The sequence below is a fragment of the Mya arenaria genome, chromosome 4 (genome assembly GCF_026914265.1).
Source record: "Mya arenaria isolate MELC-2E11 chromosome 4, ASM2691426v1".
Lineage (NCBI taxonomy): Eukaryota > Metazoa > Mollusca > Bivalvia > Myida > Myidae > Mya > Mya arenaria.
In genome coordinates, this window is record NC_069125.1 from 31,412,086 (window position 1) to 31,474,897 (window position 62,812).

The 62,812-nt window shown below is 35.6% G+C and overlaps 3 protein-coding genes and 1 long non-coding RNA gene across 6 annotated transcripts in view; 3 read left to right on the forward strand and 1 right to left on the reverse strand.

The window, feature by feature from the left end:
- Window positions 1-7,805, forward strand: part of LOC128231590 (uncharacterized) — a 14,463-nt gene extending 6,658 nt beyond the window's left edge. The window contains exons 10-17 of one of the 2 annotated variants that reach the window (XM_052944608.1): window positions 241-375; window positions 1,421-1,517; window positions 1,686-1,768; window positions 2,081-2,257; window positions 2,477-2,578; window positions 2,688-2,790; window positions 6,935-7,044; window positions 7,191-7,805. In XM_052944608.1, the coding sequence (XP_052800568.1) occupies window positions 241-375; window positions 1,421-1,517; window positions 1,686-1,768; window positions 2,081-2,257; window positions 2,477-2,578; window positions 2,688-2,790; window positions 6,935-7,044; window positions 7,191-7,196 (813 nt within the window). In that variant the 3' untranslated portion in view covers window positions 7,197-7,805. Of the gene's footprint in view, window positions 1-240; window positions 376-1,420; window positions 1,518-1,685; window positions 1,769-2,080; window positions 2,258-2,476; window positions 2,579-2,687; window positions 2,791-2,949; window positions 7,045-7,190 lie in introns of those variants that run through there. The other variant, XR_008260389.1, reaches the window with a different exon arrangement.
- A 5,034-nt stretch (window positions 7,806-12,839) lies between these two features.
- On the reverse strand, window positions 12,840-21,189 carry LOC128232378 (uncharacterized). Of its 2 annotated transcripts, XR_008260520.1 has the most exons (5): window positions 21,094-21,189; window positions 19,190-19,283; window positions 18,881-18,977; window positions 16,680-16,730; window positions 12,840-16,441 (listed from the first exon to the last, which is right to left on the reverse strand). It is a non-coding gene; the product is annotated as an uncharacterized LOC128232378 (long non-coding RNA). The 2 variants fall into 2 exon arrangements; XR_008260521.1 differs by lacking the exons at window positions 18,881-18,977; window positions 19,190-19,283; window positions 21,094-21,189 and adding an exon at window positions 17,699-17,759.
- Window positions 21,190-41,386: 20,197 nt separating this feature from the next.
- On the forward strand, window positions 41,387-50,490 carry LOC128232066 (uncharacterized). Its single transcript, XM_052945406.1, has 2 exons — window positions 41,387-44,314; window positions 46,882-50,490. Exons 1-2 carry the CDS (start codon window positions 41,404-41,406, stop codon window positions 46,884-46,886), a joined length of 2,916 nt encoding a protein of 971 aa, XP_052801366.1. The 5' UTR covers window positions 41,387-41,403; the 3' UTR covers window positions 46,887-50,490.
- A 6,650-nt stretch (window positions 50,491-57,140) lies between these two features.
- Window positions 57,141-60,731, forward strand: LOC128233054 (uncharacterized). The gene is made up of 5 exons (XM_052946930.1): window positions 57,141-57,358; window positions 58,614-58,655; window positions 58,932-59,171; window positions 59,761-59,799; window positions 60,403-60,731. Exons 1-5 carry the CDS (start codon window positions 57,185-57,187, stop codon window positions 60,556-60,558), a joined length of 651 nt encoding a protein of 216 aa, XP_052802890.1. The 5' UTR covers window positions 57,141-57,184; the 3' UTR covers window positions 60,559-60,731.
- Window positions 60,732-62,812: the final 2,081 nt, after the last annotated feature.

A 62,812-nucleotide genomic window follows, 5' to 3' on the forward strand; every position in this document is an offset into this window, starting at 1 on the left:
GGATTTCATTCCCAGCTTCATTTAGTAAAACCAGAGTTATAGCCCTTGAGTTTGCATTATTATTATTATCATATTTTTTTTTCTATTTATTTCTAAGAATGTTTTGGTGTATTGCTTTGATGCTTTCTGTTGAAATGTTTTAACGTGCAATATTACGAAAAGTGTCGAAGTGAATTGTAAAAACCTCATTTTATAACTTGAAGCAAGAAATATTGAATGCATTGTGTCCGTTAACTGTAGCAGACATGGTTTGACTGCCCCCTTTGCCCAGTGAAGTGTTCAAGAGAAGATTTCCTACTGGACCATTTCTGTCGACGCCATGTTCCTGGAGGGACCAAATACAAGAAGAACACTGACAATTCTTTCTGTCATCGGGTATGTTAGATATTTACTGAGTAGTACGGTAAACAAGTTTTTTTTATATCAGTGAATGAGTTTTACCTCTTAGTTTATAATTATACATTTTATAATAAATTTTTCATAGTCCTTGGCATCTTCATTTCTTACATGACTACTTTGTAAGTTTTAATAAGTCGGCTATGATTAAATTGGTATATTTTGATCCCCCACCCCCTTTTCGGAAATTTCCCCCTGGCCCCTTAAATTTATTGACTGATATAAAAATGCTCAACACGGGTTTAACCATCTTGCATATTTGTCAGGCATTGGAAACAGCTTAAATTGATACCAGCTGGTGTTGATGTAAACATTTACATGTAAAAAGGGAGGATTGTTACATTGTGTTATGCAATAAGACAGAGCATGAACACATATCCAAATGTGATACAGTCATTTATAAAAAACACACAACCCAAACCACTATTTAAAACAAGAATTTGATGAAAATGTGGCAATAAATTTATATTGGCGTAAGATACATTGGATTGTCTACTTTCTCTATGTGACATTCCCCCCATCCCCAGTGAAAGATATGTTTATAATTGTATATATGCATTAGTTTTGTTTATTTACTGAATCTTAATGCTCATTAGATAATCAATGATTCTTGCTTGTCAATAATTGTCAATTCATTGTAATGTTAATCAAATTTAATTGAATTAATGCCAAAAATGACAGATTAATATGTAATATTCATTATGTGCTTTCTGTCTAATAAAAGAAATTTATCAGTAAAACAAAATGGTTATTTACACTGTTCTGAATTTTAGTCAGTTTTAATGTCAAAACCATACTTTAGTGCAAACAGGGTCCAGGAACTCAAATTATAAATTTATGATATCCTTTCTGAAATGACATTTATCTTGCTCTTTCAGTGAAATAAATTACAATATTACATTGAAAAACAAAACAAGCATCATCTATATATAATGAACTTTCCATTAGGGTAATTTTAATGTTAAAATAATAAAAATGGATATTAATGTTTAATGAAATTATTTTATTACAATTTACGAACAAGAAATCAACGAAGAGCAGCAGAAGTCAGCCAAACTCGAAGAGCACCATTTCAACATCCAGCCTGAACCCTGTAGAAAAAACTTCACCTCCCCATCAAGGTTTAATTTCTTTCTTGGGTACTAAATCAAACATTGTTTATATAATTTTTTCATGTTATTCATGCTTCTTTTTGTCAACACTTACTTATCAACTTAATATCTGTGTAAAAATAAAAGTTATTAAGGCTCAAGTGTACATGAATTCAGAAATTTGTGATTTTCTTACAGATGAATTGGATATCGCAGATCACGCCGATTTCTCCAAATTAAAATTACTTTTATCAAATGATGTTGAGCAAAATCCTGGACCTGTGAGTTATAAAATATGTTAACATGAAAATAACGAAGAGATCAAAATTTATGAAATATAAAGTTACTATTATTAAGTTAAGTGCCAACCTTCATCTTCTGCATGTTATCCTAAAGTTTGTTTATGACATTTAAAAAAATAAAACAGTTTAAACTGGTCTTGCTTTAATGACTAATATTAAGAAACATGCAATATAACAGATTTGTAATAAAAATTTTGCATTTTCTATGGTCTGAATGAAGGTAATAATTCAGAAAAATATTAAATGATTTATTTACCATATAAACAAATTTCTTCTGTTTTTGTTCCCAAGACCTATCACTGTGAATGGAATAATTGTGGATTCATCGGGCTAACAACAACCAGAATGGGACAACACCTGCGACAACATGGACGAGAAGAGGAATGCAAATGGGCGCAATGCAATGGATTTCAGCGAACGAGCTACGAAGACCTGGAGTTACACATTATACACGACCACTTCTTTGATGTATGGTGCAAAAATTTTTTTGTAATGTTTAACTTTTTTGCATGTTTATAACACTAAATAGAAAATTAAAAATGTAATGACAGGGTTTATCAATAGCCATGATGATCTCCTTAACCTACTGAGCAATAAATAATTAGCTGTTTCATTCCCTTGTGTTCATGTATGACACTGTTAGACATCTTTCTGTCAATTTTATTTCCCAAATGATTTTTTATTTAGGACAGAATCACCTTTCCTTCCCTAGATGATTGGCTGGAATATCTCCCAGAAAAAAGAATCGACCCAGAAACCACTGATTTACGCTTCTGTCCAAAACACCTGGTAAGACCTTTTCAATAGTTTCCATATTTGAACTCAATGTGGAAATAAAGGAGTCTTTTTCAGCAATATTTCACTCACAAATATGAGAAATATTCAATGTCTTTTACAGAGAAGCAAGCTGAAGTTGTTACTGTTTGATGAGGACTACCTGGACATGCCGACAAACAAATCATACACAATGAGCGACCACCTGTGTACACTGGATTTTGAAAGTAATCATTATACTAAAAATTTCTTAAATATTGAGAAAAAATTTATTGAAAAAAGACTTTTGTTAGGTGAAGACTGGTCAGATTATAATGGTAAATTTGAGGAAAATGACACTGATTCACTTTTAAGTCCAGATCCAAAAGTCCGCAAGAACAGGCAGTTCCATGGTGGAAAATATCAATTCCACTTTGTCCAAACTTCACGTCCTGAATTAAGTTCAAATTCTCATTCTGGAACTAAGTTAAAGCCTGTAAAAAGAAAAGCTTCCTGTACATTTCCAAATGAATGGTCAAGTATCTTGCTGACAAATTTACGATTCTGTTCTCATGCCATAACTATGCAGAACTTATTTCTGAATTTGATTTTAGACGAAGGAATTGTTGATTGCAAAAAACTAAGTTTTCTTAAGTTAGAATATGACACTGCTCTATTAGCATCAGCCAAAACCTGCACCAAAGGTGTTTTTGTTTGTCATGTATTTAAAATCATTGTAGACAATGCTGAATATCTGTACATCCGCTATGTTGAGTCTGGAGTGTATGCTGGCCTAATGGAACAGAAATATTTGCAAGAAATCAAAGATACATTTCATTACACTGACAATAATATGTTTTTGCATAATACATTAACAGTGGAAGATATACAGAACATGGAATCTGATCATATAAAAGATAAAAAGGAAAAGCCGAATACATATAAGCCCAGCAGCAGACTTAATGATTTCTTTAAGCAAAAATTCATTCCAGGTATTGCTGATACAAGACAAATGAATGACACTGATAATATTAATTGTTTATCCTTTGCAGTATCAATTTTGCCCTTTTCTTCAACCTCAACTGCCAAGTTTATGGATGCTTGTACTGCAGGAAAGGAAGACCGTCTTCAAGCTTTGCTTTTAGATTTTAGGCACTCAAAATTGGAACAGGTTCCTCGAAACTCGAGGGAAATATTTCAGCAGCAATATGAAGGAGAAGAAACCCTTTTAAGTCAGTCAAAGGCATTAAATTGTTTACCAGGTGATGTCAAAAGAAAAACCGAACTATTCAAAGGTGATCCAAAATTTGCATCCAACTTCATAAACAAGAAAAAACCTCAACTCAGAACATCACTTAGATATCTTACTTTCAGTCTCTTTTTGCAGAATGAAATTAATACAATTTTCACTAAGTATAGAACATATTACCCAGATTTAAATGCGGTTCAATGTGAGGTTTTAGAAATTCCTGCACTAGAGAGGCCATCTAAGAAGAGGAAAAGCACAGCCTCTGTGAAGGTGACAAAAGATGTGGAGCCATTGAGTGTTATGCAGGAATCAAAAAAATCTATGTATGAACAATTTTCTATTGATTTAATAGAGGATGGAAAGATATATATTCAGGTAGCTGAGGAAGACACCATGATATGTTGTATGAATGATTATAATGATTCTGGTTCTTTAAGAAAAGAAGTGTATGTTTATACCACTTGGCTAAAGCAAGAATCTGGAGACTACTTCCATTGTACCTGCAGTATATATAGAACTTTATTTGATATAGCTCATAGCCAAACTCTAAATTATTCAAACAGGAATAGCTGCATGCACTGTACATTCCTTAAGTGTATTGTTCTTCCAAATCTACAGATAGATGAAAGGGCTACAGAAACCAAAACCCGTAAATTTGTTCAGGAGGGAAAGCAGTGTGCTGGCAAGGATTTGATTGAATTAAGTGACTTTAATGGTACACGGAAATTTTCAGTTTTGGCAGAAGGAGAGACTAAACCTGTTTTTTTATCACTGAGTCACAACAAGGCCAAAGCAAATTATACTGTGACCTGTCACAATGGCGAGTGTCAATCAAAGAAGGGACACAAACGATATTTAAATAACTTGAATTCTTCCAATCTTTGCAGACATTTATTTGTGCTGAAACATAATCCAGAATCCTGGATTGATTTGCATGAAAGAAATGCCACTAATGAAACTTTTTTAGATGACCAACTACTAGATGATGAAACAAATGATGATGCTGGTGATGGTGATCCTGTTGATACTAATGACAATTTTGATCCTGAAACAGGTCTATGGAAGTATAAGTGTGAGAGCAGCCATCCAGCAGCAGCTAGAGAGAGTGATATGTTGAGGCGTAACATCATCAAACGTGACGGATGGAATGATTTGACCTTGAGTAGGCAGGCTGATGGTTCATTGAAGGGTCCCAATTTCTATCCAGATATGCCAGACAATACATGCTGCTGTGGATCTGGATGGTTGAAGCGAGATGATGATCCAGATTACTCTGAAAACGGGAAATTGATTCCTTTAGGTCGAGTTCTTACAGTTTACACACAGTTTGCGCCTGTGCAGTGTGATGTTTACAAAAGAGTCTGTTACAACCCGATAGACGACAGTCGCTGTGAACTTGCATGGAATGAAGGCCAGAGTGAATCAATTCATGTTTTTAGTAGTAAAACAGCTGCAGGTGACGAAATAGGATGGGAGTTTACATCATCAGTAATGAAAACTGGTTGCACTTTTTCAGCATACTGTCAGATGAAGGATGAACTTTACAGAACTCGTGACCCAAAGGCCAAGTTTATGGATGCAACAGTTTTTTTAAAATGGTGGTTTAGTTGGGCAGCTAATATGAACATTGATTTCAGACAACCATGTGACATTTGTAGGTATGAGCCTAATAGACTGTGCTGTGATGGAACCAGAGTAGGCGTAGGTTTCCGTCATTCAAATTTCACAGAAATAAGTAAACCTGATAGTTCTTTACAGACACAGCAAACATTGCATCGACGGATGGACAGATGTTACCTGAAGAATAAGCCTGGAGTTGAAAAGAGACAGATGATCGCTTATCGTGAAGCATTGGATAATATAGCCCGAACTACAGTTGCAGAATTTGAACCGTTAGATATTCCAGAAAATAATGATAGAATTAATTTACTTATGCAGGCTCTACCTGAGGAGGCTCATCAATCATTCCAGCGATTTACTCGAGGGATGTCAGAATTTGAAAGAGTAGCTTATGCATCTGTCCTTAAGATGTTGGCTACAACAGCATCTGTGACAAGCATTTTGTCACCAGAATATGCACTTTTCTTGCAGGAATTTCTAACTAATGAAAATCTTTCAGATTTTGAGTTTAACAGACAGATGTATGAGATGAGATCATTTGCTCCAGAAATACGGGACTTGATCGCAGAATCGATGTTGAACAATAACAACATTCTACCTGATGACATTAAACTTTTTCTAGTTCATCTTACTAATGAGTCTCTAAACTTACCAGTTTATGCCCCAGAGGATGCTACTTTTCAATTCGGAACATACAACCCTGAGAAGCTGGGCCGGGCTTATTACTTCAATGAACATGGTGTTAAACTGAGGAATGTACGCAAATTTCAGATAGATGAGGACCGAGCAGGCAGAAACAATGACCATGATGATGAAGCTATGGACTTTGAGCGATGCAGAAAGATTTACTCAAAAATACAACAATCAGCACCCGGCACATCTAACTTGTTTCTTTGGTTTTGTCCAGATCACGGTCATTGCTATGGATTCCACATGACAGTGGCTGAAGGCAGAAAAGATCCATCAGCTTCATTATACTCTCATCTAGCCAAACCTCCACAAGCAGTGTTTTATGACTTTGCCTGTAACTTACAGGAATATTGCCTCAACAGAGAGAGTGGGTACTACAAGAATGTTAGATTTTTTCACGATATTTTTCATGGTTATTCACACAAATGCTCTACTTCTTTTAGAAGCTCTCGACTTCAAGGATTTGAAAGTGTGAACTCAGAAATCTGCGAACAGTTCAACAGCTTCATCCAGATTCTGAAGAAATCAGCAAGACAAATGACACAATCTCATTTCTGTTTCTATCTTCAGTTCTTTATTCATGAGTGGAACAGGAGAAAAAGAGTTGCTTACAAGAGGAAAATCAGCACTGCACTAGCTGGGCTTTTATGAAATGTATAACAACTTTGATTTTCAGAGAGCTGTGCATCATAAAATGATCAAATGAACTATGTTTAATTTATATTTCATTCACTTCTTATATATATTTGTTTGACTTTCTCATTTGCGTATACTTTTGACTAGTAATTATCACTGCATCTGCAATTGTTTTCGGTTTCTGCTGTGTTTGTTAGTATGTTTCAGTTTGAGCGAACAGACTCCAACTTTGGCTTCCAGCTTTGCTGTTGAGAAAGGTCAACAAGTTCCACCAGAAGTTCCACCAGAAATACATCACGTCTTTAATGTATGTTAATAATTATTTACATGGTTGTAAACTAAAAGTTCAAAGCATAAATATCTTATATATATAATTACATAAAGAAAAATGTTGATTGTTTATAAAGCTATGAATTAATATGTTTGTTATAGAAATTCATATCCCTCTTTCAGGTTTGAGGCAGATTTTCCACAGCGTCTTCATCCAATCTACTTGTGTCGGCATGTGCAACTACTTAATCTGAAGGCTTGGAGGGAATTGTAGCTCAGTGCTTCATCCTTTATGTGGATAAACAAAAGGGAACCAGAAGGATCGATCTAAAGACATTCTTTTCATAAATCTGTTGGTGTCAAACAATATAATTTTGATTGATCAGTCTTCTTAGTGCCTGTAGTGAACAGTATGTATTGTATTATATGTAGTATAATAATCAATTAAGTGTTGATAAATGTCTTACAATTATCGTATAACCCTTTATATCAAGTTTTGTTATTTAATTGTAGAACAGCAAAAGAAACATTTGTGGATTTTAAAAGATAAGGCAGAGGCTATGTTTACACTGTAAATGTTCAACTGGTGAATTCCATTATTTGTTGCAATATCTAGATTTTGATAATGTAAGGAATGATTTCTGATTAAAGTATTACAATAGGAATCCAATCTCTGTTATGCTTAAAGATGCACTTTTACTCCCAAATTAGATATTCCACAGTTTATATGATTGTTTTTTATATAAAAAAATAAGATTCTTATGAAGGATACAGAGTTGAATTTGAAAGAAGGTTGCAGGAAACATACCGTATTATATCATGCATAGGACGCACTTTTTTACCCCCAATCCTCGTCTTAAAAATTGCCTGCGTCCTTTCTATGCTATTAGAATTTCATCTGTTTTTTTCCAAGTCCATTTCAGGTCGAAAATATCGGACCGGGAGAGAACGCGGTAATAGTAAGTATCTGTACTGCGTTACCGAAGAGAACAACTGACATAGGTAAAATCACGCAAGTTAACACACGCAGAAATATATTGAATGTTTACTTTAAAATGATTTATTGAGAAATAAATTGAAAACAAACATGAGTGTTTGCTTTTTTATAAAAGGGACGCTACTCACAAAAACTCGATGTGAGTCAGCACTTTAACTGGATTGAGTTATAACGGCAACGGAAAATCGGGAAACGAGGTAAATATCAATTAATTGTGTTCATGATTTTAATGTTTCGATATTTTACAAAACATTTGGGTTGTATGTTACTGTTTTAAAAAATTAATAAAGGAATGTGCATAATGCAAAGTAGCATTATTGTCACTATCAAATCTTTTCAAATGTGCGAATGTGTGAAAAACACCCGCTGTCTGTCATTAGAAAAACATCAATAGAACAAACTATTGCGATGGTAATTCCGTATGGTTGTTTGTTCGCACTTAACCCGATGTGCCTTCCGCTGGCAAGGCTAATTACCGACATGCATTAATTATGCCAACATGCTTTAATCCGTGCAGCGACAAGCCTTATCAAAACAATCAATAGTTTTGACAATACACAGTTTTGTTGCGATTGCAACGGTTGCAACGGTTGACTGTCATTAAGAAGGCATGTCGGGACTATTGCAACGGTTGCAACGGTTGCAACGGTTGACTGTCAGTCGGGACTATTACGGCATTTGTATAAGTCTTATAATATGCGTGAATGTTCTCAAAATATCAAGACATATATCATTGTTGTGTATGCTAAATTACGACGATAATTATCGAAATACACAAGACAGTTATCGAAATATGCTTTATATACAATTTTTTGGTTGTCTTTTACTTCAATATATGTTATAAATTCTTTACCAACCTCAATTTTTCGGCTCCGATTTTGACATTTTTCCGCTGCGTCCTATCTTTAATATTAAGGGTTTTTACCCGTTTTCTCAACTATTTTTTTGCCTGCGTCCTATCTATGCTAGCGTCCTATACATGATATAATACGGTAAAGATCATAATCTTTTAGCACTCATAATCTTTTAGCACTCACCAATCATTTAATATTTTTAATTTTAGGAATTAAATACACAGTTACAATATTGTTATCAGGAATCAATATTTTCCATAAATGCATTATTTAGTAAGTAGTTAAAGGTTTATCAGTCGAAATGTATGTTTCATACATGTGTATATTTTGATTTTGAATAAGAGTCACTTGAAAGATTTAGCTAAAAATGTTAGAAGAAGAAACTGAAATTGCCCAATTCTGTACAAATAATTAAGGTCATACATTCGCTTATACACATTTTATCAATGTGGAATGTTAACTTAAATTGTTTCTTAAGTATGATATAACAATCTATATTGCATAAGTAATTGAAGATATTGTTAAATACCACTTGTATGTGTACATGCTGGGTACCCCTTGCACATAATGAAAGCTAGGTATGAATAATATACGATTTTAAAATAATTGCAGTAAAAGACGGCAGTAAACTGAATGGAAGCTGTACACACACTTATAAGTACACATTCACGTGCTGTTTCACAACATCTCATGTAACTACTGAGAACACATGTTTACAGTACATATATTACACTGCTTTATTTGGACTCATTTTATAAAAAAAACCCATTTAATTCCTGTTTTGTTATTATTTGTTATAAATCAAATGCTTGAAGTCATGTTTTATGATCTTATAATAAAATTTTATTACGGGTCTAGTTGTTCGTTGTAGCATTGTTGAGTGAACGTCTCTGATTTTGCCTCATAATTAATGAATTTCACACGAACATGTGTATGGAACCTTCTGTAATGTTTGTGATGTATGAGATTTGCTGTTTGGAGACTTTCAGACGGAATTCTTTCCTTAGAATTAGAATGTACCATTGTTTATTATCGCAATGTCTGTTAACATTGCCAGCAAAGCACAATAGTAGAATATGGAGTCTGCAAAGAAACTGGAGCAAGTAAATGAAATGCTAATTATTACAAACTTTCAGTCGTTTATGGAACAAAATGTAATAAATGCCTCATTGGCCAAAGTCAAAAGCTAATACACAAAAAGGTAAAAGGTAAGCCTGATAGATACTTTTTATTCCTCCATGAAATGAAGAGCAAAACATTGATATATATACTAATAATGACACATATTATGAATTACATTTAACACAATAATATTCAAACAATACGAGTAAACCAAACATGCATATTATGTACACAAGTAGACAAACAGAATAAAATATCAAGTACTCTCGAAAGATAACAAAATTAAGCATTGGTAAGAAATATTTAGATTTAGAGCAGCCCTCTAATCCTAGGTATAATTACACACATGAATGCAAAGCTAGTACGAAAAACGAAATAACTAGGAAAGCAAAGTGTGATTTTACAATATACCTAATTCTGGATCAACTTAATTCAACAAGTTATTGACACAAGCTACATATGATTTTAGCAAGGTACAAATTCTGAAAATTGATATCCCAATGTCCGTTTTGATCAGTCTGGTCCCTCGAGAGATTGTTTTGAAACTTACCATAGGGAGGTAGATCTAGGGTTTCTCGACCCTTAAAGTCACGCAAATCACTTCGATCCGAGTAAACTTCCCGCTTTGTGGTAGATTTGTCATATTTGACTAACTCCTTTTTTATTAAACTAGACCCTCGATCAGATAAAGTAATGGCTGTGGTCATGCTTGAAGGTCAATATAACTTGACCATGACAACATTCGTGACCTTGACCAACTTCCATATTTATGTTAAATATCCCACGTTAAAAAAAAAATCAGACTTCGATCCAAGTGTATATTTTGTACTAACTAAATTCTGCTGGTTGGAAATGTGTTCACCTATAAGGTTTGCACTGTTCAAATATGGCCATTTTGATCTCAAGACTTGTGGACGGACGCACACTCTTGATCCGTGTCATCTCAGGTGCCGCCGCTTTAAAATATTGAGAAAAAGGTGTTTTTTACGTCTTGTGTCGGTATAATTGACATACACGGCAAAGTCCCGATAACGGTTTTTAACTTTTTATGGCCAATTTGAGGGATAAGCACACGAATTAAATGGGCTAAAGTATGGTCTTACAAGATGCTTCGAATGGTAGATTGCTAAAAGTCGTGAACACCCGGATCGTGCAGAAAAGGTTCAAGAGCGGGTTCTAAAACCTGGCCAATAAACGGGGGAATGGGCATTTTGGAAATGTATCGTTTAACTCATAAACAAGTTTAAGGCTAATCAGTCATATGCTATCGGAATGGTTACAGCAATAACAACTGAGTTGGAGGGCTATCCGCTTTTCCTAGGCACCAGCTAAAGAGTAGAAACGGTTTAAACCGATGTACCATCTCGGTGCGTATTCAAGAGCGGTTAAGAACACATTGGACAAAAGATGAAAGCCCAAATAGCCTTAAATGCTATAATATTTGGCATTTTCTCTGAGAAAAAACAACATCATGTTACAAAAACGTTCATGTCTGCTTAATTGAAGTGCGGTCGTCCGTCTGTACGAGTAAAATAGGCTTTCAACGCTGACTGCGGCTGGTGAAAACCCTTTTTTGTAATATTGTTCACTATTTTACACCTGGATTTGGACAAACTGCCAGGTCTTAATAGATATGATAATCCAATGCCGACAGAAAGGTCATTTGGACGCTAGAAAATCCGCCGTTATGGATTTTGCAGAAAAAAAGTGCAATGAGTTTTACCATGAATGCCACTTTCTCTTGGAGTAACAACTGCTACCGGGAACCGGGTTATACACATTTACCGGAAATTCTCTGTATTTTTCGGTGTCAAAAAAGATCATGAAAATCTGTTTTATTCTGTTCTGCTGGAAATTTCAATGAAAAAGTCTGTGGTCGGTCAAGCAAAGATTATACAAAGTATAATTCCACGTTAGATCGACCCTCAGCGTACTCGCATGATGAATTGGCCGACAGAATTATAAAATGAGGTTCTGTATACACAACTTTTCACAAAGTTACATTACATTACCTTATTTTTTAAATAAAATATTCTATTAGTCTATGATTTGCAAATTGTTATTTGTCAGTCAAATTTGTACCTATAAGTAAAAACGTTCGACTGCCAAATTCATGTAGCCATAGGTACAATATTGTTTTCTTACATTGAAACGGGGGTTTAAGTTGAATGCCATTTAATCACTTTTATATATAAAGGCAGCAATTCGTATGCAGAAACTGTAGTGTCATTTCAGAAATTATGTCATCGACATTGTGTTTAAGCTCTGTGCTTACCTCTCTTCTTCTTTCAATAAAGTGTGTCACCAATTAATAGGTATCACTGCACTGTTTAATTGTCACTGAGGGGATTGAATTTCATAAAAATGGAAATATTTTTTTGATATTGTCACTTTCTCAAACAATGAAATATCATATTCAAATGATATTCTCAAAATTCACTTCTTTCACAAGGTGAAACATCATGCAACATGATATTGAAATAAACATTTTTCTTTTACTATATCCACAAAAAGATGGCTATAAAATGACTTAATGTACATTCTATATGAAAGTGATTTTATTAAGGATATTGCACCGATGATATTGTGTCCCAGCCCTGTACATACTAAAGTTCAATATAATGCGAGAACAGGAAAATTTTCGAAAAATTATCTTTTATATGTGCACTGTTTGAGATGATCAGATATCTGTTTTATTTCATGGAAATATCTTTTTAAAGCATTGGAAAGCACTCGCTGTTATATACAATGTAGATATGAAAAAACCTCATGGTATACCTTTTCAGGTTCAGTGGGAATCTAAATATGACTATAAAAATCCCTCAACTACTCAATGATCAGCCAAATTCAAACATACCGTAACATGTTCAGTATTTTATTCAATAATATAACATAGTACATTATAATAATTTTTCACAGGTCTATCTATGGCACAATGATGGTTAATGATTACAGAATAACCTAGAACTTAAAAAGAACATATAAAACAAGTTTGATGCTAAAATCACTAATGTTTCTCTTAAAGCTACACTCTCACAGATTTAATGTTTTTACAACTTAATGAAAGTTTCAAGTTACATAAAACATGAAAATCGATAGGAGATAAATGCAGTACTATAAATAAAATATGTATTAAAAATAATACATATTTTTAATACAAAGACACAAATTAAAGAAAGCAGACTGTCAGGCCATGATAAAGATTTGTGGAGACATAACCTCAAAGGCATACAAAGACATAAGACTGTGAGATGCCTTGTTAGTACATTTCAATGATTAAGAATGGATCATTAGTTCCACTAACTCTGACAGAATTTACTTCATATCATCTAACTACTACATAAAATATCAGAGGTCAAATTCTTAGGCAATACTAGCAAGTGCATACGTGCAAAGACACATAGATCATAATATATCCACATTAAACACATTTTTTAAAGATGCACTCTTACTCCCAAAAAGGTTTACCACTACTAATACTATTGTTTTAATACTGTGAAAAGAATTAATGAATGTTGAAAGCAATGGTTCTCATGAAGGATACCGATTTTGATTTGAAAGAAATGTGCATAAAACATGGTGTATCTACCTTATGAGACTATTAAAGTAGATCACAGTAAATCTTTTAGCATTCATCAATCATTAAATATTTTTGCGTTTTCTGTTATTAAATACAGGGTTACAAACTTGCTACCAGTAATAAATATGTTCCATCAATGCATTATTTAGTAAGTAGTTAAAGGTTTATCACTCAAAACATATGTTTGTTATACATATGTATGCATTGATTTTGAATAAGAGTGTCACTTTAACAATTAATTTGATTTAAAAATTACCTGACAAGAATTAGGAGCTTAAGAATATGGAATTTAAAAAAATAATAAAGCAATACTTTTCATAAAATTAAAAGGCAGCAACAACAGTCACAGTATGTTTTAGCATATGCTATTTAAAACAATCTCTCAATATGGTCCAACTCGTACCCTACACATAAAAAGTACAAGTTGTATTTAAAGATAAATTCATGGTAAGTAAACAGCTACAAATTTAAAAGAAGTGACACTCTTATTCAAATTAACATTTTCTGTTTTTTTTTAACAATGTATCTTCTTACATTATGATGTAATATGTGCTTGTCAAAAGCAATAGAAAAATCAATTTAAAAAGTAAACAAGAATCGTGATGTGACAATAATTGTTTTGTTAAGGATTGGCAGAAGAAGTTCAGTTTCAACTGCTGTCTTCTATTTTTATAACAGTGACCTAGATCCTATGCGCCCAAAACACAATCTCATGAAAGTTCTCAATAAACTCTTCCTATATATCAAGTTTGGTCACAGTATATCAACCATAACTTATGGTATTCAGTACCAAAAAGTAATATTTTTTTAGTAACAGTGACATTGACCCTAAGGGGCCCAAGGCATTCGAATGAAAGCTCTCCATTAACTTGTCATATATACCAAGTTTGGTCACACATTGTCACCCCTTACTTATTCAGTACAAACTATAATTGTACTTTTCAGCAATACTGACTTTGACCTAGATCATAACCCAAAACACAATAAACAAGAGCTGTCACAGTATGTGACGAATGCCCCCGAATGTGACATTGACCTACGAACAAGGCCAGTACATGAAAAGTTGATCTTGCCTTTATGTGTCAAATACATATGGCAAGTTATTTTAAATTTCCTCTGAACATAAAAAAATACCACCCATACTTGACAACCTACACTGTTATGTCCTTATATTCAGAATTCCCTTGTGAATAAACACTTAGTGTATCTTTCACCTTAGAGGTAGGGACATGGGTCTTGCACAGGACACGTCGTCTTCGTATGTGGAACACATGTAGCAAGTTATTTTAAAATCTGTCTTTACAAGGGAAAGTTACAGCCCGGACACGACAACCTATACTCTATGCTTATATGCAGCACTCTATGGTGAATAAACACTAAGTGTGACCTTGTCCTTTGAGGTAGGGACACGGGTTTTGCACGCGACACGTCGTCTTGGTATGTGGTACACATGTGGCAAGTTATTTTAAAATCTGTCCATACAAGAGAAAGTTACAGCCCGGACACGACAACCTATACTCTATGTCCTTATATGCAGCACTCCATTGTGAATAAACACTAAGTGTGACCTTGACCTTTGAGGTAGGGACACGGGTCTTGCACGCCACACGTCGTCTTGGTATGTGGAACACATTTGGCAAGTTATTTTAAAATCTGTCCATACAAGGGAAAGTTACAGAGCCGGACGGACGGACGGTGCAATTTTAATATGCCCACCTTCGGGGGCATAAAAAGTCTGTATGAACTTTCATATAAACCAAGTTTGGTCACAATATGTCGACCTTTAAGTTAATCAATACCAGTTCTTTTGCTTTTAATAGTAACTTTGACCTTTATATTGATCCCAGAAGCCTAAAACGCAATCTCATGAAAGGTCTTCATAAAGGCTTCCTACATACGAAGTTTGGTCACTATATGTCAAACCTAGCTAAAATTATTTTACACATAAGGTGACTTTGAAGACCCTTCCACCAGCCCGCCCAAACAATTAGCTTTCAAAAACCCTGTTAAGAATATATAAATGTGCCTGACATAAGAAATAAAAATGAAAAAAGGGCAATAATTTGTATTTAGTTAAAATGGAGTTATGTCACCTTATTGTAAGATGTTCATCATTAATTGTGCAAGGTATTAAGTCCATTGAATGAAGGCTATTGAAGTATTAACCTCATTATGTAATGACCCTGAACAACTGTATGGAGTATTAAGTGACTTTAATGAAGGGTTTTGCAGTTATGAGTGAAAATCCCAACTTGGTCTTAAACTTTAACCGGACGCTAAAGCCAAAGCAGATGCTGAGGCGAGTGGTATAACCCTCCTTATTATTCAAATAGTCCAGCTAAAAATGTTGATAAGGTACATACCAGTTTGATATTTTGTCCATTTAAAAATATAACCACTGGAGGGAAGGCATTTATTAAGTTTTTATGCCAACCCCATACAAAAGCAAATGTGCCTTTTGGGGTGCAAATTAGCAAAAAAGCCCAACCATATATTATTAAAAATCTGCCAAACCCGGTGGTTATATGTTTTAGGAGAATAGCCCTAAGTGTTAATTACACTAAATATCGCCTTATTACAGCTTTGTTATTGACTTAAGACATGAGATGTTTATAATGTGTATTAGAGAGGTCCAATATCTATCGTTTTTGTTTAAGTTTAAGTCCCAGTCTAATCAAGATATCAAACTGGTATGTACCGGTACTCCCATATTTTATTGAAATGATTCCAATAACACCCTTATCTCTGTTACTTAAAAATACAGTTGTCATAACAGAGCCCGTCCTCTTTAAGTCCACATTGGCAGTGAGATTAAATTAAAATGTGATTCTGTTCATTCTTCTTCAAACAGCATTCATCGTGAATCTCGGACATCTTTAATCTATTGGAAATAGAAAGAAGACCTTCATAGAAATTATTTCCATTTTCAGTTTTATGTATTTCATCATTATGGCAATTAAATAATAGTACAAATAATATCAAATTATTATAAAGATGATTTTGACTTCTGTCATCTTCATTGCATCTAATCCATCTACATTATACTATCCTTTTACAATTGACATCTTTTTTAAATATATATATATATATATAAATACTGAATGTCTAATAAACATTACCTGTAAAAGTGTCATGACTTGCACCCATATCTGTTTTAACTGAGTCTGTATCTGAAAAGAGTGCATAAAATCAAAGCTTCACATACAAATTAGCTTCATGTAATAAAGAAATATATAATGATGCTATGAAGACAAACATGCACTTATAATAAACTAGAGGCCTATGTTCTACTGGCTGGGTTTGTGTGGTCAACATCACTGTTTTCGAAAAGAACCAACCCCTTATGGATTCTGAATACTCATTTTTTCATAAAGGCCCATAATCTTATCATTTCAAGGTTTTTTGAAAGGAACCAAGCTCTAATGGATATCAAAATACTGTACAAGTTTCATCAAGATACAATCAAAACTGAAGACTGTATCTTGTTAACCAGCAACTGCTTACTGACACACTGATTTTTTTACTATCAAGGCCCATAATCTAGGCATGCATGGGCGGATCTGGCTGGTTTTCAAAAGGAACCAAGCTCTTATGGATATGTAGATACTGTTCAAGTTCCATCGAGATACAATCAAAACTGAAGGCTGTATCATGTTAACGAGCAACTGCTTACTGACACACTGATTTTTTATACTATCAAGGCCCATAATCTAGGCATGCATGGGCGGATCTGGCTGGTTTTCAAAAGGAACTGAGCTCTTATGGATATGTAAATACTGTACAAGTTTCATCAAGATACAATCAAAACTGAAGGCTGTATCATGTTAAAGAGGAATTGTTTACAGACGCACGGAGGCACATACTACGTACACACTACCATCGCATAAGACTAAATGACTAAACAATAAACCAGTCCATTAGTTGAATAATTAAATTATATGATTTGTAATGTTCAGTCAACATTTAATGTATTGCACAAGCTCATGGTTGTTTAACATGTTAAACTTGTTAGGAATTAAATATCCAGTTAATAAACATATTATTCTTTGGGTTTAATTGCTGTAACGTTTGTTATTCAAATTAAATGACGCAACATGTTCAAATGGTCAATTCAGCCCATTTCTAAATTTACCATTACCTGGTATGTTTGAATTGTGTTGACCAGGTGGATGAGGTTAATGGAGCAATGGATGATAAAGGAACTGATTCAGAAAATTAATTGAAATTAATTCTTCTTGTATATTTATGTTTTTTCCCATTAATGATTTTTAAAAAAAACATAATTTCATTGCTTTTAAAGTATAAGCATGACAGCAAAAACAAATACTATAAATAAGCATATATATGAGAGACTGTCCAAATTTCATTAATCTGCACATTTGTAGAATTCATCATGAAAAATGGGCACATAATATTTGTTCTTTCTGAAGTTAACTGTATTACAAAAATTGTAATCAGATTTTGACTAGATTATGTACTGAACACATATGCCATGTAATAAAATAAAACTATGCCCTACATTCCTGTTTCAGTTCTTGTTTGGAGCACACCCAATATCAATGCAAAAGGTGCATCGCACATTTTTGTTCAAGATACATGTTTACAAGCGGCGCCATGTATAAGGCATTTTGAATAAAAAAAAATTTCCTTTTGTAAGTAAATGATTGAACACATCAATGAAATGACATACAGAATTATCATATCAACATTACAACAAGTTTATAATACTACTTGTTTTCCTACCACAGATTCTTCATGTTCTTTATGAAAAAGAAATTAAGAAAGTAGTGTTCATACATTTTGAATTTTTAATCCAGTGTTCTTTCTTACAATGAATGTAGTCAAATTATGTAGGGTTGAAGTATGTAGTTGCATTGAAAACATGAGAAAAGTAATGGGACATAAATCATTCAAAAAATTGTGTGCCTATGACAATCCTTTAAAAGAAAGAAGTTTGGAAGAAATTTATATACATAGAAAAAACATGATTATTTCATTTGTAGTACCGGTAATTCTTTTGCAAGGCCCAGAATCACGCAATGCATATCATTTGGTAAACAACACATTTTTCAGGCATGTGGGAAAAGGCTGTGACCTGTACTTTTGTTTTTAAACTAATATACGATACATTTAAGGAGGTTGCAATTATAAGTAACTTCTACTTCAATGAAATCGGCTCGGGTTCATATAAATCAGAAAAAGAAAGATACAGAAATCGAAATGTTATATACTTAATACTCTGTGTACAGCACTGATGATGATTGAATAACTGGTTATATACAAAACATTCCATATAATTTACATTGCATCAGGGACCCACCATCATCTTCAGTTTAAGGGGTTTCATGCGCTGCAGATCCTTGACGTGTGCAAGCTGCTATTGCCCTTCTCTCCATTTCTATCTCATTGGCTGCAGGCTGAAATTTTTTAGTCTGCTTAGCACATCATAGCCACTTGGCAGAAGGTGGAATGAATTAATATTAACTTCAGTTATTATTATATGCAGTTATGACAGTATACTATCCAATGTTCTTCTATTACTTTTGATGAAAGGTTCTCTTCAAAGGACAAAAATGATAATCACAATTCTAATTGAAAAATATTTGTAAGTCATTACATGTATGTGTACCTTTTTTTCTCACAACAAGAAGTCTGCACAGTTCAAACATTTATACGTTCTTAATGTTGTTACTTGGGATGCCTCCTAGGATGGCTCAAGGCACCTGCAGAGAAACAATACTTGTCAGATAGAATATGCATTCATATAAAACATTGGTTTATACACTCTTTTTTTATCTCACTATTTGGACCAGATATAATACCATAGTTTTATGATAAACATTAGGTTTATCTTTAAAGATCTTCCAACATATATTTATCCATATAAAGCACATAAACAAGGCAACCTGAAACTTAAGGATTTGATAAGAAATCCTCAAGTTTGTAAGCAGACAAAGTTAATTTGGCAATATTTGGACACATTGGTTAGAGTCTCATTGTCAATTAATGAAATAAACAAATGTATGGAATAAAAATACTCTGTCAATCAGACAACAGGTGGGATTTTTCTTGTTGCTTGTGAAAAAATACAAAATACTTAACTGTTGTTTAATGAAATACCTTCTTTTTCATCAGAGGATTGATAATTATAAATCTAAGACAATGTTAAACATTGCATTATCACTAGTGTACGAGAATGATAAAATATATGCTATATTTCAAGCAACTCCAGTTATACCCCATCCCCTAAAGATCAGCCAGTGTTATATACTAGTACCTCTTCTTGACTTTAAGCTGAGAACAGTCATTAACTTTTTTTTCCTTTTCTTCTTTATGCAACAAAGTTTAAAATAAAATTAAGTGCACATTACACATCATTACAAAATATTTGAATTAGCTTGACACATCTACTCTAGCTGTTAAATAGATACATGTGGTTTACTTGTAACATTTTTGCTACCAGTAATAATCAAATATATTATCAGCTTTGACAGGTTATAATTTTCACCTACTGTAAAACCATTTTCAATTTTGTGTGGTATGAATCTCATTCATAATCCCTTGTATTTCCCACGTTTTTACAAATGCATCTAAATCCCATCGGAAAACATCCTCTTGTATACATTGATCGTATACTGAGGGCAATATACCAGTACTATTTTGCAAATATGTTGGTCAGTCAATAACAGTTGATTTGCACTACATCTGAGTGCAATTATTGTTTGTATCAGAATTTTAGGTTTTTATTTTTGTCTTCTTTGATCCAACAATCTGATCAATTCATCAAAAAATGAAAAAAGAAAGATTGAATTAATGCAAGCCATTTAAGTTCAAATTCTATGGAGATTAATTCTGTTACTACTATATATTTTAATGTTTAAAGTAACACTCTTATTCAAAATCAATACAAACGCATGTATAAACAAAAATAAAGTCTAAGTGATAAATCTTTATCTTCTTTCTAAATAATGCATTTATGGTGAATGCTAAAGATTAACTGTGATCTACTATGGTCTCATTGAAATACTGTGATTTCTGCACCTTTCTGTTAATTAAACTTGGTACTTTATACATGAAAACCATAGATTTAAACATTTTTTCATACATTTGGTATATAAAAACAATTGTACCAATTGTGATAAATCTTATTCGGGAGAAAGAGTGTGCCTAGTTTATCATGCAGATTTTTTTTCAAAAGTTTACAAGCAAACTTAAGAGAAAAACATACAAGTACTTTACATAAATGATAAGCATTCTTAGGATAGCAGTAAGCCAGTTACTATCCTCACAAGAGACAATGCTCATCAAGGAATATAAATGCATAGGAGTGATTCAATAAAGTTAGCAACCATCTTTGATTTTGTCAAATCAAATATAGAAATCTCACTTTCAGATAGCTTTGAACATAACTGTAAACGAGAAGTTGAGCTAGACACAGGAAAGGACAGTGCGATTTTAATTTTTTTCACTCTCGGGGGCATAAAAAATACACCTCAGAAATCAGTGAGATAAATTGGTTTTACTTTAACTTACCCATAAGAACTCGATCAGGCCAAAGAACATTTGGATTCCTCTTCACAAAGAATGGTGGGAATGAAAGATGGTGTGTACTGTCCCTTCTGATGCACTGTATACAGGAATGATACATGTCTATTAATCATTGTTATCACTAACTACATGAAACATGGCTTGAAACGGGCCAATTTCAGCACAATTAAGAGAAAATAAATAATATTTATATGACCATAGAAAAATTGTTTGTATTTTGAAAGTCATTTTGAAACTCATATTCTTCACAAAATTGCAGTGTCCATTCATTTTCACTTAAGGCTTGATGGGATAAAATAGTTTTGAAACTATACCATTGAATTGCTTTCAATATTTTGGCTTTCCATGTCAAATATTTATTGTTATCATAGATGCAAATAAGTCATTGCCTTAACACAAAAGTAAGTACCTAAACAAGTAAATAATCAATTGAAAAGAACTCATATTGATAATTGGCTCCAAATGTAATCTTCTGTAAAAATCAACCTTGCCTTTGTGAGCATATCCCTGGATCTTTCCTGTGATGTTCCATCCTGAACATACTTTGGCTTTCACCATTCTGGAAATGCGGACAATGGGCCTGTAACAATTCAAAACAAAATTTTACAACTATAATATTAAATTGGGGTGGGGCATCATTTCAAGATCTGTTCAAAGACACAATTAAATCAGTGCCTGAATGTACAACAAGGCAATCCAAAGGACAGCTATATCCCCTGCAAATAACATTCTCGGATATCTGAACATAACGATATTTGTTATTCATATTGTGTGTACTAAGTGTAGGACCTTTAAATGTTAGATGTGACCTTGACCATTGAGTTATGGACACAGGTCAAGGTCACTGCAAATCATCCCAATGAGGACACATTTCTACCAGGTAATATGGTAATCCATTCCTGCAAGTTATACTCCAGACACGAGCATGTGTACTATGGCCTTTAAATGTCAGATGTGACCTTGAACATTGAGGTTTGGACCTGGGTCAAGGTCACTCCACATCATCTCAATGACAACATTTGTAAAAAGTTATATGGTACCCATCAATGCATTTGAAATATGGACCCTGATCAAGTTCACTGCACATCGTCTCAATAAGGACAACATTTGTACAAAGGAAAATGGTAATCCATTAATGCATAAGTAAGTTAAAGCCCGGACACGAAATGTTATGGACAGACAGACGAAATGCATTCCTATAATCCTCTCCCCACTCTGTTGCGGGGGAATAAAATCAGAAACTTTTTAACAATCATCATTCAATGTCCGTGGACTGGAGTTACAAATTCAAAAATATTACAACTTAAAGCTGCACTCTCACAAATTTACCGTTTTTACAACTTTTTTATTATTTGTCTTGGAATTAGCAAACTTTTGTGTCAATATCTGCAAACCAGTGATGAAAGACCGTTGGCAAAATGTCACATCGCAGATTTTCATATTTCCATTCCAAATTTAATGTTTTATGGCTTAGACGATTTAAAAAAATGCATAAACATCAATTTTGGAGAGGAAATATGAAAATCTGCCATCTGATCTTTTGTCATCAGTCTTTTATTACTGGTTTTCTGATATTTACGCCAAAAACTGCTCGTTCCAAGACAAAAATAAAAAAGTTGTCAAAACGTTCAATCTGTGAGAGTGCAGCTTTAAGTCAATTTACAAACTATCAAGGTACTGAGTATCAGTGAAAGTGGCTTAAACTTTGGCTTTCAAGGGGCTTTCTCACGTAAGAAAAGTAAGATGCTGGGTTTCAAATTTGGCCACGCGGGTTTGAACCCAGTCTCCTACACATTTTTTTTTATATCAAAGCGTTACACATTCTATTCGATAATTGTCCAGACATCAGATGGTCAAAAAACCCAGTAACTTCTCAAAAACAGCATAGAAATTTCCTTGTGAGCTACCATGAGGCAGACCATTTATAATGAAGATAAACCCAACAATTATGTCACATCACTGACATAAGCACAGTTTACCTGTTTAGAAATAGCACATAATGGGTTCCCAGTTAAAAAAAAGCATGGAATGATATGACCGTGCAAGTCATGTGATCATTTCATATCTTAAACTCAACTTTAAAGCATTGTAGCAATACATATAGCCCGGAATTAACATAACTGAGTTTTCCCATGCCGGTACAAATAAAAGGTGAATTTCAAGCTATTGAAATGCATGTAACAGTCCAATGACTCTATTGTTTCCAAAGTAACGTGTATATATTACAACGGTTTAATTTTGTTTGTACCGGAGGATTAGGTTGGGTAAACCAGAATAGCTATAATTCCGGGCTACAACTATTTGCTGTGACTTTCAGCAGAGTTGACCTTCACTGTGTCTATGTCGTGACTAGCCTTTCAGTATACTAACCAAATCTGTGATATTTATATATATAATATATGCAAATTATATAGATGAAAAGCATTCCTTTGGCTGCCATTTTAGAGCACCTGCTGACACTGTATAGAAACACCAAACCTAATTGTACCCAAAGACAAAGCAATAATAGTTCCCATAATTGGGTATTGGAACCATGAGTTCACTGGACCACTTTATTGACTTTTACAGCAGGGTATGTATTGATCTGTAATTCATTTTTTTTTCACAACAATATATAAAAGTTATGTAAATTCTAGACAATATTTTTAATTGTGTGCAATTGTATTATGCGGTGTCCCTTTAAAAGATTAATAGTTTCATATCTAAATCATGCTCCAGTAAGAGTACTTAATTCTTTTAGGTATTGGATTTGTATCAACGCTGTTAATAAAACAGTACTGTCATATAATGAATACCACTGACACCAAAATGTGTGATTTAGGTGTATAAAATAGTGTTTTTGTTTACTAAATATGTGTCTGTTTTGATGGATTTCTCCAACTGTTTGAACAAACTAGTTTGGTCGTTAGCTAGTGAAAAGGAGTATAAACATTGTTTCACTAAAAGCAATATATAGGTACCCTATGACTTGATATCAATATTATTCATGTTTGAAGTGTGTGTGGACATTTTTTTTAAAAAAGAAAAGATTACTATTACTATCTTTTGACTTTTCAATGTTATAACCCTAGAGGGTATTTAGCCTTTCTCGTATGCAAGGCTCACGCCTGTCATTTTTCGGCTGTGAATTTTAACAAATTCACAGACAGGCTGAAAAACAGACATTTTTTTCAAGTATTCTGTTTGTCATGTATAGTATACTATGAGAAATTCGTCCCTCAAACTGTCTGAAGAGTGACAATATTAAATTTTTGAAAAAGATGATCACACAAGTTAAATTGCACCAGTCAATTGTAACAACAAATTCCCAGGTCTGGGGGGGGAAACCAATAACTGGTGCATTGCATGCCACTTCCATGAGACAGAATTGTCATATTCGGAGGCAATTGTGCAGAGACCATGAAAAATACCGTCATGTTTACATGTTGAAATTAGACTTGGAAGATAAACAACCCTGAATGCTTTATTTAACATGAACACCTTGAGACAACCACCTTATAAAATAGAAAAAAATAGAAAAAGATGTAGCAAAAGGCAGATGTGGTAAACAAGAGTCCAGGTGCAATACCCTAGCTCTTTTACAAAGAGACCCCTTAGTTCCTTCACGGGCTAGGTGTGAAGCACTGATACACAGGGTGCAACTTACCTAGACTAAACCAGTACTGAATACACTACTTTTTCAAGCACTACACTGCCAGGCACCAGACAAGGGAGCTACATGTACTTGTACCAACTTTTAAAGTATTTCAGTAAGAAGTGGCTTGGGAGTTTGAACCCTGACCTCCAACTCCTTAGGCGGACAACTTTACAACTGGGCATCGGAGACAGTTATAGATATCTACCGGCAGTATTTATTTACTGTGACAATTCACAAACATGTCTTTTTCATTTCTTAACTCCTGTGTACATGGTTGTAAACATCAGTTTTTTGGAGCATTTTAAATGTTTGACAACTATTTCCTCATGATAAATTTTATTTTGTCCCATTACATGACAAGCAACCAACAATGTGGCTCTTACTTCTAAATAGAAGATTCTGATGTTGGTGATGAAATTCACATACCGTGACGTCAACTTTCATATAACCTGTTCTAATAGCCCCACAATAACTTACTGAGATGAAAAGAATTCAAACAGGAGTTATAGCAGGGCAGCTTAAAGAATAATTATGACATTACTGGTTGACCATACGTGGTATATTTCCAAACAGGGCACAAATACTGATCACCTACTAATTGTAACCAGCCCCCCCCCCCCCCCAGGTCTGACTTTCGGTCCAGCCAACCCCGGGTAAAATCCCCGCCCTGCGGGGACAAACTGATGTTTAAACCCCGGCCAAATGCCCCCGCACCCCAGAGACTCTAAATAACGCCCAATCTCGGCTTAATATGGCCCTATGACAAAACCACCACGGTCACCTGGCCCTGCGGGGTCACCTGGAAAGTAAAAACACGGCCCTTTTCCCCGGTATACCCAAAGACCTGGGGGAACCGTGGTTACAATTGACTGGTGCATTATTTGATGAATACAGTTCATTAATTTCATCTTGTTTGTTGAGTACTTTTTAAAAAAAAAAATGCCATTTAATGTAAATACGCTTAAAAATCATAATGTAGCACACGCGGGAATGACCTCAGAAGATTCATGTGCATTTTTGAGGTTTTGTGGTTATGTTAACTTCAAGATATTTATAAATATAAATAATCTTAACATTTGAATTGCAATTGTTCCAAAAAACATTTGAAACAATAAATAACTTGAGTGAGGCTTATGCACCAGTCAATTGTAACCATGCCCCCCCCCCTCCCTTTCTGGGGGATAGCGGGGATTTTGACTTTCAGCCCAGCCAACCCCAGCTAAAATCCCCGCCCTGCGGGCACAAACAGATGGTAAGATCCCCGCCAAATGCCCCTGTCCGCCAGGGACCCTAGGTATATTTAAAGCGAAGACAAAACCACCTCATTCACCCGGCACTGTGGGGCCACCTGAAAGGTAAAAACATGGCCCACTTCCCCAGCTATCCCTGGTATATACCCCACCCACACCCCCGGACCTAGGGGGGCCGTGGTTACAATTGACTGGTGCATTACAGTAGTGTTTATTCAAAATAGCATCGGTAATATTTATAATTGTATTACCATGCAAGGAAACAGTATATGTGCCCTCCATAGCATAATTTTAATGGTGTTTTTCTTTCCATAATATGAACGATTTTTTTACATAAAAAAATATTAGGACGGGAATCTGTTGTCACATTAACCAAAGATGTTTCATACGAAGTTTTAACTTACAACAAAAAAGATAAGTGTGAAAAAACACTTAAAAAGTGTACGGATTTGTATCCTTAGCCTATATGTAGTCAAAGTAAAAACATAAAAAGAACTAACAAATATTGAAATAAAAAACATCAATTATTATTTTGGAATTGGATCGATGCCATTTTCACCGTTGGCTACGACGCTAAACTCAATTGAACAAAGTATTTAAATTACACACATTTAACACCACTTATCTTCTCATGATTTCATACAAACATGCAACCAAGTATGCGTAAGTCTCGTTACCGGCAACACATTTCCTTCTTCTAGGCAGCCATTTTTGTTACAGTCAGCATCACGGTAGTGTAGCACCGCGCATGCCCACACCACGTGACTATTTTAATATTCCATATATGGTAAAAACCGAAAAACTTACCACAGCCTAGTGTTGTGCAACGATATCAAAATATCATTCGAATCATGAAATATAGCTGGACAAATATATGTTGTGATGTCTGCTTTGTACTGGAATGATGATTAAAACGGAAAATGTGAATTCAGATGCTTGAAATAGGATAGGCACAGTACAGTACTCGATTCAAATAAGTCAATTCTCATTTACTACAACAAAACAAATTTTGGTTCTACTCTGAACTTCATCAAATTTGCTATTGTTTTCATGCTAAAAGTTATGAACAATCTACATAGTCGGTGTTAAAAGCGAAAAATTTAGTTTGATGCACAGAAAAAAACGTATAAAAAGTGCTATTTTAACCTAGGTCTATTTTTAGCCAAGTCTACATGAGCGAAGTCTATTTTTAGCCAAGTTTACATGTAAAGTCACAATTGCTTGTAAATGTTAGTTCAAATTATGCCCCTGGGGTCATAACTGGCCACGCCCAGGGTTCACAGGTTTGGTATACTTTAATTGGTAAATGTTAAAAACCTTTTTGTCCGAAACAGCTATGCAGATCCTTGCTATTTTGAACAAGGCTTTATTTAGTGGTCCACTAACATGGTTGTTCAAATTATGCCCCTTGGGTCAAAACTGGCACTGCCCCGGGTGTCACAAGTTTCCTAGAGACTTATTTTCAAAATCTTCTTGTTTCAAACCACAAGGCCCATGCCTTTGATATTTGTTGTGGAGCATCATATGATGACCGTCTAGCAAAACATTTGAAATTATGCCCCTTGGGCAAATGCTGGCCCCACCTTTTTTTTAACTTACTTTTTAATTTTTAAAGCTACAGCAATGAAATTTTGACCATGTGCACAGTTTTGCAAACGAGCATCAATGTTGTTCTCGGATGTCCTATACTTTGACCTTTTGACCATTTTTTTATTTTTAAATCTACTGAAATGAAATTTGACCATGAGTACAGTTTTGAAAGCAAATATTTTTTATCCTCAGATTACCTTTACTTGGCACATATTAAAATAGTTCATGCAACTTATCTGCTTACACCACTTTCTGTCCTCAAATGTTGAACATGCAGCGTTTTTTTTAGCTAACCCAAACACAAAAAGTGAACTATATATGTGTTGCCTATCACTCATACGTACAAGCTCTGGATTGAAAATGACCACAAGAGCTATGCCAGTTGAGCATAGGCCCTCTTGGGCCTCTTTTTGTTAAAAACGTGACGTGACCACCAATTCCCCAGTTAAAAAAGCGCCAAAATATTGCCTTGCATGCTGGGACGTTTTCAGCGTAACATAGATATGACCGTAAATTTCACAGACGGGCCTCATATTTCGAGGGTACTTTTGGCGCTTTCTGGAAGGTTTGTAATCTAATTTTTCAGTGATCGATGCACGTTTCCTCAAAACTTTGCAGTCCTTCGTAACTAACAGTGTAGTTCTGCGACAGATGTTAATTTCACAGCAGTAAAAATAACTGCAGGGAAAATAGCATTCTGATTGAAAAGCGTTGGAAAATAAGGCCAGCATAATAGTTATCGGACCATCTGGCCATCCGTCTGTCCGTCCATCCCTACAATTCTGATCAATAACGTGCGAGGGCTGATTCCAGAGACCTTAGGCAGGTTGGTCATGACCAGCAGATGGACCCTATTGACTTAGAGGTAAAAGGTCAAGGTTGGGGTAGGCACCATGAGCTTATATCTATTTCCTATCTCAATTTAGGTGGAAAGGTTGGTCACGACATAGATTAATCCTATCGATTTCGAGGTCAGTAGGTCAAAAGATAATGTTGTATTGGCTTTTGGCTAAAATTCCGTTTCTGATCAATAATTGAAGAAGGCTTGGCCACAGAAACCTCAGACTTCGGGTCAGGCATAACCAGCAGATGAACCTTATTGATTAAGAGGTCAATGGGTCAATGTCCTTGTGGTGACCTTCAGCTAAAAATCCGTTTTTATCAATAACTGGCGAAAACTTGGGCATGGGAACCTAAAACTTGCTAAGCAGTTTGAACTCTTCTACTACATGGATGGTCCTTTTGGAAATGGATACCAGGAGTTCAATACGGTTAATATAATTAAGCCATTTACATACAACGTTCATTTAAATGTTATCCAGTGTTAGTTATTTTGTTTCTTTTGTTAGCCATATTTAATCACAAACACACGTGTTCAATAAAGGCGACGTTTAACGCGCAAGATCCATGACCCTACCTCAAATTTTAAGTAACACTAAGAGTTTAATCATTGTAGAATACTGCATATGCACATATACGAGGGTTGTCCGGAAAGTTTTGAGACTGTGTCTATATTTCAAAAAGATTTTAATATAAATCAACGAACAATAAGCAGCTGTGTATATAGACTATTCACGAGTTCCCTTTTGAAAAATAAAATTATATTATCTCATAATAAGGAAGAAAATGGTTGCCAAGACAACCCATCTAGCGCTTCATGGAGCACTTTGAAATTTACTCTTTCTGAAAAGTGTTCACAATTCATATGTACTACCCAACCTGAATTAAAGATGCCAAAACGTCAAGTCAAAACATAAGGCAACAGTATGACGTCAGCTGCATCACCCAGCAATTTATTAAAGCCATCTAACTGTAGACAAGTTTGTAACGATCAACGGAAGTAGAGAGGTATTTCGAAGATGTACGAAAAAACTGCGACGTTGAAGTCACGCACGGAGCAGCGTGCTATGATCAAACATGGTGTTCACAGCGGGATAGCTCCTACACATACTTATACGTTTCTAACACGGGATAAATCAAAGCCAACATGTTCAAGGGCTTTGGTATTTCGCTGGCATGGACGTTTTTAGTGACGGGCATGAAAGAGTGTGCGATTTAAAGCGGCAGACTGTCACACTTTGAGTTAAAACATTATTGTATGCTAAATAAATGCAAAAAGATAGAGTTGGAATTGGTCGTGTCCGGTTTGTAACTTTGCTTTGTCGAGGAATTTTAAAAATTACTTGCCACATGTGTTTGGTACCTGCATACAGGAAATGTGTTAAGGTCACATTTTTAGGCTAATGCTTAAAAAACCATTTGGTTCGGGTTACCCGACCCTACCTACGGAATAGGTGTCGACTCTACCGTTTTTATAGTCAGTTTGAAAAAAAACCTGATTTTTTTTTTTAAATTGCTTTTCACTTTGTAGTTGAAAACCTTAAATGCTTATACAGAAGATAACTTTAACACCATTATCCAATCATGAAAATGACATTCTTATATAAAACCTAATAAAAAAAATAAAAATAAAAAAAGCCTACCTCCCTTCCTATTTTTTTAAAAGGAAGTAACCCTAACCAAACATTTTTTAAGCCTTATCATTATGGGTTGATGCATATTATCTTATATAGAAAAGTAGTTAATTTCTTGGCTGTAATTTTGTCATACATAGGTAACGCCCCCTGTAGTCCCTGAAGGAATGTGTGCATATACAAATCAAAGCGCTGATAGCGCTGCATGAACAGGGTTTTATACGGGTTTTCACCATTATGATTCACGATCATGTGTGTATTATTAAGGTGCTGATATGTACCACAGTGAATCTAAGAGTCTCCGTGAAAAAAAAAACCCGCAGGGGCCGCCCCAGGTTTAATGAAGCATGATGGTAAATGACAAATTGATATTTTATTTACAATAAAGTTAACGTCGCTGTGTAACCAGGCAAACCAGGATGGAGGATGTAACCAATCCCAGCATAAGACTCCATCCTATGGTGTTACAATATGAGTAAGGCTTGCCAAGGATTTATTAACCAGAGAAATAAAATAGAAATTGGTTGATCATCCAGGGTGAATTAAAAAAACCGTTTCCGGTTGGTAATTAGATGTTGGCATAAACAAAGACTATACTAATTATTAAACTGAAAACGATCCTTTTCAGGGCCACTGTTAAAATTTTAAATAGTATTTTAAAATGCTATATACATAATTTATATAAAAATGGATTCTCACCCCGGAGGAACGATAAATAGATAATATGCAACGGCTGGTGAATTATTGAAACAGCATAGAAACAAACTCCACGAAGCCTTCCTCCCCATAAATATGAGAAATAGTTCCTTAATTAAAGTGATCAAAATTAAACTAATTGCTTTCATACAATTGTTAATGAAACACCTAAAAAGTTATAAAATCCGTGATATTTTCTCATATATTTACACCAAACCAGCAAAAAATATAACTCAATTCATTTCAATGAAATGCCATTTTCAACAAAAATACACAAACATCCGCCTATACGTACACTTTAAAAAGTATATAAAATAAATAAACAAAATAAGTCTAGAAAAATCTTTAAATTCAAAACTTATTTTTTTCCTTCTTTGTCTATATCGTCAGCAACTCTCTTTTATTTCTATATTGTCAGCTAACTCACCAGCACTTTAGTACGTGCCTGAGATCACTGTGTCACGTGATGGAATGATGCGCTTTGAGTGGATAGTAATTCTTTGTTTACGTTTCGATGTTCATTCGATGTTCATTCATTTTTGGGTGCAGGGATACTACTTTAATATTATCTTTATCTAAGTTCAACAAATTCAATTACTAGTATTAAAATAGATATTGCGTTATGATTGCTTCTTGCTTTGTCAAATCTAGCTCTATTATTGGAAACATAGCTTGCAATTTATATAGTCCGCAATTTTTCAAACTATATTTTTGGTGGTAAAGAGGCAGACGACACTTGTTACTATTAATAGGCATTTTATGTTGTGAGTGTCGAGTTTGTGGCTACACTGAAAACAACCCTGTTCAATCATGACGTCCAACCGTCTTGTGCATCCGACGCGCCTTTTGATTTTTTTTCAATACTGCATTAAATAATGAAATAAAGTTTTAATTACAGTAGATAAATGAACCGATATGTTACGATACACCAAAAGTGATAGGTATCAGTATATCTTCTGTATTTACTATTGTATGACATAGTGGGTTGCCCATTACAATGCATTTTAATAGTTCCTTGATAGTTGTATTCATTGCGTCTTTTTCAATGAAATAAATAGTTCTTGACTGTTAAATAAAAGATTCACCTGCCTGGAAGCATTTAAATTTTGGCTTAACTCAATTCACATGTATAGTTCTATTCACGACCAAAAACAAAAAGAACAGCTAACAGTCATTTCGGTTGGAACGCACAAAGGTAAAATGAAATGCAAGGAAGAAGAAAAGGAAGACAAAATGGATGATTTGTTTGAGGAGGATTTAAATCATTTACGAAAAATAAGGAAATTCTACAACACATAAACGTGAAAAGGTTTCTTGTAAATAGCACTGCAGAAGGAGATCCAGTGTTTGATGAACTCAGAGTTGATGTGAAGATGCTGGCTGAAAAGCAGCATAACTGGAATGAAAAAGCCCGACAAGTTTTGTTCAGTTGGAGAAGTATTTTGATAACATTCGTGCAAAAGGCATGGAGCTGGTGTTTTTGCGCGACGTACAATATGCATACAGGAACAGTATAAAGCCTGATGATGAACGACAGTTGCATTTGTTTCTGGAATTGCAGCACTTGTTTGGAAATATTCTACACTTTGATACAGCAGAGCTCAGAACGAATGTTTTACTGGCTCCCCAGTGGATAATTGAAGCTTTCAAATGTTTTATAACTCATAAACGGAAGAAGTATCGGAAACCAAAACTACTAGGCTCTGGAACGAATACAAAGAATATCATTAAGCCACAACTGATGAAAGAAATCATAAATTGTAGCAAAGACAGAATCAGAATTTATGGGGAAGCTGTTGTTAAGTACATGGAACATTTGCATAAAATGTCAAAACCCGTCTTTCTGGAAAACTTTGGGGAGGAGGAGGAATTGTCAGAGATGGCTGATGATTGTTTTGACCGCAGAACGAATACTGTTGGAATACCAAGTTACAATAAGAAGATGCATGATTTTCATATTGTTCCATGTCAGCTGAGGCAAAACCAGAAGAAAAGAAAATTGAAGAACTTGCATGTCCCTAGAATTGGAAAACAACTCCAGAGCTGTGTTTTGTCTTCAATGACAATTTCATGTCTCCAGGCGTATATCATAGGCTGCTAGCTGCTTGTATTCGCAGCTGGGAAATTGCAAAGCAAAAGGACGACGGTAGAGAAGAGGCGTTGCTGTTCAGTAGGATAGGAGTTTTCAAAACTTGCAAACGATCACAATTGCGACGTGGTATATTGTCCACATGATTTATGCCAGAATAATATTCATGCGAAAACAGAAGCAAGAAACAGAAGAGGCGATAGACAGATGCAAATGTCATTATGTTCGCAGACATCTTATGGCAATTCCTGGACTACTACCGATATAAAAATATGTCACAAAGACTACACCGTATGAAGAATTCATTCAATGTCCAAATTTGAACAAACAAAATCATGTCCTGTATAGAGTCAATGATTTAATAATTGTTGAAAACATGATCCCATGAAGACCATGACGCCAAGGATGCTCACTCAGTTGAAAAAACCCACAGTTCTTCAGTGTTGGTACCACGATGCATACGAAGAGAAAGAAACTTTTAAAAAGAATAACTTGGGGGATTTAAGGGTTCCTGCAGTAGAGAAATTGCCAAAAACAGCAAGAGGTCTTGCAGGTAGCAGAGAGTTTTGGCTGTTGGGTATAGAACTAGGCATCTCTCAACCAACCATGGAACGATGATCAAAAGATCATTGGAATGAATCAAGGTCTGTTTTCATATATCATGTGTTATATGAGTGGAAAACTTCACAGGGCAAAAATGCAACCGTTTCATGTTTGAAGAGGAAGGTCTTTGCTGTCCATAAAACTTCAGATATTGATCTTGGAAGTATTTTCAGATGCTTTGGAACAAGAAATCAAGGTATTCTATTGCTTGTTATGATGTGAATAATGTCTGCGTGGAATTTTATACAAATTAAAATTTCTGCTTATGTGTGGCCCCATTTTCTCAGAAACTCTTATACGTAGCAAGTGACTTAATTCATGAAGCCAATTTTCTAACTTAAACCTTTTTTATTTATAAATAAAAATTAGTATTGCTTGATTACCACACAGGTATTTCCAAAACCTCTTAAGTATGTAAATATTACACAAACTATACCAATTTATTTTTGGTTATTACTAAAAAAACAAGTTCAATATATTTAAATAAAACTTGATACACATGTGTCCAGGGATAACATGTACATGCAGGTCATTAAATCGGGCCTTAACAATTGTTTAGTTATGCCCCTTGTTGTACTCAAGAAGCATTGGCGTTTGCTCTGCAGTGCTCTTTTTTATACCACACTTGTCTCATGCATTATTTTACAGTTTGTGTTACATCATTGGACATGTTTTAACGGAATGTTTATGGAACTTTTGTTTAGAAGAAACTGGAGATCAGGCTGATGAAGTGTCAAAGATAGACACACAAACTGGTGAGTAGAGACTGAGAGCAATATTTCTATTTAGGTTCCATGGAAACAAAGTGAATGGTGTCTCATATAAAACTGAATTAGATTTAAAACAAGCAAATTTACAAGCTTCAACAAAGTTATGATTGTTGTAATAAAAAAGAAACGTTTTGTCATAGCCGTGGTGTCATAAACTTCCACATATGTGACGTTGCGACAACTTTATAACAAAACATTGCTATATAAATAAATATATAAATAGCGGAAGTTCGAAATAAATAAATTTAGTCACAGTATTACAATAACCCAATCATGACACACCCTTCACACAACGTTTTGTTAAGGAAATGTGATAGCTGGGACTCCATATGTACTGAGACTTTTTGGACTGAAAAAAGTTAGTAGTGCGTAACCATTTATCTTGCGGTGTAGGTTTTCAAGTGTTTCAGGGGATTTTGGACGAGCGTTTGGACGAAGCGAAAGAGAAAGTAGAAATGGAATAATGGTATCTACACACCAGATCAGCCGGTAAGATTATAATGTCGTGCTTGTTCAACGCTTTTTAATATTATAGTTATTGTTAACAAGTATTCATGCGTTGTCAGTCTGCAAAGAAAAAGAAAATCTTACTGTTTTCACTGTGTTAGTGCTACATGTAGCCACAATAATCACCAATGCGATTTAAGGGAACTCTTTTTAGTCCCCTACCGGTTTCACCGGAGGGGACTTGAGGTTTACACTCTGTCCGTCCGTCCGTCCGTGTCGGTCCGTCCTTCCGTCCGTCCGTCTCGGTCCTGCGATAACTAAAACAGTATCAAAGCTAGGTTGATGAAGCTTAATATGTGCACTATGGAGATTATGCACGTAATTATTTTTCGTCAGACAATGTTATGGCCTTTGACTTATTAAAAATAATTATAGCCAATTTGGTCCTGTGATAACTCAAAAAGTATCAAAACTAGGTTTATGAAACTAAGTATGTTGATGGAGGATAAAATGGAGATTATGCACATCAGTATTTTTTCGTCAGACAATCAGACAAAGGTTTGCACAGTTATGGTCCTTGACTTATTAAAAACATAGCTATTGATGGAAAAAAATCACGGTCCTGGGATAACTAAAATAGTATCCAAGGTAGGTTAATGAAACTTAGTATGTGGAGAGAGGGCAGTATGGAGATTATGCACATTAGTTTATTTATTTCGTCAGACAAGGTAATGCAGAGTTATTGCCCTTGACATTGAAAATATATCCAATTTGGTACTGTGATAACTCAAAAAGTATCAAAGCTAGGTTCATGAAACTTAGTATGTGGAGGTTGGCAATATGGTGATTATAAACGTTAATTTATTTCTTTCGTCACACAAGATTTAATTTTATTTTATCAGAAACTTTCAATTGAATTTCTTATGATATGCTACAAATGTGTATGGATTTAACAGCCAGACAGCAATTCTAACCAAGAAAATACACCATTATTATTTTAGTTTTAATTTTCTCTAAATTATGATTCTCCTTTTTGACCACCACTTTTTTAATTGAAACTTATGTTTTTACTTTATTCGGGATTGTTTTGATAAGAGTCAGGTTGTGCACACAAACTAGTTTAAACCCCCATTAAATTTACATTTTACTGACCATTCCAAGGCGGGACCTAACACTCCTTGATAAACTCCACTTATTTGTGTATGGTATATATCTACTGTGTTGTTTGTGGAGTTCTGTGCTGTAGTTCCATGTTTCTGGTCGGTGTTTGGGTAATATTTCTTTGGCGTTGACCCCTTGCCATTAAACGGGGTTTATGTATAAACTTTCGACTATTGTGTTTGTTTCTAAAGTTATTCATGTTCAAAATAATATAGATAAACATATAGGGGATTCAAAGGTAAAAGGTACATGTATTTCATTTTTTGGTAAAATATGACATTTTGTGTGTTTCCAATTTTTATGTGGTTAAATTTTAGAACTCAAATTTATTCCTTACTTGGACAAAATTGAAAGAACTGTTTTGGGCCAAATTCTTGGAGAGAAAATTTGTTTAGGTAAAAAGGTTCATTTTGAACTTTATACGTATCTTTACTTTGAACCTTTTACCTAAAAATATGCTTAATTCATACATTATTAAAAGTTTTGTTGACCTTGAGTATGGCAACAGACTGGACTGGAAACAGTTCGTAGAGAATGAGAAGACACACATTCAAAGGGACAAGAATACTTGATCCCTCCCATCATTTTTACAAGGGTGACATAACCCCCCTTATCATTTTTTTAGTTTTATTATCTACTGCATGGCTTTTAGAGAATACTTTGCATTATTTTGAAATATTTGGCTTTTCAAATAAACATGTTCAAACAAATTTATTGTTGGAATTCCTTAATTAGCTGCGATTATGTTAATTGATATCATATGAATGGTTTGATTTGACTTGCTAGTTACATGATTTTTTACACATTAGTTTTGTAACATGCGAGACCAACAAGGCCAACAAGGCCAACAGATCTCTTCAGAGAAAAGCATGATTGACCCTGGAGGGGTTCACTGGTCTTTATATACTGTAAATTCTTAATCCACACGGAGCCCGGACTTTGCTAATTTGCATATTACCAACCAAGTAAACATATGTATGTTGAACGTACTTCCGTCTATAACGGAATGTTATACTATGACGCACATCCGCCTACAGCGGACCGTTACAATTTCTTGATTGACAATTAATTTTTAATTGATACAGGCATCATTTACTCATTACAAACTGCTTAATGCCAATAACTATGTTAATAATGACTCTTTTGCATGTAAGATAATGAATACATGTTATGACTGTCAATCCATTATTTTCTGTGTGAATTAAGCATGTGTTATAAAATATTGAAAATATGTATTTACTTTAACTTTGTTGAGAGGGGTTTTGTAAAAATGATGAGGGGGATTGTGTCCGCCTTGTAAATATGATGGGAGGGATTATATCCGCCTTGAAAATTGAGTGGGAGGGATTTTTTCCGAGGGTATTTTGTCCTTCACTCCAAAAGTCGAGACGTTAAACTTTGAGTCGAAAACGAGTTGTCAATACACTACCGGGGAAATCAAATAGCATGAAAGCAACCAGATACAAAGGGCTTGAAAACCTAGTAAATAGGGATGCAAACGAATATTCGAATATTCGATCGAACGTTTGGTATTCGAATGTCAAAATAGGTATTCGAATATTCGATGTTTTTGTTGAATTAATAAATTAATAAACTTTTTGCCTACAACTGTCATCTTCGTCTGTCTTGTTTTTACAACGATGTACCCCTAATGCCATAGGTGTGAACTTAATGGCACTATACACGCGTCATATCGGATATATCGCCGGAAACTATAAACAGTCCCCGTAATTTTGAATTTACTGGCTGTTAGACAAGTGACATAAAACACATTCCAATTATATTGGGTACATTTAAATGACCATGCCAATTAAGGGTTTAAGAGATCGGCCTTTATACCAATGTTTTGTCTTCACTGCTAATCAAGTTTGACGATATTGCTCAAATCGCCTTGATGATATGAAGGACATTTGCTAGTTATGTGCTTTAAACTGTTTCCATGTTTTCAATATAACGCTCTTGCGTACAAAAAATAACTGTATGGTTTAACGTTTAAGGATATATGTCCTGTATTGCTGTACAATACCTAAGGCAAAAGCGACGTTTAGTCATGGTGTCGTTTTCTATAAATATATTTCGTAAACATCAATCCCGGAACGAGGCTGCAAGTCCCACGTTGGCACATATCGTCATTTAACCGGGACAAACGCAATTCCCTGATCTTATTTTGCATTGTTTACAAAAATGAACGCAGAAGGTTTTTTTGTTAAAGATATATCGCTTTTTCTTGGGATATATTTTGAAAATGGGGAAATTCAGAGGCTAATTTGTGGAACAATAAGGGTCCGTCGCGTGTACCGTATACGACCAGGAAGGGTAACAGGGCCCCCACTATTACGTTAGTGAATAATAATAGTTTACTACAGTTCTTAAAGGTTCATTTTGGAGTTCGAATATTCGATCGAAAGAATTACCGAATATTCAAATATCACTTTTGCCATTCGTTTGCATCCCTACTAGTAAATAAGGGAAAGTAGTAAAATCTAGATCCATCAACTACCCAGAGTGTTATTAATGTTTCAAGGTTCAGATCTGGGAAATCAGAGATAAGGTGAATCAGTGACAGTTTTTATGCCCCCGAGGGTGGGCATATTAAAATTGCACCGTCCGTCCGTCCGTCCGTGTGTCCGGCTCAATAACTCGTGTCCGGACTGTAACTTTCCCTTGTATAGACAGATTTTAAAATATCTTGCCACATGTGTTCAGCATACCAAGACGACGTGTCGCGTGCAAGAACTGTGTCCCTACCTCTTAGATCAAGGTCACACTTAGATGTTTATTCACAATGGAGTGCTGCATATAAGGACATAGAGTATAGGTTGTCGTGTCCGGGCTGTAACTTTCCCTTGTATGAACAGATTTTAAAATAACTTGCCACATGCGTTCGGCATACCAAGACGACGTGTCACCTGCAAGAACCGTGTCCCTACCTCTAAGGTCAAGGTCACACTTAGGTGTTTATTCATAATGGAATGCTGCATATTAGGACATAGAGTATAGGTTGTCGTGTCCGGACTGTAACTTTCCCTTGTATGGACAGATTTTAAAATAACTTGCCACATGTGTTTGGCATACCAAGACGACGTGTCACGTGCAAGACCCGTGTCCCTACCTCTTAGGTCAAGGTCACACTTAGTGTTTATTCACAATGGAATGCTGCATATAAGGACATAGAGTATAGGTTGTTATGTCCGGACTGTAACTTTCCCTTGTATGGACAGATTTGAAAATAACTTGCCACATGTGTTCGGCATACCAAGACGACGTGTCGCCTGTAAGAACCGTGTCACTACCTCTAAGGTAAAGGTCACACTTAGATGATTATTCACAATGGAGTGCTGCATATAAGGACATAGAGTATAGGTTGTCATGTCCGGGCTGTAACTTTCCCTTGTATGGACAGATTTTGAAATAACTTGCCACATGTGTTCGGCATACCAAGACGACGTGTCGCGTGCAAGAACCGTGTCCCTACCTCTTAGGTGAAGGTCACACTTAGTGTTTATTCACAATGGAATGCTGCATATAAGGACATAGAGTATAGGTTGTTGTGTCCGGGCTGTTATTTTCCCTTGTATGGACATATTTTAAAATAACTTGCCACATGTGTTTGGCATACCAAGACGACGTGTCGCGTGCAAGACCCGTGTCCCTACCTCTTAGGTCAAGGTCACACTTAGTGTTTATTCACAATGGAATGCTGCATATAACTTAGAGAATAGGTTGTTATGTCCGGACTGTAACTTTCCCTTGTATGGACAGATTTGAAAATAACTTGCCACATGTGTTCGGCATACCAAGACGACGTGTCGCGCGCAAGAACCGTGTCCCTACCTCTAAGGTTAAGGTCACACTTAGGTGTTTATTCACAATGGAGTGCTGCATATAAGGACATAGAGTATAGGATGTCATGTCCGGGCTGTAACTTTCCCTTGTATGGACAGATTTTAAAATAACTTGCCACATGTGTTCGGCATACCAAGACGACGTGTCGCGTGCAACACCCGTGTCCCTACCTCTTAGGTTAAGGTCACACTTAGTGTTTATTCACAATGGAATGCTGCATATTAGGACATAGAGTATAGGTTGTTGTGTCCGGGCTGTTATTTTCCCTTGTATGGACAGATTTTAAAATAAATTGCCACATGTGTTCGACATACCAAGACGAGTTGTCGCGTGCAAGACCCGTGTCCCTATTTCTTAGGTCAAAGTCACACTTAGTGTTTATTCACAATGGAATGCTGCATATAACTTAGAGAATAGGTTGTCGTGTCTGGGCTGTAACTTTCCCTTGTATAGACAGATAATAAAATAACTTGCCACATGTGTTCGACATACCAAGACGACGTATCGTGTGCAAGAACCGTGTCCCCACCTCTAAGGTCAAGGTCACACTTAGGTGTTTATTCACAATGGAGTGCTGCATATAAGGATTCAGAGTATTGGTTGTTATGTCCGGGCTGTAACTTTTTCTTGTATGGACAGATTTGAAAATAACTTGCCACATGTGTTCAACATACCAAAGCAACGTGTCACGTGCAAGACCCATGTCCCTACCTCTAAGGTGAAAGATACACTTAGTGTTTATTCACAATGGAATGCTGAATATAAGGACATAAGAATATAGGTTGTCAAGGATGGGTGGTATTTTTTTATGTTCAGAGGCAATTTAAAATAACTTGCCATATGTATTTGTTTGATCTTTAACTTTTCATGTACTGACCTTGTTCATAGGTCAATGTCACATTCGGGGGCATTCGTCACATACTGTGACAGCTCTTGTTTTGAAGTCATATTGAACACAAAGAGCCAGATAAAAAATGTAAAGGCAGGAAATTTTAATCTTTACAATTGGAGAGGGCAGTATGAGAGTTTGATGAAATTATGTTTCAAAAACAATGGATATCGGCAAAAAGACAGTTGAAAAGGCAATAAAACAAAATAGGTTGGATGATTGCTGGATTAGATAGAAGTGGGTGGACACTACTAGCAAATATGACATAGGAAAGAAAAAGAAACATTCCTCAGGGAACAAACTGCGCCAGAAAAGTCACATAAAGTAAATAGTTTACACAATATCGTAGCATTTTAATAATGTATGTACTTCTATGCTGAAAAGTGTAATGAACTTGGAAAATACTGTATTACACAGACAGTTTACAGAAATATATACTCGTCATATTTCCATAACTACCACCCACCCCACAAAAAAGATCAATGTCAGGTCTGTAACCGTTACGAAAATTTGAATTCTGAATGGAAATTAGACGATGCAAGGAGGAAGAAAGTGATACAAAAATATATAGGGGATATGATGACAGGACGCTTTTCTGGTGACCTGTATCACGTCGAGTTCGGTGTGTAAACACGTATCCGTCGATACAGCAGGTTGTTTACTCACCGAACGAGCAAAATTGAGGAAAATATACCTGAAACATCATTCTGGCCAAAATATATTACACTTTGAACGTCAATTTTGACGGAGCAATGTATCCTACCACCTTAAACTAGGTATTTCTTTAACAAATCACACCATGCATAATATTCTATTTTCAGTCTTAATCGGTCCTGATTCATCATGACTGACAACAGAGGCTCAGAAGACAGCCTGATGCAGACTGATGATGAACAGACTAAAGAAGTGATTACCATTCTGAAAGAAATAAGGGCTAACCTCACTGAAAATGAAAGAGCCCAACTTGATGATGAGATAAAGCAGGTAACCAAAGAATGCACTGAAAGAGGTGATTTGAGTTTAAGAATTGTGTCAGAAATAATGAGGAACTTTGTAAATGTTGTGTCTGTTAAGCTTGGTGTGAACCTTGAAGCGACGAAACAGATTATCCGAATATTCCATCTTTGCTGGAATAAACAAGGACTGTCAGAAACCATTATGAAAGAGATTTTCAATGAGGATGAGAATGAAGAACCAGAGGTGGATAAGCAAATCCCCATGGAAGTAAAAGGTTTGGATGACACAAAACTTCGCATGTTTGCTAAAGCTTTACAAGAGGGTCATGAAGAAGTACAAAGAATTCGAGCAATGGTTGTTGGCATGTTTTCCGTTGGAAAAACATCCCTTGTCAATAACCTCATTGACGATTTAAAGAATAAAAGACCACCTTCGGTTTATGAGCAATATCCACCAAGTACTGAAGGCATTGATGTACACTTGTGTAAGATTGAAAATGAAAAATGGAAAAAGCTGGCCTTGACGCAGAAACGAAATATGAAACATGCGCTGGAAAACAGTATGGCTTATAAACAGTATGACGATGTTGATTCTGGTATGCCTGTTGTAGAGCAAGAACCCATTCAAGAAGAAGAGATGGAAGTAGGTGAACAGACTGAGGAAAATACACATGTAAAGGTGCCTGAACAGCCTCCTGTTTTTGTTCCAGTTGACTTGGAGAAATTAAAAAAGAAATTGGATGAACCTGATGAAATAGAACACACAGAAGAAAAACCTCAAACTTTTTATACCAAAGCTCATGAAGAAATAAGAAAAGAATCAGACTACCCAGGAAATCCACCACTTGTTTCAGTGTGGGACTTCGCAGGGCAGAATTTGTACTATTCAACCCACCACTTTTTCTTGAACAAGCGGTCAATTTACCTTTTGTTGATGGATATGACAAAACAGTTAAGTGATCTTGTTGAAGAAAGTGAATCATTAGCTGGTTTGGTTCATGAAAAGTTCACCTGTCTGGATGCCTTCAAGTTTTGGCTGAATTCCATCCACATGTACAGCTCAATTCATGATCAAGAACACGAAGATAAACCAACGGTCATCCTGATTGGCACTCATAAGGACGAGATGTCCGGCACAGATGAAGAAAAAGAAGAATACATGAATGCCTTCTTTAATGACGCACTGAAACCATTTATTGACTCAAATATTTTAAAGCACGTACACGATAGAAAATTTCTCGTGAACAATCTTGATGCAAAAGACCCAGTTTTTGATGAAATCAGAAATGAAGTAAAAAAGGTGGCTGAAGTCCAACCCTATTGGAATGAAAAGCATCCCCTGAAATGGATACAGCTTGAGAAAACCTTTGAACAAATGAGAGGGGACGGAAAAGAAATGGTAAAACTGCGTGAGGTTGAAGCTGCAAACAGAGAGAACCCACGACCATTGGAAAATGCCCAGCTACTGTTGTTCTTGGAAGTTCAGCACATGTATGGTAACATCCTTTACTTTAAAACAGAGGAATTGAAAGAACATGTCATTTTGTCCCCACAATGGATCATTGAAGCCTTTAAATGCTTCATCAACCACAAAGAGAAACATGTTCCACCAAAGCTCCTTAAACAGTGGCAAAGTTACAAAGAGTCTGCTATATTAGAACCGGAGTTGCTGCAGGCAATTTTGGCGCACAGTGCTCCACAGATAAAAGCCAACGCTGCTGTTGTCGTTGAATACATGGAATACTTAAAGATTATGGCCAAGCCAATACATTTGGAAGATTATGAAGAAGAAGAAAGAGTTCAGCAAGATGACAACAGCTGTGTGGATCCTAATTACAGAGGTCCCATTTGTGCGCCTCTCAATTCAGGTACAAACTTTCATATCTTACCTTGCCAGCTCAAAGCAAAGCCTACAGATGATCTTGAAAAAATAACAAATCCACCAAATCGGCAAAACACTGAAGCCCTCTGTTTTGTTTTCAAAGACAATTTTATGCCTCCAGCTATTTTCCACAGGCTACTTGCTGCTTGCATTAGGAACTGGAAAATTGCAACACTGGACAGAAAAAATATGATGTACAATAGCTTTGGCGTATTTAGAGTGAATAGTCAGGCTCAGCTCAGAGTATGGTACGTTGACCACATCGTCTATGCAAGGATGTCATTTATGTCGAAGCTTAAGAAACAAGCAATAGATTCTGGTGTTTGTACGGATGTCAGGCGTGTTTTGTACAGCAACTTGATGGCTATCCTGGGCCTTTTACCAAGGTCAAAGAACTTCGCAAAAACAACACCATACGAAGAACATATTCAGTGTCCTGAAATAAATGAACCAGGCGTTGGACTTTTCCGAGTAAATGCCTTACTTACAGATGGAGAAATTTGTTGTGATGATCATAAGATGGGTGACGAACATACAATGCAAACAGACGAACATCTGAAGTGTTGGTACAGCGATGTTCTAAAGCACAGGGAAGAGAGAGAAACGACATGCGAAGGTGTATATTTAGATATTGTTCCAACTGATAAACACTTATCAAAGATTGCATTATGCTTGAAAAAAAACAAAGAGATTTGGCTCATAGGCATCGAACTTGGATTAAGACAAGTTGATATGGAACAAATAAGACAAGACCACTTTGATACAAGAGAGGACTTTATATTCCATGTGTTACTCAAATGGAGACAACAGAAGAATGAAACACTCAAGAAACTGAAGCAGGTTTTTGTCGCCGTGATGAAAAATTCACCAGAAGTCACCTTTGAAATATTTTCAGCCCTTAAGGAGTTGACAAAAGGTATGCATATCTTACTAATAATGACGCTCCAAACAAAACTAAAATATAGATTTTATAGCATCTGATACTAGCTCTACATTATCGTTTGATTTCACAACTGCCTGATCTAGCATTATCGTTAGCAACTAGCCCTGTGTGTCGCCGACGATGCTGTAAATGACGTTTTCAGTAAATGTACAAGGTTAATTTTATTTTAAAAAGCCATTTTTGCGACTATGTTCTTGGGACTGTTGAAAGTAAGTGAGCATTTATATGTATGATTGTATCTTGTTAGCTCGACTATTCGAAGAATAAGGAGGGCTTTACTACTCGCCCCAGCGTCGGCGTCGGTGTCGGCGTCGGCGTCTGGTTAAAGTTTTAGGGCAAGCTGGGATTTTCACTTATAACTCAAACACCCTGCATTCAATTCACTTAATACTTCACACAGTTGTTCAGGGCGATCACTTAACGAGGTTAGATAACTCCATAGTATGGCCCTGAGAGACTATGGAACTAAGGTTCAAATTTTAGGGCAGGTTGGGATATTTATAATTAACTTCTATATCATTCATTCAAAAGACATGATACTTTACACAGTTGTTCAGGACCATCACACAATGAGGTTACGTAACCACATATTATCCTTAATGCAAGTTATGGCCCCTGATTGACTTAGAAACTTAGGTTAAAGTTTAAGGGCAAGTTGTTGTTTTTCCTTATAACTCCAATACCCTTCATTCAATTAACGTAATACTTCACACAGTTGTTTAGGGCCATCACGTTATTAGGTTATATAACCCCATATTATCATTTATACAAATTATGGCCCCTGATTGACTATGTAACTTAGGTTAAAGTTTTAGGACAGGTTTGGGATATTTATAAATAACTTCTTTATTCTTCATTCAATGGACTTAATACTTGACACAATTGTTCGGGACCATCACACAATGGGGTTACATAACTCAATATTATCCTTAATACAAGTTATAGCCACAGATTGACTAAGGTTTAAGTTTTAGGGTAGGTTAAAGTTTAAGGGCAAGTTGGGATTTTAATAAAACAAATTCTACAACCTCTATTCTATCGACTTAATACTTTGCAGTATTATTGACGACCATCTTACATCAAGGTTACATAACTCCATTTTAACCCTAAATACAAATTATGGCTCTTGATTGACTTTTCATTATTTTTTTTTCTTTTGACATATACATTTTTATATTCTTAACCAGGTTTTCACAAAAGGAAAACTATTTATTAGAATGACTTGCGTCATTGTTCGGGCGGGCTGGTGGGAGAGCAGCGTCAAAGTCACCTTATGTATCGAATAATTTTAGCTAGGTTTGACATATAATGACGAAACTTGGTATATAGGAAGAGTTTATGGAGACCTTTCATAGGATTGTGTTTGAGGCCCCTAGGATCAAGGTCAAGGTCAAAGTTAAAAATTATAGAAAAATGGTTAGTATTGAATAACTTAAGGGTCGAAATATTGAGGCCAAACTTAGTATATATGCAGATTTTTCTAGAGACCTTTTATGAGATTATGTTTTGGGCCAAAGAGTTATGGTCAAAGTCAATGTCACTGTTGCTAAAAATGGTAAGTACTGAATTATAATAATAATAATGTAGTGGTTGACGTAGTGTGACCAAGCTTGATACACAGGACAAGTTTATGGAGACCTTTTTTTGAATTGCCTTTTGACCCCCTAGGGTCAAGGTCACTGTCACTAAAATAGATTACCGGTTGATACTAAATAACTTCAGTTATGGTTGACATACTGTGACCAAACTTGATATGTAGGAAGAGTTTATTGAAGACTTCCATGGGATTGTGTTTGGGTCCCAAAGGATCAAGGTCTCTGTTACAAAAATAGAAGAAAGCAGTTAAAACTGAATCTCTTCTGCCAATCGTTTAAAAACCCGGTTTTGTCACTTCTGGGTTCTTGTTTTCTTTTTAATTTGATTTTTTATTGCTTTTTACAGGCACAAAATACATCATTTTTTTACTTCTAAGACAAAGCGGCGTAGACGAGCGCGCTGTCTTACACCAGCTCTTGTTTTTGTAGTCGAGCTGATAATATAGCTGCCATGTTTATTTATAGAGCAGAACATTTATAAAGCTTAAGACCCATACATCCGATTGTTGTACAATATAGCGACACATTCAGTCACCCATTTTTTATCAAGCGAAATTAAAACCAAAATATAAAAAAGTAAATACATACATGTTGAAAGTGACAGTTAGGTTTAATTATATAAATGTTTAAAACTATCGATGTTTGAGTAGATTCAATTGAACAAGTATAAAAAAAATCTGTTGTTCAATATGTTTTGTTCTCAAATACATGTAAAAAGGCTTATTTTAACTAGTATCTATAGGATCATTTTTATTTTACAAGCTATTCCACAGATTGGTTTCTCGATTTTGTGTAAAGCGAATGTAAATTTTATGGCTTATCGACTGAACGGAAGGACAGTAATTCAGCATTCAGACCAAACGATGAAAGGTCTTCCTTATACAAGAGATTATATATCGGATTGTGATTTTTATATTTTTTCAAAATTATTTCTTTGTTTTGTAGATTAGCGAAAACTAGGCTGGTGGGCGTTCGGGTGTCGTAAAAGAAGGCGTTGATTTTTTTTTACATCACGAAACTTGGTCGGAATATTTGTCAGCATGGACATTGAGACCAGTGTGAATTCGGGTCATCTCGGGTAAAAACTAAGTCACTGCGTCAAATGAAGGGAAAACATTTATCCTGTCTTCAGGAAACTCGGTCAGAATTTTTTTGTGCAGCACAATCAGTAAGACTTGTGTAAATATGGGTCATTTCAGATAAACAGTAAGGGCACTATGTCAAATATTAAACAGAAAATGTGTTAAAGTTTGTTTTCTTTCACAAATTCAACAGCTTTCATCCAATCTTCAAGAAACACAGTCAGAATATTTCGCAGTATGCCATTTATGAAAAGGGTGATTATGGGTCATGTCAGGTCAAACACTTGGTCGATGGGTCATGTCAGGTCAAACACTTGGTCGATGGGTTATATCAGGTGAAACACTTGTTCGATGGGTTATGTCAGGTGAAACACTTGTTCGATGGGTTATGTCAGGTGAAACACTTGGTCGATGGGTTATGTCAGGTGAAACACTTGGTCGATGGGTTATGTCAGGTGAAACACTTGGTCGATGGGTTATGTCAGGTGAAACACTTGGTCGATGGGTTATGTCAGGTGAAACACTTGGTCGGACTAGTGAGAATGTGCGTCAGCAGCATTTTGTTTTTCCTCCTGATCATGATGCAAATCAGCAATTGTCGGACTGAAAAATCCGGCTTTAATTCGATGTCCGCGTGAACATATTGTTGTTGTTTTTGTATAAAGAGTTTTGATTGTTTATATGAAGAGTTTGGTCTTTATCGATACTGTTATTGTAAAGATATTTTTAGGCTGACATACGTGTGTATATTCTTCAAATTGCCTTTGCTGATAATTATTGAAATAAGTGTGACTATTCTGCAAATTTCAATTGTTGATTATATTTCTCATATGTGTCTATATTCTCAGATTGCCATTGCTAATACTGATTGAAATATGATAGCCTTTTTATGAAGTTTCCTAAATACATGCTGTTGTTTTTTAATTAGATACTGTTTATTGCCAAGTTCGTCTATGGCGACATACGTGTGTATATTATGCAAATTGGCCTCGCCTATTATGATTGACATAGGTGTGTATATTTTGCACATTGCCATTGCTTATAATGATAGACATATGTGTGCAGATACTGATTGCTGATACTGATTGCTAAGACCGAGAAGCAAGTATGTAAGACTGAGACGCAAGTATGTAAGGCCGTGACGCAAATATGTAAGACCGAGAAGGAAGTAAGTAAAACCGAGACGCAAGTATGTAAGACCGAGACGCAAGTATGTAAGGCCGTGACGCAAATATGTAAGACCGAGAAGCAAGTATGTAAGACCGAGACGCAAGTATGTAAGACCGAGACGCAAGTATGTAAGACCGAGACGCAAATATGTAAGACCGAGAAGCAAGTAAGTAAGACCGAGACGCAAGTATGTAAGACCGAGACGCAAATATGTAAGACCGAGAAGCAAGTAAGTAAGACCGAGACGCAAGTATGTAAGACCGAGACGCAAGTAAGTAAGACCGAGACGCAAGTAAGTAAGACCGAGACGCTAATATGTAAGACCGAGACGCAAGTAAGTAAGACCGAGACGCAAGTAAGTAAGACTGAGACGCAAGTAAGTAAGACCGAGACGCAAATATGTAAGACCGAAAAGCAAGTAAGTAAGACCGAGACGCAAGTAAGTAAGACCGAGACGCAAGTATGTAAGACCGAGACGCAAATATGTAAGACCGAGAAGCAAGTAAGTAAGACCGAGACGCAAGTATGTAAGACCGAGACGCAAATATGTAAGACCGAGAAGCAAGTAAGTAAGACAGAGACGCAAGTATGTAAGACCGAGACGCAAGTATGTAAGACCGAGACGCAAGTACGAGACGCAAGTATGTAAGACCGAGACGCAAATATGTAAGACCGAGACGCAAATATGTAAGACCGAGACGCAAGTACGAGACGCAAGTATGTAAGACCGAGACGCAAGTACGAGACGCAAGTATGTAAGACCGAGACGCAAGTATGTAAAACCGAGACGTAAGTACGAGACGCAAGTATGTAAGACCGAGACGCAAGTATGTAAGACCGAGACGCAAGTATGTAAGACCGAGACGCAAGGAAGTAAGACCGAGACGCAAGTATGTAAGACCGAGACGCAAGTAAGTAAGACCGAGACGCTAATATGTAAGACCGAGACGCAAGTAAGTAAGACCGAGACGCAAGTAAGTAAGACCGAGACGCAAGTAAGTAAGACCGAGACGCAAGTATGTAAGACCGAGACGCAAGGAAGTAAGACCGAGACGCAAGTATGTAAGACCGAGACGCAAGTATGTAAGACCGAGACGCAAGTATGTAAGACCGAGACGCAAGGAAGTAAGACCGAGAAGCAAGTATGTAAGACCGAGACGCAAGGAAGTAAGACCGAGACGCAAATTACCGAGACGCAAGTATGTAAGACCGAGACGCAAGTATGTAAGACCGAGACGCAAGTACGAGACGCAAGTATGTAAGACCGAGACGCAAGTATGTAAGACCGAGACGCAAGTATGTCAGAAATACGATAGCCTTTTAAGCACTGCTAGAATAATGTTGGGTTTTACCGTTTATCATTTTATTAGGTATTCATACTGTTTCTTTCAAAGACATTTTTAGGCTGATATACGTGTGTATATTTTCGAATTGCCTTTGCTGGTGATGTTTTACATACATGTGTATGTTCAACAATTTACCATGGCTGAAAATGATTGACATATGTGTATTTATTATGCAAATTACATTTGTTTATAATGAATACAAACATGTGTATAGTTTGAAAGATGCTATTGCTGATATTGATTTATTTACATAAGTGGGTTTATTCTGCAAATTTCTATTGTTGGTAATGATTCACATATGTGTGTATATTCTTCTAATTGCTACTGCTGATAATGATTGATTTTGTGCATATTTTGCAAATTGCAATTGCTGTTAATCGGTGCTATGATGTAGTAGCAAGTATGTAGAAATATGATAGCATTGGAAACACTTTCCTAGATACATGCTGGTAAGTTGTGGAGACCATGCTTCTGATAGGCATATTTGTAACTTAGAAAACAATCAAGTATAGCATTAATATCTTCAAAATATATTTCGAAAACATGATGCTATGATTTCAAAATTCAAACAATTTTGTCAATTGCTTAGTCATGCCCCTTGAATAACGTTAACAAGGACGAATATAGGCACTCGTATATTTACTTGTCTGGTTACCTTCACAAAGCAATCAAGAAAATTGTTCTCTATTACATTTTGTACAAATAAATACTGTATCTGCTTTGTTGAGCAAAGAAGAGGTATATCAAAAATATACGAATTGATGTAAGAAAAGTGTGCTCAGTAAAAATATTGATAGCATTATTTTGTTAAACAACAATACGTAATTGTTTATTTGGAACATGGTTTGAGGTTGCGGTCAGCATATTCAGATTAGATGTAATATTTTTTGTTGACGAAAGAGTCATATCGATTGTACACATACATAACACTAAATGTTAATAAAATATGAAATACCTTTTATATTTATTTTAACATATAGTAGATCAGTCTGTAAATAACTTGATATCTTAATGAAATGTGTAGATACGGAGCTTAAAACTTGTCCGACTTGTCTATCACCATTTTGGTGTGCATGGTTGCGAGTTTTACGTCAATCTGAGCGAAAATATAAAATCAAACATCGGCGAGCGCGTTGAATTGTCCGATAAATCTTATTTTGTCTGGAAGATGAAGCATTGGATTCAGATTCAAACAATATTTTGTGTAAAGTATTTTATAGTTATCGTCCTTTGATCATTATTTTACTGGGACAAGTCTACTTGTCACCATAACTATATATTTTGAGGTAATAACATTGAACCTATCTATATATTGACTATGTTGAGAAAAAGTGCTTTGCAAAATAAACATTAGTTTATGAATGGATTTTTTTAGAGATATTGCCCTTTGACTTTTGTATACTTATATATATTTATATATTGGGGAGTCGGACCGAAGTTGTTTAATTGTTGACTTGTCAGTTGACTTAATTCTAAAAAAAACATTTGAAATTAATTTCTTCAGGTGAGGGCTCAGTGTTTGAACAGCAATTTCAGCTCAATTTAAACTGGTTTGTATTTCGAAGAAGTCAGAGGTACTGTATCGGCGTTACTGTAGGCACGCAAATCTTTGTCATAACTCAAAACCCATTCAAGATATTCACATTAAACTTTGTACGTATGTATGTTACAAGTGACGAGATGGACATGTGTAGCAAGGACTACAACTCTGGCTTTAACGATAATTTTGTCCCCCATCAAAAATAACCACACCGGACGAGCTTAGGCAAATGCATTTGGTATTCTTGTTAATTACGGCCCTAATAGCACAAACAATCAAATCACAATCTCAACTCATTTTACCACAAAAAACATAATATGATATTTAATGTTTTTATTCCTTTGAGCTCCACTGGTTTCGATTGAATCTGAATGAAACTTATACAATAGTTATATATACATGATAGATCGGTTTCTTTTGAAATCCGGACAGAATGATTGAAATGTTAGAAACAGCTTGTGAACACAACATAGCCTCTATTTGTTATCCAAACTTCATCAAACTTAGACTGTAGTTAAATTTTGATGAAAGCTCGGCTCCTTTCAAAACCAAATCCGCCCATGTATGACTCGATTATGGCCCTTGATTTTTATTATTTTTTTGCTATAATTGAGCTTCTGAACACAATAGACCCCACTTTAATTATCCGATATTAACCTACCTTATACAGTAGTAAGATATTGACTTAACCACGGTTACTTTCGAAACCAGCCACAGCCACCCATGCGGGACTTGGTTATGACCACATAAAATTGACAAAATTGATATAATTGAGCTTGTGAACAAAATACAGTCTGTAGTTTTTTATTTGATCTTCACCAAACTTGGACAGTTCCTACATATTCATCAGGCCTAGGTTCCTTTCGAAACCCTCCAGATCCGCCCATTGCCCTTGAAATTGGCAACATTTCTGTAATCAATAGAACCCCTATTTAGTATCCAAGGTTGCTAATACTCGTTCGGACAAGTTCTAAACACTGTTCAATTTCGAACAGTTGACACGAACTGTAAGTTGTGTCATAATTCAACAGTTTTCATATAACTTCGAGAATCCTTCGGATTAGTTACGCCAATGAAGATATTCTGAGGTGTTTGCCTCAAAATATGACGTATTCGCTAAAGTTATCGTTTATTAAATGGTTATTATTTATATATAAATTGTAAGCTTTACATTGCACGTTATATGTCATAAGACTGAAATAGCGGATATAAATTGACCATTACAAGCCATGCTAGGGGAGCAAAGGCCATCACGGGCCTCTTGTTAAGAACGTATTTTCTCATCGACTAGTTAAATAAAAGAAATATTTAATAAGAAAGATCAAAAATACACTTCAGTGATTGTTAAAAAAACACGTTTTTTTTTGAGAATATGTTTTCTTTGGAACCTTGAAGTCGATAATCAATTCGACGAGCTCTTATATGTTCGGACTTCTACTTCCAAGTATATAATCATATTATTATGGTCGCCCCTCAATTGACAGGAATATTACCCCCAACCCCTACACATACAAACAAACGAAAACTCAGCAAAGCGATTCTATGGCCAGATGTCCCCACGGTAGGTTTTGTTTTTGAAAAATTTGAAAATCCCTCCCACCCTAAAAAGGCCGAAAAATGAATATCAGATTTATGGAAAAGAAACCGGTATGAATTTGAACTTTCGCTTCTTTGGTTCAGAGGTGGCAGATTCTTTTGTTTTTGCCTTGTTTAGTTTTTCAATGTCGATACGATTTTCTGTCTTCAGAGTTCTAGACTTGTCCTTTTGGATTTTGAGAGCAATGGTGGATTTTTCTGTAACTGGTTTACATTTTGCAAGCTTTTTCTCAATGTTCTCCTTTTTCGACATGGTCTTTTCTTCAGGTTTCTTAATTATCACCGGTTGCACGTCTGGTGTTTTAATTTCTGCAAGAATGTCATCAATTTCTTCAAGGACCATATCCACCGTCTTTGTTTCAAACGGAGGGAAACAAAATCCACTGCTTTTAGACGTTGTTGCTGCAGTATCTTTTGAAATGTTATCCAGTGTTTCATCCACTGCTGTTAGTTCGATTTTTGGGAAATGAAATGTACATTTTCCAGGCGTGATATAGGTGTTATCTTCAGCCATGCTATCCAGTGTGTGTAGCTCAGTATCAAATCCCATTTCTTCATCACTGATGATGAATCCAGGGAGCTTTTTCTTACATGTATAGATAACATCAAAACAAGTGCTTTCAATTCTAGAATGCTTTCTCCTTTGTATTTCTACAAGGCCATTCATGTCATCAAGCTTACGTTTGCCAGACAAGTTGATGCCAACGCTGCTGCTCTTAGATGACGTAGAAGTTTTATTTTGGCGAAGAAGTGCATGTATTTCCTCAATCAAAGCATCAATATAGCACATCAAACCTTCAATTCTCTTGTCTTCTTGATAATCAAATAAGAATGAAGAATATATTTCAGCATCATCCTTGGTGCTCTCGGTGTATTCCAGTCTAGCAATCTTGCTTTCTTTAGCCATCTCATCTTCTGACGTCTGTTCAAACTTTCTCTTGAATGAACACACGACTGGTCCACCTTTCTCCCACTCTTTCTTCAGGCTGCTTGCAATATACCGTTTCTTTACAGGCATCGCAGACTCGGGCCAAGCATTTTCTTCGCTAGCATTTCCCCGTTTTATTGCTGGAACGTAACGCCTCTTCGCATGTTTTGCAGCAGAATTTTGTTCAAATTCATTCATTGTTTTTGTCGGAACGTACCGTTTCTTTTCCTCGTAGTTAACAAAACCATTTTACTCAGTACAAAATAGCGTATTTCTCGCTCGAAAGCAAAAGCAAATATGACTTGATTGCCAAGAGCGTTGCTAACGTCAAAATGACGTCAATGGCGTTAAATATTGTGACGTCGTTTCTGTATTCTTTGACTTTTAAGTTCGGGTTAAGGTTTTGCGTGCAAGCACACATAGGTTAATATCTCAGCAACTACCTGAGGTATTGCATTGGGACTTGATACAGTGGTACTCAACCATCCAACCTTCTTAATTAACCAAGTAAGTTAGCTCTAGTTTGCATTTAATGCAAAATAATTGCCCTTTATTATTCGACTTAGAAATTCTGGGTAAGGTTTTGCATGTAACCACATTTAAGTCAATATCTCAGCAAATATATCATGTATTGCATTGAAACTTTAGATATGTATTTCAAACTATCTAATCTACTAAATGAATGAAGTGAGCTAACACTTATTTGAATATAATGCAAATTATGGGCCTTTATTATTTGACTTAGAAATTCTGGTTAAGGTTTAGCATGTAAGCACAGATAGGTTAATATCTCAGCATCTACTTGCATTGAGTCTTATACAATGGTACTCAACCATCCAATCTACTTAATTAACCAAGTAAGATAACTCTAGTTTGCAGTTAATTCAAATAATGGCCCCTTTTTTATTCGACATAGAAATTCTGGTTAAGGTTTTGCATGTAACCACTTTTAAGTCAATACCTCAGCGAATACATCATGTGTTGCATTGAAAATTTACACACAGGCTCCCAACCATTTAACCTTCTTATTTAATCAAGTAAGATAACTCTATCTTTCATATTATATAATTTCTGCCCCTTTATTATGCGACTTAGAAATTCTGGTTAATGTCTTGCATGTTAGCACCCATAGGATAATATCTCAGCAACTACTTGATATATTGCATTGAGACTTTATACAATGGTACTCAACCACCAAACCTAATTGAATAACCAAGTTAGATAACTGTGTTTTGCAAATAATGGACCTTTATTATTAAACTTAAATAGTCTTGTTAGATTTTTGCATGTAACCACTTTTATGTTAATGTCTCAGCACATCATATATTGCAATGAAATCTAATCTAACAGTGATCCATGCATGTTTCGCCCAAACTTTGCAATCCTTCCACTGAAAAGCGGCGGAATATTCGAGCGCGCTGTCTCTGTGACAGCTCTTGTTTAAATACAAAATATCTCCCTTTCTAAAATATTTTTTTAGTGAAATGTTCTAAAAAATGCACATGAATGAATCATTTTGAAACTAATAGCATATGCATTTAAACTTTCCATCGAAAAAAGAAAAGTGATATTTTTCAGGAATCATAGCATTTCACATACATTTGTATTTCTTCTCAAGAGAAGAATACTTATATCTAGGTTACAATACACTAAACTACGTTTCTGGTGCTTTTATATAAAACCTTACCAAGCTCATTTTTTAGAGGCATTTCTAGAATTTCACGTATGCAGTAACCTGATATGTGTAGTCCTTCACTGTAAGCAAATAAAAAGAATACCTTATAATTCTTCTAAGAAAGATGAATTATACTTCGTGTATTAAATACACGGCCTCTGAACGTCTCCTCCACCACTTAACGGTGATGCAAAGAAAGTGAGCTGTGGTGGACACTTCCGTGGTGCAGCTGTGCCATATGCTTTCCTGTACACAAGTGAGTATGATTAATATTTTATTTTATATTTGTTATAAGACGAACATATTTCGGAAATCGGAAAATGTGGTACTGTGTAAGAACACTTTTGCTGCAGGCTGGCTACGATTTCATTTCAATATTTTGCGAACTATGGTGCCAGGAGCTTTTTCTTCCGAATCGGACGTGTGCATATTTTGAGATCTGCTTGCATTTCAAGTACACACACCGTAAGAACATTCTGGCGCATGTACATAGTACTTACGCCGGAACACAACACACCTAATAAGCATTTCTTAAACATGAAATATGCACATCTTTATGAAAGCGGCGCTTTCGCGTAGTGGTGGCGCTGTCGGGTATGTGTAAATACAGTGCACAGCTGTACCACGGAAGTGTCAACAGCTCTTTTTCTTTGCACATCGTAAAGTGGTGGAGCTGGGGTTTAGAGGTCGTGGGTTAGCGCAGTGGTTAAACTTCTCGCTTTGCACCGTTCGATTCCTAGCCTGGGCACATGAATGTTAAGTTTGTGATTACCAAACCGGACAAATGGGTCGCCTTCGGGTACCCCGGTTTCACCCACAACACAAGAACACGCTCTCGCGTAACATCGTGTCAACGAGAGTGATTTGTTTAATACTGAAATAGCTCGTTTTATTATCGTTGTAATTTAAACTAATAATCGCTCGGCATTTTACTTACTTTCGTTGATAAGATTGTCCAATTTGAAAAATATTCGCACACAAAAGTGTCCAACAACTTATATCCTTGCCCTGAGCAAGCTGAGAGAGATGGGAGAACGGAATAAGATTGCGGTCTTCTTGTCATACCGGTTTTTAACATAAGGTCATTCCCATAGGAATTTCGTATCTAAGGACGCATTTATATACACGACCACTAAACGCCAGCTCCACCACTTATCGGTGTTGCAAAGAAAATAAGCTGTTGACACTTTCGTGGTGCAGCTATGCGTTGTGTTTACTTCTACACCCGTGAGTATGATTCACATTGTATTCGATATTTTTTTGTTAAATGGACATACATTGTATGTATATACGTAGGGGTTTCAAAATGACCGTTGAGGGTAAAGTCCCCGGCAATTGGTGTCTGTCCAACCGGGTACTTATTTAAGTTGCCCCTTTGGACTTCACTAAAAGAAGGTCTCTCAGACTTCTTTCCTGCTTCTTTTTAAATAAACTTAATGGCATCTACACTCTAAATAAAGACGTTTTGATAAAACAACAGAGATAGGAGTAGGGAGACTTCGAATTGATTCAATGTATCCAACTGTTACTTCATACAATAAAGAACAAATGCAGTAGTACAATACGGCAGAAGCACGCTTAACTAAATTACATTGAAATTACCCTCTTTAAACCGACATTTTCACAACAGATCAAAAGCACGCTACATTTTTACGTCATAGAGTGACGTCATATTAATTTGATTGATGCCCGACCAATATTAGTAGCAATTAAAGTCATATTAATAGGAATACATATTTTCAAAAATAAAACCCTGATAAAACATTGGGTCAATAAGTATGATTTCATTATCTTGAGAGTTGTGCTATTTAATTGCTATATAGACTATACCAATGTATACTGTGGCACCGCATTGATTATCAAGACGACAAGGCAGTCATAGTGGGTTTAACCAACCTTATAGAAGTAATAATGTGGATACAACCCTTGGTGTTCAGCGCTTTGACCACGGTCATTGTGGCTGCCATGGTCGAGCAGGACCCGACGGAACAGCGCTGGTGCGATGCCTTGACCAGCCTTTCCCAGACTGATTCCAGGTTCACCTTGGACAGTGGCTGCCCACATATTTTGTCCGTGTTTACAGAGGTATCACATTTTATTTTACACACGTTTTCAATTGAATAGCTTTGGTGGATAACATCCTAAGCATGTGCAATCAAACGATTTCAAATAATCTAAACTATATAAATGTATATATATGTATATATAAATATATATACATGTATAAATAAAATATGTTGTTAAAACGCATTGTACTTTCTGACACGTAAGCTTACATAATATGCATACATCGCCTTCGATTACATAAATTGATATATATATGCGTATACTTTATTTTTATTTTTACCACTGAGCGCCGTTTTTTCCCAAAAGCATTGAATTTTGAAAAAAAAGGAGTTTTAAGAATATATTCACTGCTTATACATATGTGCACCAAGGTTTCAGGAAAGGGAAGGCGAAAATTCCAATCTGTGCTCTGTGAACAAAGTTTTCATAAGGCTGTAATCTTTTGACATACTCACCTAAAGATAACAGTAGTAATGTACTGGTCAGAGACAAACTACCACTGACCTTCCATTTTCTAACATCATACTGTTCTGAAGTTCTTGTGCGCTCAAAATTGTCATGATACTGTTGACCTTGACCTTTGAATTACTCAACTCCATAAAAGGTCATACAATTCTAAAGGAAAACAAACGTCACTGGAGGTTTATAGTCATCAGTTAAACTGCTCTCAATACAAAGTGTACATAGGGCTGTTGGTCGTGACCGTGACCTTTGCCCTACTGACGACAAAAACAATGGATCAACTGTTAGTCAAGGGAAATTTTCCTCTGTAATTTAACAATCCTTGGCCAATTCGTCCCCGACTTATTTTGCGAACAAAGTTGACCGTTAAATTGACATTTGAACTAATGGCCTCAACATCGAAAAATTATTGTCCCCTGTCAAATCGATTTAGAACGATTATGGGGACAATTTTTTATACTACTGTTGCTCGTGACCTTTGACCTACTGACCCCAACATAATAAAGGTCATGATCTCTTTAGTGGCAATCTACCACTGGAAGTTTAAGGACCTAAATTAAACCGTTCTGGAGTTTTTTCGCCTTGCTGACATGGTCTCCCGACCGACACACTGACAGACAAAAAATCCGTCCGACCTACCGACTTTTGCAAACTTACATGCACCTTTTTTAACAGGGGGAATGATAATGTATATAGTTTAGAACTTTTAAGTACTTCTGTCAATGTAACACAGCTAGTATTGATAGTCACTACTATAAATATGAGACACGTGACATTCTAGGTTATATATATGCCCAAATTACATTTACAGAGTGATAAACAAGGAATGAACTGCAGCACGAGATTTCAAGAGGTAAGTGCCGTTTAGAGTCTTTTTAGAATATATTTATATGAAAAATATGTATTAAATAATATAAAACAATAATCTAATTCGCTTTGCCGACGAGCATTCTTGTAATTTGAGCACCTTTAGCACGGAAAAAGAATAATGGAATAGCCAAACAAACAAAACATCATAAGCAAACGAATATGTTGCAAAAGCATTTGATTTATTTGTATATACTATCTTTAAACTCTTGAATATTGTTCTTGTTTAACATAACAAACACAACTGATAGATATTTAACAGGGTAAGAAGATCTGCACTGTAAATTATTACGAGAGGACATCAACGACAAAATTCCTTGTCGCCTATATTTGCGCTCTACCCCCAAGTCAAGACACAAGCGGCCCTGGGGTGACGGGTGGATATAACCCACGAGACCCAACCGACAAGACATACACAGACCTGCTTCTTGACTTTTTTGACAGAGGAGTTCTGAGCGCGCAGAAAATGATCGGTGTTGTCCTCACTGCAGTTAACACACAGGTACGTGTGTGAGTTGTGGGGTTAATAAGATACAATGATATTGTTGGAGTACATATTCTTTAGAATATTACTTATGTTACACGCACAAACCTATATCATGTTATTGCTTGGTAGTTTTATACCTGATTTCTTTAGTCTTTTCTTCGGGTTAATAATTGTTTCATTCTGCAACCAAATTAATTTTAATTAAGATATGAAAACGAAACAAATACTAGTGCTTAAATTCTCGTAAATCGTAAAGAGATTTGAAGAACTGATACGTTTTAAATACGTTACGGTAGTAGTTTAATAACATGTTAAATGATCTTCATCCTTGAACTTCGATGATCCTTTGAATGCCTTAAATGATTTGATAAAATTTTAAGGCGTAATGCCATTTTAATATATTTGTTAATTATTTATATACCACTTTGATGTACAATTTGAGAACAATGTGTATTTTCATACCTTGAAATCTGATCTAAACGTTTATTTGTCTGACAGTTTGAACTGTTTAAGAATATTTTTGTATGAAACACTTTTTACAGATTTATAAAAGCTCATTTGCGATATAATAAGGACCTGGTAGATTTTACATTGAACTTTGCAGGTGGTTGCTGGATTCAATTACCAGTTTACTATTTCGATGGTACGTATAATTTTTATTTCTTAAAATGCCAGTGATATTTTTATGTATATATACATATTTTCATTTAAACATTCCTAAAAAATAAAACATCAACGAAAAGCAATAAAACAGACATATGCATAAAGGAGCTGGCGTCATTCATTATGACGTACGATAAATGAGCGAATATTTCCACACCTAGGTCTATGCTTAGGAACAGTCTTAAGTCTGAGTTAAGGCTCAAAACACGAAACTGCAAATCTACATTTCATTGTAACATTCCTTCCAGCGGAGCATTGATGATGAACTTTGCTGTATAGAGTATCATTTAAAAGATTTGGTATTATTCACATACATTTTGTAAGTGTTATGCAAAAAAGAAGATATTTTTGTCATCAAAAAACATTAAATGTATGTCAAAAAGACAAACCGCATGACATTCGCCTATTAATACGACAACTCGTCAAAAAAGATACTAGGCCGAATCGTACATTTTGTCGCATACATATAGTTATTGGTCAATATTTAACGACATTTGGTCGAAAGACATTTCGTCTATAACGAAACCTTGTCAAAAATGATACGGTATTTAATCGGTATGAATCTCTTTCTCCTCTTATATAGAATGGTAAAACATGCGAACTCTTGTTGTTCGTTCGGGATTGGACGAACACCTACGAGGCACACAGCGACACGTGTCACTTCAGTGTTTCACGTGCAAGACGCGGTCTTCGCCAGATAGCCAAGGACAAGCCATCTTTAAGACCTAGATTTAGTTAAACGTGAACATACCGGGCTTTAATTGATGTTAGCTTCTTTTATTAAAATATTTTTGGTAAAACTCAAGGCCCAATTGATTCGTATTGCATATTGGAATTGTGTGTTGTGTGCATTGACGATTTTATTTGCATATTTTTGTTCACTGTTATTTCTAAATTACTTAAAATAATTAAACACTGAAATATTGAAAAAAAGAAATTCCTTAATATTTCAACCATTGTTTACAAAGCTTTTTAGTTGCATTAAGTTTTTATTCACCATTTTGTTCATTGGAAGAGTAAGTAGTAAAGATGGGAATCTATTCGATAAATGTACCCCAACTCAGTGGTCGAGCGGCTTCGGTGCAATCGTAACAACTCGGCCATCTCTTCGGCAAGCTTCGAGATAGACAATTTTGTTGGATATTTCCCGAGGTGTTCCGATTGGCTTAGGAGCGGAGGAAGGTGTGTGTGTGTGTGTGTGTGTGTGTGTGTGTGTGTGTGGGGGGGGGTAACCCCAGCCGCATGTAGGTTTTTATTCTAGTCTAGTTTAAGGTGTGTAGTCCCTTTAACGTAAACATTATTAGTGTCATTCAGTCAACTATTTTGCAGGCCTTTACCAAGGCACAGTACATATCAATAGCTCACTCATGTGTTCGGGCCTAGTTAAAATTCATGCAGGTTGATCGTTTTGATCGTTTTGACAACTTTTTTTATTTTGTTGTCTTGGAACGAGCCTTTTTTTGTGTGAAATGCATGGAAACCAGTGATATAAGACTGCTGACAAAAATAGATCCGGGATTTTCAAACTTAAGTTCAAAAATTAATATTTTATGCATTTTTCTTAAACCGTTAGTAACGCTTCTAGCCATAAAACATCAATTTTCGAACGTTAATATGGAAATCTGCGTATTGATCTTTTGTTAGCAGTCTTATATCACTGGTTTGCAGATATTTACGCAAAAAATGGCTCATTCCAAGACAAAAAAAGTATCAAACACTGAAAATCTGTGAGAGTGCAGCTTTAATGGGAACTAAACTGTAGGGACAAGTTTCATAACTATCAAGGCAAATTCGACAACCAACAAGAGGCATATAAGACATCAAAAGACTGCGTCCCGAATAATGTATCCCAAGACTGTGGCATTAAAACTTATGACTGGTTAGAGGTATGAACTTGTCGAACAGTGCGTAAAGGTCACGTTGAGTACTATCAATAGGGGTCAAAGAGTGCATACCGACGGATGTAGGGCAATGTATATGCACTTACTTTGAGATTGTATTGCATGACTAAGAGAACCGTCTTTTGAACTGAGGGAACGATCTTGAAAATAATTTGATAAGTTAATAAGATAAGAAAATAACCCAACGTTTTTTTCACTCGTTAATTTATCAGTCTGTGTCAAATGTATTTTTTTTATTTTTTTTTTAACATCCCAAATGTTTTATTCAAAACAAATACCGAAAACAACCAGGACATTCCAAAATTTCCTTATTCTATCAACAAATCCTTTCTTGATCGGTTTCTTTATCATTGAGGTCCATACTAGCCTTCAAAGTTGTTTTTGGAAAACAAACTGACGTCACAATATTCAACGTCAATGACGTCGTTTTGACGTTAGCAACGCTCTTGGCAATCAAGTCATATTTGCTTTTGCTTTCGAGCGAGCAAGACGCTTTTCTTGTATTGAGTACAAAATGGTTTTGTTTACTTCATTATCTTACGAGGAAAAGAAACGGTATGTTCCTAAACGAACAATAAATGAATTTGAACAAAATTCTGCTGCGAATAACGCGAAGTGGCGTTACGTTCCCGCAACAAAGCGGGGACATGCTAGCGAAGAAAATGCTTGGCCTGAGTCTGCGATGCCTGTAAAGAAACGGTATATTGCAAGCAGCCTGAAGAAAGAGTTGGAGAAAGGTGGACCAGTCGCGTGTTCATCCAAGCGAAAGTTTGAACAGACGTCAGAAGATGAAATGGCTAAAGAAAACAAGATTGCTAGAATGGAAAAAATGGACAACACCAAGGATGCTGCTGAAATATATTCTTCATTCCTGTTTGATGATCAAGAGGACAAGAGAATTGAAGGTTTGCTGTGCTATGTTGATGCTTTGATTGAAGAAATACATGCTCTTCTTCGACAAAATAAATCTACGTTGTCGTCTAATAGCAGCAGATTTGGCATCAACTTGTCTGGCCAACGTAAGCTTGATGGCATGGAATCCCTCGGTGAAACACAAAGGAGAAAGCATGCTAGAATGAAAAACACTTGTTT

Coding starts and splice junctions, on each gene's coding strand:
- LOC128233054 (XM_052946930.1), top strand. CDS start 57,185: ATGTGGATACAACCCTTGGTGTTCAGCGCTTTGACCACGGTCATTGTG. Junction 57,359..58,613: donor TTTTGTCCGTGTTTACAGAG/GTATCACATTTT, acceptor TTACATTTACAG/AGTGATAAACAAGGAATGAA. Junction 59,800..60,402: donor ACCAGTTTACTATTTCGATG/GTACGTATAATT, acceptor CCTCTTATATAG/AATGGTAAAACATGCGAACT.
- LOC128232066 (XM_052945406.1), top strand. CDS start 41,404: ATGACTGACAACAGAGGCTCAGAAGACAGCCTGATGCAGACTGATGAT.